This window comes from Anomaloglossus baeobatrachus, chromosome 7 (genome assembly GCF_048569485.1).
Source record: "Anomaloglossus baeobatrachus isolate aAnoBae1 chromosome 7, aAnoBae1.hap1, whole genome shotgun sequence".
Lineage (NCBI taxonomy): Eukaryota > Metazoa > Chordata > Amphibia > Anura > Aromobatidae > Anomaloglossus > Anomaloglossus baeobatrachus.
Genome location: NC_134359.1, coordinates 286,819,879 through 286,891,967, shown reverse-complemented (window position 1 = coordinate 286,891,967; position 72,089 = coordinate 286,819,879). Strand labels below are relative to the sequence as shown.

Here is a 72,089-nt window from a genome sequence, read left to right as displayed (position 1 = left end):
ATTCATACTGTGTGGAGAGCTGTGGAGTCATTCATACTGTGTGGAGAGCTGTGGAGTCATTCATACTGTGTGGAGAGCTGTGGAGTCATTCATACTGTGTGGAGAGCTGTGGAGTCATTCATACTGTGTGGAGCTGTGGGGTAATTCATACTGTGTGGAGAGCTGTGGAGTCATTCATACTGTGTGGAGAGCTGTGGAGTCATTCATACTGTGTGGAGAGCTGTGGAGTCATTCATACTGTGTGGGGAGCTGTGGAGTCATTCATACTGTGTGGAGAGCTGTGGAGTCATTCATACTGTGTGGAGCTGTGGAGTCATTCATACTGTGTGGGGAGCTGTGGAGTCATTCATACTGTGTGGAGAGCTGTGGAGTCAATCATACTGTATGGGGAGCTGTGGAGTCATTCATACTGTGTGGGGAGCTGTGGAGTCATTCATACTGTGTGGAGAGCTGTGGAGTCATTCATACTGTGTGGAGCTGTGGGGTAATTCATACTGTGTGGGGAGCTGTGGAGTCATTCATACTGTGTGGAGAGCTGTGGAGTCATTCATACTGTGTGGGGAGCTGTGGAGTCATTCATACTGTGTGGGGAGCTGTGGAGTCATTCATACTGTGTGGGGAGCTGTGGAGTCATTCATACTGTGTGGAGAGCTGTGGAGTCATTCATACTGTGTGGAGAGCTGTGGAGTCATTCATGCTGTGTGGAGAGCTGTGGAGTCATTCATACTGTGTGGGGAGCTGTGGAGTCATTCATACTGTGTGGGGAGCTGTGGAGTCATTCATACTGTGTGGAGAGCTGTGGAGTCATTCATACTGTGTGGTAATTCATACTGTGTGGAGAGCTGTGGAGTCATTCATACTGTGTGGAGATCTGTGGAGTCATTCATACTGTGTGGAGAGCTGTGGAGTCATTCATACTGTGTGGGGAGCTGTGGAGTCATTCATACTGTGTGGAGAGCTGTGGAGTCATTCATACTGTGTGGGGAGCTGTGGAGTCATTCATACTGTGTGGAGAGCTGTGGAGTCATTCATACTGTGTGGAGAGCTGTGGAGTCATTAATACTGTATGGGGAGCTGTGGAGTCATTCATGCTGTGTGGGGAGCTGTGGAGTCATTCATACTGTATTGGGAGCTGTGGAGTCATTCATACTGTATGGGGAGCTGTGGAGTCATTCATACTGTGTGGGGAGCTGTGGAGTCATTCATACTGTGTGGGGAGCTGTGGAGTCATTCATACTGTGTGGAGAGCTGTGGAGTCATTCATACTGTGTGGGGAGCTGTGGAGTCATTCATACTGTGTGGGGAGCTGTGGAGTCATTCATACTGTGTGGAGAGCTGTGGAGTCATTCCTACTGTGTGGGGAGCTGTGGAGTCATTCATACTGTGTGGGGAGCTGTGGAGTCATTCATACTGTGTGGAGAGCTGTGGAGTCATTCATACTGTATGGGGAGCTGTGGAGTCATTCATACTGTGTGGGGAGCTGTGGAGTCATTCATACTGTGTGGAGAGCTGTGGAGTCAATCATACTGTATGGGGAGCTGTGGAGTCATTCATACTGTGTGGGGAGCTGTGGAGTCATTCATACTGTGTGGAGAGCTGTGGAGTCATTCATACTGTGTGGGGAGCTGTGGAGTCATTCATACTGTGTGGGGAGCTGTGGAGTCAATCATACTGTATGGGGAGCTGTGGAGTAATTCATACTGTGTGGAGAGCTGTGGAGTCATTCATACTGTGTGGAGAGCTGTGGAGTCATTCATGCTGTGTGGGGAGCTGTGGAGTCATTCATAATGTGTGGGGAGCTGTGGAGTCATTCATAATGTGTGGGGAGCTGTGGAGTCATTCATACTGTGTGGGGAGCTGTGGAGTCATTCATACTGTGTGGAGAGCTGTGGAGTCATTCATGCTGTGTGGGGAGCTGTGGAGTCATTCATAATGTGTGGGGAGCTGTGGAGTCATTCATAATGTGTGGGGAGCTGTGGAGTCATTCATACTGTGTGGAGAGCTGTGGAGTCATTCATACTGTGTGGGGAGCTGTGGAGTCATTCATACTGTGTGGAGAGCTGTGGAGTCATTCATACTGTGTGGGGAGCTGTGGAGTCATTCATACTGTGTGGAGAGCTGTGGAGTCATTCATACTGTGTGGAGAGCTGTGGAGTCATTCATACTGTATGGGGAGCTGTGGAGTCATTCATACTGTGTGGGGAGCTGTGGAGTCATTCATACTGTGTGGAGAGCTGTGGAGTCATTCATACTGTGTGGGGAGCTGTGGAGTCATTCATACTGTGTGGGGAGCTGTGGAGTCATTCATACTGTGTGGAGAGCTGTGGAGTCATTCATACTGTGTGGGGAGCTGTGGAGTCATTCATACTGTGTGGGGAGCTGTGGAGTCATTCATACTGTGTGGGGAGCTGTGGAGTCATTCATACTGTGTGGGGAGCTGTGGAGTCATTCATACTGTGTGGAGAGCTGTGGAGTCATTCATACTGTGTGGAGAGCTGTGGAGTCATTCATACTGTGTGGAGAGCTGTGGAGTCATTCATACTGTGTGGAGAGCTGTGGAGTCATTCATACTGTGTGGAGAGCTGTGGAGTCATTCATACTGTGTGGAGCTGTGGGGTAATTCATACTGTGTGGAGAGCTGTGGAGTCATTCATACTGTGTGGAGAGCTGTGGAGTCATTCATACTGTGTGGAGAGCTGTGGAGTCATTCATACTGTATGGGGAGCTGTGGAGTCAATCATACTGTATGGGGAGCTGTGGAGTAATTCATACTGTGTGGAGAGCTGTGGAGTCATTCATACTGTGTGGAGAGCTGTGGAGTCATTCATGCTGTGTGGGGAGCTGTGGAGTCATTCATAATGTGTGGGGAGCTGTGGAGTCATTCATAATGTGTGGGGAGCTGTGGAGTCATTCATACTGTGTGGGGAGCTGTGGAGTCATTCATACTGTGTGGAGAGCTGTGGAGTCATTCATGCTGTGTGGGGAGCTGTGGAGTCATTCATAATGTGTGGGGAGCTGTGGAGTCATTCATAATGTGTGGGGAGCTGTGGAGTCATTCATACTGTGTGGAGAGCTGTGGAGTCATTCATACTGTGTGGGGAGCTGTGGAGTCATTCATACTGTGTGGAGAGCTGTGGAGTCATTCATACTGTGTGGGGAGCTGTGGAGTCATTCATACTGTGTGGAGAGCTGTGGAGTCATTCATACTGTGTGGGGAGCTGTGGAGTCATTCATACTGTGTGGGGAGCTGTGGAGTCATTCATACTGTATGGGGAGCTGTGGAGTCATTCATACTGTGTGGAGAGCTGTGGAGTCATTCATACTGTATGGGGAGCTGTGGAGTCATTCATACTGTGTGGGGAGCTGTGGAGTCATTCATACTGTGTGGAGAGCTGTGGAGTCATTCATACTGTATGGGGAGCTGTGGAGTCATTCATACTGTGTGGGGAGCTGTGGAGTCATTCATACTGTGTGGAGAGCTGTGGAGTCATTCATACTGTGTGGAGAGCTGTGGAGTCATTCATACTGTATGGGGAGCTGTGGAGTCATTCATACTGTATGGGGAGCTGTGGAGTCATTCATACTGTGTGGAGAGCTGTGGAGTCATTCATACTGTGTGGAGAGCTGTGGAGTCATTCATACTGTGTGGGGAGCTGTGGAGTCATTCATACTGTGTGGGGAGCTGTGGAGTCATTCATACTGTGTGGGGAGCTGTGGAGTCATTCATACTGTGTGGGGAGCTGTGGAGTCATTCATACTGACTACAGCTGACTACTGTAACTCTCTATTAATTGGTCTCCCCCTAACTAGACTCTCCCCTCTACAGTCCATCCTTAATGCAGCAGCCAGGGTCACCTATCTGGCTAACCGCTACTCGGACGCCTCTGCGCTGTGCCAGTCATTGCACTGGCTGCCCATATATCACAGGATCCAATTCAAACTGCTTGTTCTCACCCACAAAGCTCTCCACAGTGCAGCACCCTCCTACATCTCCACCCTCCTCTCTGTCTATCATCCCACCCGTTCTCTACGCTCTGCAAATGACTTTCGACTAACATCCACACTAATTCGAACCTCCCACTCCCGAATCCAAGACTTCTTCCGAGCTGCACCAAACCTCTGGAACGCTCTACCCCAAGAAGTTAGGACAAATCACAACTTACTCAGCTTCAGACGCTCCCTAAAAACGCATCTTTTTAGGGCGGCCTATCACACTCCCTAGCCAAACTAATTTCACATAATCCCTCTACAACTTCTCAGAACATAACCCCACGTCAAACTCCTTGGCACCCAAATGCATCTCAAGGCTCTTGCCAACTGGTCCAGGAAGCCATCATCTATCCCCCATGAGCTGGCTGGATTGTCATTTTAAATAAACACTTGTACCTTGCCCCTCCCCCCATCTCATTGTAGATTGTAAGCTCTCACGAGCAGGGTTGCCATTTTTCCTTTTAAATATTGTAGCCTCTATAATTGTTACTTGTTTATATATGTTTATGTATATGATATGTATATGTTCCTCCTGAATTGTAAAGCGCTGCGGAATATGTTGGCGCTATAGAAATAAAGATTATTATTATTATTATTATTACTGTGTGGAGAGCTGTGGAGTCATTCATACTGTGTGGAGAGCTGTGGAGTCATTCATACTGTGTGGAGAGCTGTGGAGTCATTCATGCTGTGTTGGGAGCTGTGGAGTCATTCATAATGTGTGGAGAGCTGTGGAGTCATTCATACTGTGTGGAGAGCTGTGGAGTCATTCATACTGTGTGGGGAGCTGTGGAGTCATTCATACTGTGTGGGGAGCTGTGGAGTCATTCATACTGTGTGGAGAGCTGTGGAGTCATTCATACTGTATGGGGAGCTGTGGAGTCATTCATTCTGTGTGGGGAGCTGTGGAGTCAATCATACTCTATGGGGAGCTGTGGAGTAATTCATACTGTGTGGGGAGCTGTGGAGTCATTCATACTGTGTGGAGAGCTGTGGAGTCATTCATACTGTGTGGGGAGCTGTGGAGTCATTCATACTGTGTGGGGAGCTGTGGAGTCATTCATACTGTGTGGAGAGCTGTGGAGTCATTCATACTGTGTGGAGAGCTGTGGAGTCATTCATACTGTGTGGAGAGCTGTGGAGTCATTCATACTGTGTGGAGAGCTGTGGAGTCATTCATACTGTGTGGAGCTGTGGGGTAATTCATACTGTGTGGAGAGCTGTGGAGTCATTCATACTGTGTGGAGAGCTGTGGAGTCATTCATACTGTGTGGAGAGCTGTGGAGTCATTCATACTGTGTGGGGAGCTGTGGAGTCATTCATACTGTATGGGGAGCTGTGGAGTCATTCATACTGTGTGGAGAGCTGTGGAGTCATTCATACTGTGTGGGGAGCTGTGGAGTCATTCATACTGTGTGGAGAGCTGTGGAGTCATTCATACTGTATGGGGAGCTGTGGAGTCATTCATACTGTGTGGAGAGCTGTGGAGTCATTCATACTGTGTGGAGAGCTGTGGAGTCATTCATACTGTGTGGGGAGCTGTGGAGTCATTCATACTGTGTGGGGAGCTGTGGAGTCATTCATACTGTGTGGAGAGCTGTGGAGTCATTCATACTGTGTGGAGCTGTGGAGTCATTCATACTGTGTGGGGAGCTGTGGAGTCATTCATACTGTGTGGAGAGCTGTGGAGTCAATCATACTGTATGGGGAGCTGTGGAGTCATTCATACTGTGTGGGGAGCTGTGGAGTCATTCATACTGTGTGGAGAGCTGTGGAGTCATTCATACTGTGTGGAGCTGTGGGGTAATTCATACTGTGTGGGGAGCTGTGGAGTCATTCATACTGTGTGGAGAGCTGTGGAGTCATTCATACTGTGTGGGGAGCTGTGGAGTCATTCATACTGTGTGGGGAGCTGTGGAGTCATTCATACTGTGTGGGGAGCTGTGGAGTCATTCATACTGTGTGGAGAGCTGTGGAGTCATTCATACTGTGTGGGGAGCTGTGGAGTCATTCATACTGTGTGGGGAGCTGTGGAGTCATTCATACTGTGTGGAGAGCTGTGGAGTCATTCATACTGTGTGGAGAGCTGTGGAGTCATTCATACTGTGTGGAGAGCTGTGGAGTCATTCATACTGTGTGGAGAGCTGTGGAGTCATTCATACTGTGTGGAGAGCTGTGGAGTCATTCATACTGTGTGGAGAGCTGTGGAGTCATTCATACTGTGTGGAGAGCTGTGGAGTCATTCATACTGTGTGGGGAGCTGTGGAGTAATTCATACTGTGTGGAGAGCTGTGGAGTCATTCATACTGTGTGGAGAGCTGTGGAGTCATTCATACTGTGTGGAGAGCTGTGGAGTCATTCATACTGTGTGGAGAGCTGTGGAGTCATTCATACTGTGTGGAGCTGTGGAGTCATTCATACTGTGTAGGGAGCTGTGGAGTCATTCATACTGTGTGGAGAGCTGTGGAGTCAATCATACTGTATGGGGAGCTGTGGAGTCATTCATACTGTGTGGGGAGCTGTGGAGTCATTCATACTGTGTGGAGAGCTGTGGAGTCATTCATACTGTGTGGAGCTGTGGGGTAATTCATACTGTGTGGGGAGCTGTGGAGTCATTCATACTGTGTGGAGAGCTGTGGAGTCATTCATACTGTGTGGGGAGCTGTGGAGTCATTCATACTGTGTGGGGAGCTGTGGAGTCATTCATACTGTGTGGAGAGCTGTGGAGTCATTCATACTGTGTGGAGAGCTGTGGAGTCATTCATACTGTGTGGAGAGCTGTGGAGTCATTCATACTGTGTGCGGAGCTGTGGAGTCATTCATACTGTGTGGGGAGCTGTGGAGTCATTCATACTGTGTGGAGAGCTGTGGAGTCATTCATACTGTGTGGAGAGCTGTGGAGTCATTCATACTGTGTGGAGAGCTGTGGAGTCAATCATACTGTGTGGGGAGCTGTGGAGTCATTCATACTGTGTGGGGAGCTGTGGAGTCATTCATACTGTGTGGGGAGCTGTGGAGTCATTCATACTGTGTGGGGAGCTGTGGAGTCATTCATACTGTGTGGAGCTGTGGAGTCATTCATACTGTGTGGGGAGCTGTGGAGTCATTCATACTGTGTGGAGAGCTGTGGAGTCATTCATGCTGTGTGGGGAGCTGTGGAGTCATTCATACTGTGTGCGGAGCTGTGGAGTCATTCATACTGTGTGGGGAGCTGTGGAGTCATTCATACTGTGTGGAGCTGTGGAGTCATTCATACTGTGTGGGGAGCTGTGGAGTCATTCATACTGTGTGGAGAGCTGTGGAGTCATTCATACTGTATGGGGAGCTGTGGAGTCATTCATACTGTGTGGGGAGCTGTGGAGTCATTCATACTGTGTGGAGAGCTGTGGAGTCATTCATACTGTGTGGAGAGCTGTGGAGTCATTCATACTGTGTGGAGAGCTGTGGAGTCATTCATACTGTGTGGAGAGCTGTGGAGTCATTCATACTGTGTGGAGAGCTGTGGGGTAATTCATACTGCATGCTGTTTCGGGTGTATCATTCTGTGTGGGGAGCTGTGAAGTCCATCCTGAAACTTATGGGGGGCTGTGGGGTCTATTATGTTGTTTGTGGGGAGCTGTGGACTCCATAATCTCTATGGGGGGGTTGGGCAGTTAATTCAACCAATTGGTTCGGCCCCCCAAAAGAGTCACAGTCCATCACGTGGCCCTTTGGGAAAATTAATTGCCTTCCCCTGCTTTAGAGGATGCTTTTGAACGTTTGTTTTTTTATTCATGTATCAGTTTATTTTGGGACTCCACATATGGGGGCAGTGAACCTTTGGCTGCAAAATGAGTTAACTGAGTTAACTTAGGATCTGTCAGTGAGCGCATTCTGATGGTCCATTGGGATAGTTAGGAACTCTTTTTTTTTTCTAATTATTTTTGGCTCCTCTCAACTGATTTATGACCTCAGACCCCATCAAAGATGAATTTGCAAGGAAACAAAGTCTGTAAAAGTTATACCGTGCAAAAAAAATTATTACACCGAATCGCAAAATTATTTTTAGCTCAAAATACATTAATTTAAATTAAAAAAAAAATATTAGTGAAATTGCCAATAACATCGTCAGTCTTTAAATTAATCAAGAGTCTTGAGCAGATCAGTTCATTAAACATAGAAATTATAAGGAAAAAAAAAATCTTTGTCTAGACCTTTATTAAAATTCAGATATTCTCCTCCGGGGTCAGCGAGGACTAAACCAGATATATTGATGGAACCGAAGACGGGAATATTATTTTATTAGACTTCCGATGGTTTGAAAAGTAGACTCTTCGGGAATGGAGATAATATTATCATGATTTCACTCGTCATTCAATAAGTTCTGCGGGGGCGGGCATAGGGCGTTCATAACGTGACAATTTGCATATTTGGTAAGCCCCTTCTTCTCTTCCTGGACCCCACCACAGCCTTATGACTTGCCTTTATTGTATATACACCCTTTCTTTCTCTTCTGTGATAGGAACTAGTTTATTTTTCATATGCTCCGCTTCTCCGTTTTGATCACACCCCCGAGGAACTCTCAAGCTCCTCCTCCATCAGAATCTATAGTTCTGTGCTTAAATTTAAGAGCAATGCTTGGGAAAATCAAGGAGCAAACGAAAAAAAATGTCATCACACTTCTCCATACTTGCTTAACGAGTGAGGTCCTTACTTTTAAGGACCACTGGCCACACTGGACCGTAGTCCTCAGGGTGTTTTTCTTGTACGATGTTACAAGGCTCCTCATAGTCTGATCCGAGCAGCCGGACGTCTCCAGCGATGAGTAATCGTCAATTAGTCTAATAGCCGATCTCGCCAGGTTCCAACAATGAAGACATTTCAGGACACAGAAACCAGAAGATGGGGAAATCTCAAGATTTTACAAAAATAATTAATGAGATTTTATGAAATCGATGCCTGTATTAGTAATTTTTCAGTTTTTATTGCTATTTTTCAGTGTTTTTTTTATATTGTGTAATTTTAAAGGGATAATATCCTATTAATTATTACTATTTAACCAAAATTTGCTTTTCTCCTTACAGTGACCCCCAGGTATACAAAATATTTAACTGACCTATTGCTATGGGCACTTAACAAGCACTGGCCACCAGGGACTATGTAGCAAGGCTAACATTGACAGATTGACATCACTCATAGAAAATACGAATAGTTATATTGGAGTGGAAACTAAATGTGAAAATAGCCACAACAGACTAATTGGTAAATATATCACTGACCACCAGGGACAATGCACTAGCTGTCCATGGTTTGAGGACCAAACCTCATAGGTTGTGCTGCTCAGCAGAAAATGTGGCTCACTTTTAGTGTTTCTGCCCTCCATACTACATGTCCATGGTTTGAGGACCAACCCTCATTAATTCTGCTGCTCAGGACAAAACGTGGCTCACTATTAGTGTTTATGCCCTCCATACTAGATGTCCATGGTTTGAGGACCAATCCTTATAGATTATGGTGCTCAGTAGAAAATGTGGTTAACTATTTGTGTTTCTGCCCTCCATACTAGATGTCCATGGTTTCAGGACGAAACCATCACAGGTTGTGCTGCTCAGTAGAAAACGTGGCTCACTTTAAGTGTTTCTGCCCTCCATACTACATGTCCATGGTTTGAGGACCAACCCTCATTAGTTCTGCTGCTCAGGACAAAACGTGGCTCACTATTAGTGTTTATGGCCTCCATACTAGATGTCCATGGTTTGAAGACCAACCCTCATAGCTTCTACAGCTCAGGAGAAAAAAAAGCTCACTATTCGTGTTTCTGCTCTCTATACTAGTTGTCCATGGTTTGAGGACCAAACCTCATAGATTCTGTAGCTTAGGAGAAAACGTGGCTCACTATTAATGTTTCTGCCCTTCATACTAGATGTCCATGGTTTGAGCGCCAAACCTCATAGGTTCTGCTGCTCAGGACAAAACGTGTCTCACTATTAGTGTTTCTGCCCTCTATACTAGATGTCTATGGTTTGAGGACCAATCCTTATCGATTCTGCTGCTCAGTAGAAAATGTAGCTAACTATTAGTGTTTCTGTCCTCCATGCTAGGTGTCCATGGTTTGAGGACCAACTCTCATAGGTTCTGCAGCTCAGGAGAAAACGTGGCTCACTAATAGTGTTTCTGCCCTCTATACTAGATGTCTGTGGTTTGAGGACCAACCCTCATAGGTTCTGCTGCTCCGGAGAAAATGTGACTCACTTATTAGTGTTTCTGCCCTCCATACTAAATGTCCATGGTTTGAGGACCAATCCTCATAGGTTCTGCTGCTCAGGATAACATGTGGCTCACTTTTAGTGTTTCTGCCCTCTATACTGGATGTCCATGGTTTGAGGACCAGCCCTCATAGGTTCTGCTGCTCAGGATAAAATATGGCTCACTTTTAGTGTTTCTGCCCTCTATACTAGATGTCCATGGTTTGAGGACCAGCCCTCATAGATTTTGCTGCTCCGGACCAACCTTCAACAAGGTATTTCAATGGTTGTATATTTTTGGCACGATGATAATAACAATATAATATTTCATTATTATCACACCCTCCAATAAATAAAGAACCATGACAAATCTAAGCGCAGGAAGCCCCCGTCTATGGGGAACAGATAAAGAAATACGCTGAAGATAAACCCCTGAAGTCTAGGATGAATCCTGAGATAAGCCGCTGCCGGGGGACATATACTATTTCATTTTACTTTTGAAGTTATTCTTTAGGTTTAGATCTGATAAGCTGGATAAAAGTTAGAAGATGGCGCAGGATTCATTTTGAGCAGCGGCGAAGGGTCGGAGTGGAGAAGATAATCGTCGTGACTGGAACAAGAGGAACACGATCAGATGTGAAGGACCATTGTACCCATGGAGCGTGGATACGGACGAGAGCGAAGGTAATCATCAAAGTGATGAGGAGACGCTTGTGTTTTCTAACATAAGGATTGATGCTTTTCTTTTGGTCAACTTATCCTAACAAGACTCCACCCCCCAAAAAAAGCTTCAAGAAGTAACCTAAAGAAAAATTTCCTTCACTAATTACCTCCAATAAATAGTAGGTCCGTGGTCTGCCTTCCCATGGATCCATATACGGTAAATGTGATTAATCGCACCTTATAAGACCACCATTCTGAACTGATCAGATAGAAAAGACTGAAACAGGTCTGTCCACGTTCCTGGTCTTCCAATGGTCGTGGCCTGTAACCGGTGGCTCTCTGGTTTGTCGTGAAAACGATTAACAGGGTATGTACACATGGACCAGGGGTTCCTAGGCTGACCCTAAGACTGGGGCCCCTGTGCTGAACCTTATCTCGAAGGTAGGCCCTAATACTACTCCCTGCCACCATGGGAGCAGGCCAGAAGCCCAATAACCAAAACCCCACTAATAGGCACAGACAAGGGTACCGAAAACTTATGTACACTGCACATAAACACAAGGGAGGGACAGTATGTGAACTTTGGAGTAACGCAAGAGGGGTAGGAAATAAATGCACAACTTGAGAACTCACACCATGCTGAACCGCAACTTGTAGATCACCATAGAGCTGGATTACCACAGGAACCGAGGAAGCAGAAGCTATATCTGGCACTCAGCCCCAGAATCCAGGACCTGAGGAGGGTAATCAGCAGCCTGGGCTCTCAGCAGATGACCATAAGCCAGGAGGAATTAACTCCCGCTGTACTGGAGAGCAGTGAACAAAGACCCTGCCAACACCCATGACAGGTTGTGCAATTACGGAATCCTAGGCTGCCTGTCGGACTCTGCAGTGTGAGCAGAGTCCCACGCCGCCATGACACCCAGCGAGCGCAACGCCGCACAACGCATGAGAAAGCTACAACTCTAAAACTACTAGAAATGAAGAGCCACAGGTGATGAACATCTGCCTCAGGAGGCGAGAGACGAAACTTAACGTGAAAGTTTGATTCTCTTCAGTCTCATCTATAATTCATGGACGACCTTATTGAAATGCAGCGTGCAGGCCCTGACCACGTAGGTTCAGCAAAAATGGATGGTTGGCGATCCAAGCCGAGCTCACGTGGCCACTAACACAGGTTTATTGGAACTCATCGGGGTGAAGCGGAGATCGAAATGTGCATATAAACACTGATGATGAGAGGGAGATAGGAAGATTTCAGATGGTTACTATAGCAACTTGCAGAAGAAGGAGGATAAAAGGATAAAGATGGTGCCCTGTGGTGATATCCTGGCCTCGTTGTGGGCTGTGTGCGGAGAACAGGACATGAGTTCAGTCAGATATTGATTGTTACGTTCTCCGCAGCTTTCGATGGAAACTTCTCTACATGAATGTGTATATAAGTGGACATTGGAGACAAGTGCGGCCTACTTGCTGTATAGTGATAACTTTATAGCATATCCGCCAGCTCTATGGTCGCGGCATCCGGTAGTAAAAGAGCACACAGCCACACTAGCCACACCCACTCCATACTCATGTTCTGCCGCCTCGGAACTTTGATCCCCACCTCTAAGGAACAATGTGACTGAAAAAGATTTCCAGAAAGTTTAGGCAGGATCCAAGACATTTGCTGACTCTTCCAAGTGTCTGGGGGGGGGTCTTTGCCTTTTCTAGTAGCCTCCTTATAGCATGAGGGGTCTCTTAGGATGGGATTAGTGGTGATGATATCACCAGCATCACTGATTTCCATAAAGTTTAGGCAGGATTCAAGATATTTGATGACTCTTCCACGTGTCAGGGGTACCTTTGCCTTTTCTAGTAGCCTCCTTATACCATATGAGGTCTCCTAGGGTGAGATTTGTGATGATGACATCACCAGCATCACTAATTTCCAGAAGGTTCTTTGCCCTTTCTAGTAGCCTTCTTATAGCGTGTGAGGTCTCCTAGGGGGAAATTGGATTAATGGTGATGATATCACTAGCATCACTGATTTCCAGAAGGTTTAGGCAGGAGCCAAGATATTTGCTGACTCTTCCAGGTGTCTTGGTGGTCTTTGTCTTTTCTAGTAGCCTACTTATACCATGTGAGGTCTCCTAGGGTGGGATTAGTGATGATATCACCCGCATCAATAAGTTCCAGAAGGTTTAGGTAGGATCCAAGATATTTGCTGACTCTTCAAGTTGTCTTGGGGGGCTTTGCCTTTTCTATTAGCCTCCTTAAAGCATGCAGGGTCTCTTAGGGTGGAATTAGTGGTGATGATATCACCAGCATCACTGATTTCCAGAATGTTTAGGCAGGATCTAAGATATTTGCTAACTCTTCCAGGTGTCTGGGAGGGGTCTTTGCCTTTTTTAGTAGTCTCCTTATAGCATGCGGGGTCTTTTAGGGTGGGATTAGTGGTGATGATATCACCAGCATCACTGATTTCCAGAAGGTTTAGCCAGGATCCAAGATATTTGCTGACTCTTCCAGTGGTCTAGGGGGGAATCTTTGCCTTTTCTAGTAGCCTCCTTATGGCATGCGGGGTCTCTTGGGGTGGGATTAGTGGTGATGATATCACCAGCATCCTTATAGATTGTGGGGTCTCTTAGGGTGGGATTAGTGGTGATGATTGTGACGACATGGACTCTCATGGGATAAAGTTTCTTAACATTCAGCCAGACGTATTGTTCTACTGTGTGGTAACTCATGTTTGCTTAACTATTGTTTGGGACCAGACTCTTCCAGTAATCCTTGTAATGTAGTTGTGTATTGCTAATGTAATTACCTTAGTAGCCATTGTCTAGTCGGAGACTTGCAGGCTCCATGTAGATATCCTCAGTCTTTCTGTAGACATCCTTTGGATGAACATTGTCTATGCAGCTTGAGATTCATCCAATGGGAGAGGCGATCTTGTCCAACCAATCGATGAGGACGCAGTGTATCTAAGTGGAAGGCTGTGGCTATAAAAGAGACTTCTTTAAGCCACCAGGTTGTTGATGGATGCTGATGGATCCAGTCTAAGCTCTTTGGAGCTGACTAGAGGATCAGGATATCTTATGGCTTCAATCTAGGGACTCCGGTTCCGGTTGGAGACCATATCCACAGCCTAGGGTTTTCGACTCCGGCTGCCAGGATTCTAACATCATACAGGACTACCTAAGGAGGACACTCAGGTTGGGACAGTTCAGTCACCTGGAACAGACTTTGCAGACCTCAGCCAGCTTCCTAAATCTGGCGCTTTTCCTTTCTCGGTGGGTGCCCGCCAAAAGCGGGGTGCTGCTGGATTGGAGTAAGCGGCCCTGGAACCTCTGAGGCAAGGACATTCTAAATCCCTGGTGAGCCAGCGGAAGGGTGAGACTCTGTTGCCTGTTACATTTGTGTGTTTTGCTGGTTATGTGCCGTTAATTGTTTGGGGATCCAATAAAGTCTAATTATTGTGGTTCCCTCACCCTGTGTTGTCTGAGTAGTGTTACGCCCACGGTTAAGGAGGCCGGCGTTCAGTTGGGATGAGCCCTGAGCCACGCTGTCTTTCTAAAGGCGGCGGGTTTTAGTGGACGAGAGCACCCACTGAGCCCCGTGTCTCCACAATGATATCACCAGCATCACTGATTTCCAGAAGGTTAAGACAGGAGCCAAGATATTTGCTGACTCTTACGGTTGTTTGGGGTTGTCCATGCCTTTTCTAGTAGCCTCCTTTGTGGGGTCTCTTAGGGTGGAATTAGTGGAGATGATGATACCTATACCGCAGGCTGAGTTTGATAGAATTTTCGCTATATATTAGAAGTAATTAAACATGTTCTAAAAATACAGTAAAAAGTTAAAAGTTTTAAAAATATAAAATTAAAATAAATATATAAAATTGGATTCCCCTTTCTTTTCACCATTGAAAAAAGATAAGAAAAAGTGGAATATAGCTAAATATAAAATTATTTTGCCCATATTGGAAACACTGGAAAGAAAAAAATATATTCATTTTTTTTGCAACTCCAATTTTATTCTTTAATTTATTTCTTTATATCTTTTACAGGTTGTGTCTGTTACTGCAGCTCAGCTCTATAAAAGTAAATAAGTCTGAGCTGCAGTACCAGACTCAACCACTGGACAAATGTGGCGCTGTTTTTGGAAGCAGACATGTTTTCCTAATTTGAAATAAGCCCTCATCTATGGCAGGTTTTTACGTCTTCTTCCTCTGAAGATCTGGATGTTTGATCAGGACACTGGTTTGGAGACGCCGGTGCAGAGCGTCTTTGATCCTGATGTTGCGCTTCACTTCTTGCACTGACAGATCTGGGAACACGCATTTCTTATTTACCGCCAACTCCAAATGTGTTTCATGTTTCGTATGATCAAATCTTCAGTTTCTGCGCCTGGGGACCAGGAAAAAAAAATAAAAATGAAAGAAAAAAAACAAGAATCAAGAGGTAAAAAAGGGTTAGAATTTCTGAAATATTGTGTTACTGATTCCTTATAAACAACTAAGTTAGATTGTTTATAGGGCAACTGCCTCTTTAAATGGCTGCGTGGGTGATCTATTTTCCATAAATGGATCCCCCAGCTATGAGGGAGTGTCCAGCCGCTGAGATCTTCAGCGATCACCCGCGATCTGTTGGGGTGGAGCTTGCTTTTTAAGTTTTCAAGTTCCCTGCAGTGACACCACTGGTGAAATGAAGTATTACACAGAGATTAATGTAAATGAATGACAGGCGGAGTCCTCCAAGGAAGGTGTGTCCTGCTCTGGGGAGACCTCTGACAAGTCTGGGACCAGGAGGTCCCAACGGCTTATTATGTGAAGGTCAACAACTTGTATTTAAGGGAGTTTACTTTCTTTTAGTGCTGAAGGGGTTAAGGACTCTTTCCTATCTGCCTGTCCTTTGTATCCTTAATCTCAGGTACAGCTCTTTTGTGTCCACTTTCCTTTGCTATAAAAATTCTTACCATCTGATGCCAGTTATAGATTCTCATTCTATTGCTGACCACTTTGGAGTTTGAAATGTTTTACTTTTTATGTCTAGTTCCGTCTGTCTTTCTTCTTACCTTGTTTTGTATGATTGCACTGGTGAGACTAGTGCTCTAGTTGGCCTTTTTCGCTAGCCAGGGTGAGTTCAAGGCAAACAAGGCCCTAGGCACATGAGGGCGACAGGGGGAAGGACCCGTATAGGGAGTGCAGGGTACAGACTCAGGTGAGTTGCAGGAAGTGTCCCCTCTCCCTTTCCCTATTGCTAGGGCCTTCCTTCAATACCATTATGTCACTATTCCTCTGTGCAGAGCATCTTGCACACTAGGACATGCTCTGCTGCGCTTCATGGGCTACTGAGCTGACAGTGACAAGATTCCTCTGTGCAGAACATCTTGCACATTAGGAGATGCTCTGCTGCCCTTTCCTGGACTACTGAGCTGGCAGTAACAGGATTCCTCTGTGCAGAGCATCTTGCACATAGGAGATTCTCTGCTGCCCTATCCTGGACTACTGAGCTGGCAGTGACAGGATTCCTCTGTGCAGAGCATCTTACACACTAGGAAATGTTCTGCTGTGTTTTCCTGAGCACTGAGCTGGCAGGATGATTGACAATTCCTGGTAATTGCTCAGGCTTCTTTACTGAACATGCTCTCCCAGACCCTTGCCAGTTGTACATTCTGGTTCTGCAGTTGTGCTGTTGGCCTGTGTTCCTGCTAGTGTTCTGATCATTGTTTTTTGACCCCGGACTGTTGTTTGACTCCTCTCCCTGTTCTTGTCGTGACCGCCTGGCTTTTGACCTAGGACCGTTACCTGACCACGTCTCTGTTTTCTCCCTGAATCTATTACATACCCTCCTTGAATTTTGACACTCGGATTGTGACCTGACTACGCCTCTGTGTACTCCCTGTTTCCATAGGTGTCCTCCTGGTACCTGACCATGGCTTGCCTAACTACTCTTCCGTCTGTACTATCCGTAAATAGTGACTTGCATTACACATTACCTTTGTCTCCCTTGTGTTGCGCAGCACGCTGAGCATCTCCATGCTCTGGTGTGACAAGGAGCCGCTTTTTGTGTCATCTTTCATCTCCCAGAATCTGTAATTCCAATCCCCAACACAATTGTGGGCTCCCAATCAATTGCTTTGGGGCCATAAGAAGGCCATATTCCTATTTTTATGGAGCCTATGGAAGACCAGTAATTATAGCAGTATTACAATGTAGGCTGTAGGTGATCATGGAGATCGTAGGTTCAAATCCCAAAAAGAAACTAATAAAAATAAAACTTAAAAAAAATTAAATCTCTCCCTTTCCCGTAATGCAAATATCGAACGCTAAAAAATTACCATGTTTTGCATCCCAAATTATACAAAATTATCCTAATTAATAAAGTATATATTAAAAAAATGATTATACATTATCTTAATTATATATATGTATACATTTTATATATATATATATATATACATATATATATATATGTATACACACATATATGTATATATATACATATATATATATATATATATGTATACACACATATATGTATATATATATACATATATATATACATATATGTGTATATATATATATATATATATATATATATATATATATATATATATATATATATATACATATATACACATATATATATATATATATATATATATATATATATATATATAAAAGAAACGATTATACATTATCCTAATTAATAAAATATACAAAAAAAACCCCTCATTTTCTACAGGAAAAGCCAAAATCATTTTTTTTTTTTTTTTTTTTTTTTTCTTGCCTACACATCACTTCTTAAAAAAAAATGGAATTTAAAGACATAAAAAAAATCATATAAACACCAAAATGGTGCAAAAAAAACAGCTTTCCCCCCCAAAAATAATATTTAATATAAATAAATAAAATTAATATTTACTCGAAAAATATGGCGGCTGAAACCAAATTTTTTGCCAGTCATATTTAAAAATTCTTAATTAGTAAACAAGAAAAAGTGACTAAATCTGAACAAAAATGGAACTTCGGAAAAACAAACATAAACAAAAAAACAACAACAATGGCGTAGCTGTGTTTTGGTTTTTATTTCAAAATTGTTTGTAAGATTAAAAATGAAACATCAAAAAATAAGGCAACTGAACCAAAGTTTTATGTATTTGTTTTTAATTAGTAAACAAAAAAGTGAATAAATATGGAAAAAAAATGGAGCGTAATAAAAACAAATAATAAAAAAAAAAACAATGGCTGAGTTGCTGTGTTTTGGTTTTTATTTCAAAATTGTTTGTAAGATAAAAAAAATGAAACAGCAAAAAATAAGGCAACTGAACCAAACTTTTTTTTTAAGTTCTATGTATTTATTTTTAATTAGTAAACAAAAAAGTGAATAAATCTGGAAAAAAAAATGGAACGTAATAAAAGCAAACAAGAAAAAAAACAAAAAACAATGGCTGAGTTGCTGTGTTTTGGTTTTAATTTTCAAAATTGTTTGTAAGATAAAAAATAAAATAAAAAAATTAAAGAGCAAAAATGAAAAATTTCCTGGTCCTAAAACGCTTTTTACACCATAGGAACATATTTGTTTGAAATATTTAATTGGATGCAATTAAGGGTTCAGGGGTTAAACTTTTTGGTTGTTTTAACAGTTTTCTTTAATGTAGCATTAAAAGAGATTTTTTTTTTCCGCCGTCAGCGCTGGGCCATTGGTTGCCTGTCAGTGATTGGCTTTACATGGTAAATTACCCCTCGCTGCAGCGGCGGAGTCTGGAGCTTTCAGAATGTCATTAATTTTCACTCACCACTTGTGCATGTAATTTTCACGCTTTATTTTATATTTTTTTGCCTGCAAAAAGCTCGGCGTCCCACAGGGAGCAAAATGATATATACATAATTAATATTATCCAAAGGCTTAAGTGCAATTAACCTGCAGAACAGAAGCGTCGCCGGTTACAACTCCGGGTTCGCAAAAATTCCATCTTCGTCATAGTATTTGTCGCTCTCGAGAATCGGTGCCGCCAATTCCTTTTCTGTTGTTTGCACATTTGTTATTTGCTGTTGTACAAGATTATAATTTAGGAGGATGTGACTTGTATTCCTAAAAAAAGTCAACGTTTTCCAATCATCCCACACAATTTACCGGACAAGAAGTGTTGTCATAGGGACACAACTAGTCTCAATTACATCCAGGGGTCTAGAATTAACCGCCAGACCATTGAAAAAAAAAATTTCCTACTAATCTGGCAACATTTTTACCACTAACCTGCCAGGGACAATAACTGCTATTCACAGTACGGGAACGTAGACTGCGATGGTTGAGCTTCGTGGGAACATTTTTGATAATATAATGGGGAACAAGGGAGTGTAACGGAGACTTTATTTAAATAAACTATTTTTCCCTCTGTGCTTTTTTTTTTCTTTTCACTTGCCGGGTTAGTAATTGGGGGTGTCGTATAGATCCTTCTGCATTACTAACCCCTAAGCTTGATGTCAGCTGACACTACACAGCTGACATCAACCTCAAAATTATTACCCCAATTGCCACAGCACCAAGGAATTCGAGAAGAGCTGGGCGAAGCACCAAAATTGGAGCATTTAATGTGATATGACACTTCTGGGGCAGCTGCGGGCTGCTATTTTTAGGCTGGGAAGGTCCATGGTTATTTAGCCCTTCCCAGCCTAAAAATAGCAGCCTGCAGCCACCCCAGAACTGGTACATCACATTAGAAGCTCCAATTTTGGTGCTTCGCCCGGATCTGATAATATCAGCCTCCAGCTGTCTGCTTTACCTTTGCAAGTTATGAACCATGGAGGTTTTTTAAATTATTTATTAGGTTAAATAAGGCTAAACACCCCTGAGAGCCACATGAAGGCACCAAAGAGTGCAAGGGTACAAAAGCTGCTCTGACCTAAGCTCTCCCTCCTAAATCAACTCTCCCTGAAGCATTGCGTCATATGAGACCCAATGACGTGATGCAGCCGACCAACCACAGTATGCCGACAACATTACCGTGTATGGCAGGCAATCCCCCATGTTAATTGGTGGTCTAACAGCCACAAAACATGCCGCTCAAGCCATTTTTATTGTACTATTTTTTTTTCTTTTTTGCATTTGTTCTTTTGTTTTGTTCTCCAATATTATTTTGATTTTTAATTATTCATTTTTTGTACTGTATTTTTTTATTATTTTCTTCATTTGTTCAATTTTTTTTGTTCTCCAGTATTATGTTATCTTTTTCTCTTTTTTGCATTTGATCTATTGTTTCATTCTCCACAGTATTATTTTGATTTTTAATTATTTTGGGGTTTTTTTGCATTTGTTGTAATTGTTTTATTCACCAATAATATTTTAATTTTTAATTAATATTTTTTTTTCTTTTTTTGCATTTGTTCTATTGTTTTGTTCTCCAGTAATATTTTGATTTTTAATTAGTTTTTTAAAAAACAAATTACAAATTTTTTTTGCATTTATTCTAATTGATTTGTTCTACAGTAATATTTTTACATTTTTTTGCATTTGTTCTATTGTTTTGTTCTCGGTATTATTTTTATTTTTATTTTATTTTTTTGCATTTGTTCTATTGTTTTGTACTCCGGTATTATTTTGATTTTTAATTCTTTTTTCTTGCATTTGTTCTATTGCTTTGTTTTCCAGTATTCTTTTTATTTTTAATTGTTCATTTTTATTGTACTGTATTTTTTTATTTTTTTTTATTTGCATTTGATCTATTGTTTTGTTCTCCAATAATATTTTTTTTATTATTTTTATTTTTTTTGCATTGCTCTCTTGTTTAGTTCTCCAGTAATATTTTGTTTTTTAATCATTTTTTTTTAAAACTTTTTTACATTTGTTCTATTGTTTTATTCTTTTTTTGCATTTGTTCTATTGTTTTGTTCTCCAATATTATTTTGATTTTTAATTATTCATTTTTTGTACTGTATTTTTTTATTATTTTCTTCATTTGTTCCATTTTATTTGTTCTCCAGTATTATTTTTTCTTTTTCTCTTTTTTGCATTTGATCTATTGTTTCGTTTTCCACAGTATTATTTTGCTTTTTAATTATTTTGGGGTTTTTTTGCATTTGTTGTAATTGTTTTGTTCTCCAATAATATTTTAATTTTGAATTAATATTTTTTTTTCTTTTTTTGTATTTGTTCTATTGTTTTGTTCTCCAGTAATATTTTGATTTTTTATTATTTTTTTAACTTTTTTAAAAAAAATTTTGCATTTATTCTAATTGTTTTGTTCTACAGTAATATTTTTTTTATTTTTTTTTATTTTTTGCATTTATTCTATTGTTTTGTTCTCAGTATTATTTTTTTAATTCTTTTTTCTTGCATTTGTTCTATTGTTTTGTTTTCCAGTATTCTTTTTATTTTTAATTGTTCATTTTTATTGTACTGTATTTTTTTTATTTATTTTTTTTGCATTTGATCTATTGTTTTGTTCTCCAATAATAATTTTTTTTATTATTTTTATTTTTTTTTGCATTTGCTCTCTTGTTTTGTTCTCCAGTAATATCTTGTTTTTTAATCATTTTTTTAAAAACTTTTTTACATTTGTTCTATTGTTTTATTCTCCGCTTATTATTTTGATTTTTAAAATTTTTTTTACTTTTTTTTTCTTTTTTTGCATTTGTTCTATTGTTTTGTTCTCAGTATTATTTTGATTTTTAATTCTTTTTTTTTTTTTCATTTTTGCATTTGTTCTTTTGTTTTGTTCTCCAGTATTATTTTGGTTTTTAATTATTCCTTTTTATTGCACTGTATTTTTCTTCCTTTGTTGCATTTGTACTTTTGTATTGTTCTGTTTTGGTTTTCTTTAGAGTTAAGGATTGTCAACCCCTTTTTAACGGCTGAAGACCCTCACGTAAAAAGGTGAGCGAAGCCTTTAAAATTAATTTTAAGAAGTCCACATTTATATTGGCTGTCACCTCCATAGGATAGATCCAGAAAGCGTTGCGATCCCTCCTGCCCCTCCGATCAATCTCCCTTCCGCTGATGATCACACATGAATTCCGGCAGATCAGTAACTTCATTTCCTTGCACAATGGATGCGATAGATTTAACAAGTCGGATCAATGAATGGGAATACGTCTTACACGTTTCTTCGACCTGCCTTACGGCTTATTCACTCAATTTCAGGTTTTCAGCACGACACCTAATTAAATCGGGTACAAAGCAGCGGAGACCCCCGGGCAGAGCTCCTCACCTATATAATCGGGGTCTGACGAACAAAGGCAAATCGCACTTATAACCGGCTCGTCATACAGAGACCGTAATGTGAGAAAAGACAGCGGGGGGCTTGTATATGAATGTGAGGAGTATTGATCTACAAATCAACGGGGGTCTAATAGTGCAGAAGTGAGCGGGACCGCAATTTAGCGGATTAGCTTTGACGAATGCACACATGCAATCATAATAATCTTCCCACCAAACACCCATTGTAACAGGTGTTTTCTCCAAATTTTGCAAAAAAATCCACTTTTACTGACTACTTCCGGTTCCTTAGTAGATAGTAGAGCGCCGCTGGCTGTTATAACCTGCTACAATCTGACCCAGCTTCTTGCAGGGTTCCTGAGGAACCTAAGAGGTCAGGGGGCCCATTTCTAACTGCAGAGCAGGTGGTATTGTGTATTTCGATGAGATTTTGGACTGAAAAGGGTTCATATATTGTTGTTCCACTGTAGTCATCACCAAGCCCCTGACACCTGACATGCTTTGCTGTAGACAACACTGAGTCCCCACCATGCATTACTGTGCCCCCACCATGCTTCACTGTAGGAATCACCAAGCCCTGCCATGCATCACTGTAGGTATCACCAAGCCCCCACCATGCTTTACTGTAGGCATCACTGAGCCCCCGCTATGCTTTACTGTAGGCATCACTGAGCCCCCGCCATGGGTCCTTTTCCATCTGTATCCACCAGTGAGTTCAGAGTTATAGGAGCACTGGCAACATGACCTGAATGAGGACGCCGTCACCGGGTGCCATCAGATTCCCAATGAGGCCAGTGGTCAAAATCCTTGAGTGCCTGCAAAACAGCAGATGTGGTTGCAAAAGGCGCTGAGGCTTCAATTTGCATAGTAGGGAGCAAAATAAATGGCGTAGATCTCCATGACCAAACTACAAGACGTCATCTCTACTGGCCCAAAGGTAGAAGAAAACTTGACTATTATATTCTCAAAACTTTACAAATAAGTCAGAGAAGTTCTGGTATTCTGTTTTCTAGAGCAATCAAATAAAGCTGAGACTTTTCGGGCCTGTGGATCAGGAAAGTCTTGGGGAGAAAGAATTAAGCATCCACAAAAAAAGAAAATCCTGCCTACAGTGAAGCATGGCAGTGGACCAGTGAGTCCTATAGTGAGGCATGGCGGAGACTCAGTAATGCCTACAGTGAAGCATGGCTGGGGCTTGGAGATGTCTACAGTGAAGCGCAGCAGGGGCTCGGTAATGTCTACTGTGAAGTATGGTCGGGCCTCGATGATGCCTACAGCAAAAAATGACAGGGTCTCAGTAATGCCTACAGTGAAGGATGGCGGGGGCTCAGTAATGCCTACAGTGAAGCATGGTGGGGGCTCAGTGATGCCTACAGTAAAGCATGGTGGGGGCTTGGTGATACCTACAGTGATGCATGGCGGGGGCTTGGTAATCCCTACAGTGAAGCATGGTGGAGGCTTGGTGATGCCTACAGTGGACCATGGTGGGGGCTCTGTGATGCGTCCAGTGAAGCATGGCGGTAGCTCGTTGATGCTTACAGTGAAGCATGTCGGAGGCTCGGTGATGCCTACAATGAAGCATGGCGTGGGCTCGATGACGCCTTCAATGAAGAATGGCGGGGGGGCTCTGTGATCTCTATAATGAAGCATGGTAATAGCTCGGTGATGTCTCCAGTGGAGCATGGTGGAGGACTGTGATCCCAAGCATACCTCATAGTCCACCAAGGTCCGGTTTCAAAAGAAGTCCTGACTTGAACCGCAAAGAAAATCTTTGGTTGGGATGTGGCAACAAACCCAAGAATATACGTAATCTGGAAGCCATTGTCCATGATGAGTGGCTAAAAATTCCTTAGGAACGTTTCCATTATCTGGTGTCTGGCTAATCATCACATTTGCGGCAGGTCATAACAGCCAGGGGGGCTCTACTAAATACTAAAGACACTGGTCATGGAGGGGCGAATACATTTTTACATTGTTCTTGCTTCATTGGTTTATTGCAAACAACAGAATTTTTGTAAATCTTGCCAATAACCTGAATCCACAATGTGTGTGTGTGGGGGGGGGGGTTGAAAAATTGTAACTACATCTGTAGATGAGTGAGTGACATCCATTGTGTTGCGATTATTTCCTTGTACATTCTTCATGTTCGGTTGCTCTTTATCAAGAAAATGTCTCAATTTAATTTTTGTGTTAATGGAGAAGCTTTATCAGCCGCTGAAAGTAATTCCGCGGTGAAGTTGCGTGATTAGATGGCGCTGGCGAGTACTTTACATAACAATGACCGCGGGTTTCAGTCACGAATCGTCACAGTCTTTACAGCTCGGAAACCAACAGCCAATTACGAGATTAATAACCGGAGGAGAAAAGCATCGACAATGATTTGTTATTTCCAGAAACATTTTGCACAAATTCTCATTAAAAGATGCTCTTTGTCCGCGGTGGTAAAGGACAGCTTGTTATTGTGTTCGGGGAGATGTCTGATCACTCCACCACTTCGCGAAGATGCCGAAATATAATGTCTAGATTTCTGGGTGGTAATCTATAAAAAGAGTTTGAGATCGAAGATCTACTTTTTTGGAATTTTATGAATGTTCTATATGGCCGAAATCATGAAGGCCACATCCATTTTGGTGAATCCCATTTAAGGGGTAGAAGTAGTCATACCTGTGAAGACATTTATCCATATCAATCTCAAAGTAGGGTTCCTCAAGCCCACCAGTGGAAATTATGTACCTACGCTTGGTGCATACCCATAAAGCTCCCGACATGGACATGAAATATATCCTGAGTGCTCCCTGGTCACCCAACAAGAACCCAGTCTCAAGTGATTGCTCCAAAGTTATCTCTAGATGGAGTTGACTTCTGCTGGTGCCCATCATTTCAACAGATCTTGGGTGTTGCGAATGATCTTTGATTACTCCCATTGGCCACCTCTAGATGGAGTTGACTTCTGCTGGTGCCCATCATTTCAACAGATCTTGGGTCGTGCGAATGATGCTTGATTACTCCCATTGGCCACCTCTAGATGGAGTTGACTTCTGCTGGTGTCCATCATTTCAACAGATCTTTGGTCGTGCGAATGATCTTTGATTACTCCCATTGGCCACCTCTAGATGGAGTTGACTTCTGCTGGTGCCCATCATTTCAACAGATCTTGGGTCGTGCGAATGATGCTTGATTACTCCCATTGGCCACCTCTAGATGGAGTTGACTTCTGCTGGTGTCCATCATTTCAACAGATCTTGGGTCGTGCGAATGATCTTTGATTACTCCCATTGGCCACCTCTAGATGGAGTTGACGTCTGCTGGTGCCCATCATTTCAACAGATCTTGGGTCGTGCGAATGATGCTTGATTACTCCCATTGGCCACCTCTAGATGGAGTTGACTTCTGCTGGTGTCCATCATTTCGACAGATCTTGGGTCTTGCGAATGATCCTTGATTACTCCCATCGGCCATCACTAGATGGAGTTGTCTTCTGCTGGCCTATGGCGCCCATTATTTCGACAGATCTTGGCTCTTGCAAATGATTGGGCCAGAAAATATAATCCCAGCTATTTGTGAATGGCAGGTAATTTTTTGGGATTGACTTCATTTCTCGAGTAGCTTTTACCACTCCTTGTCACATCAGGAGGCCAAATCGGATTAGACAACAATTTAGGGTTAAAGTGCTCATCCGAACACTGCATAAATAAGGGATTATTCACATGAGACTGGAGTCGTATGTAATAAAGACCGAACTAAGGATTTTGTGATGCAAGGTTTTTTTGTCATTTTCATACATTACAATATTTAGTCTGATAAACCCCATCCCTATCATTTCTCTCCTTTCAGGCGCACAAAAGGGAACGGATGAATTACCATAATCACTGATATTGAAGCACCGGAGGAAAGTGGCTAATCAGAAATCTCATGAAAACACCGACATATCAGACATAAGAACTGCTGACAATGTGCCTGTAAAGCTCCGCAGTAAAAAGTGGTATCCAAAAATACCACAGTTATGTGGTATGTATTACAGCCTTTCACCAAACCCTACCCCAATTCTCACTCTCGTTACCTCTTCATTTTCTTTGTCCTAGCACTTCTCCTAACTTGACATTTCATATAACTGATAACCAGAGCAGATAAAGTATACGGCTACAGGTTGCAGCCCCCAGCTGTGTGCTTATCTTGGCCATGTATCAAAACAAGAGGGACCGCATGCGGCTTTCTTTTAAATTATTTATATGAATAAGTTTAAAAAAAACTGCATCCTGTCCCCTCCAATTTTGATACACAGCCATGATAAAGCCGATAACTGGAGGCTGGTACTCTCAGGCTGGGGAGTCCCATAGTTATTGGGTCCCCCCAGCCTAAAACTAGGTTGAGAATTCCGTGTTTGGGGTCTGTGCATGGACACTAGGTATCCTGTACGGACCCCGAACTGTACAGTTCGGTTCACCCATCACTAATCATTTTGATACCCATCCATGATAAAACTGAGAGCTAGGGGCTGGTGTTATCAGGCTGGGGAGGCACATGGTTATTGGGCCCCCCTTGCTTAAAAATAGGCTAAGAACTCCGTGTTCGGGGTCTGTGCGCGGACACTAAATATCCTGTACGGACCCCAAACTGTAAAGTTCGGTTCACCCATCACTAATCACTTTGATACCCAGCCATGATAAAACCGACAGCTGGGGGCTGGTATTCTCAGACTGGGGAGGCCCTTAGTTATTGGCTCCCACCAGCCTAAAAAAAAAAAATAGGCTGAGAACTCCCTGTTCGGGGTCATACACGGACACTCGGTATCCAGTATGGACCCCGAACTTTACAGTTTGGGTTCACCCATCACTAATCATATCTCCTTGGAAATGCTCCATTTTGTCACTAGTTATCATGAAAGAACACCACAGCCACTGTCTTAAAGGGTTATTTCGAAATCTTACATAAAATTGTCCAATCACCAAACTAAAGGCAAGTAATATGATAACCAAATGAAAAAATAGTATTCTCTACAATATACAGTTAGGTCCAGAAATATTTGGACAGTGACACAAGTTTTGTTATTTTAGCTGTTTACAAAAACATGTTCAGAAATACAATTATATATATAATATGGGCTGAAAGTGCACACTCCCAGCTGCAATATGAGAGTTTTCACATCCAAATCGGAGAAAGGGTTTAGGAATCATAGCTCTGTAATGCATAGCCTCCTCTTTTTCAAGGGACCAAAAGTAATTGGACAAGGGACTCTAAGGGCTGCAATTAACTCTGAAGGCGTCTCCCTCGTTAACCTGTAATCAATGAAGTAGTTAAAAGGTCTGGGGTTGATTACAAGTGTGTGGTTTTGCATTTGGAAACTGTTGCTGTGACCAGACAACATGCGGTCTAAGGAACTCTCAATTGAGGTGAAGCAGAACATCCTGAGGCTGAAAAAAAAGAAAAAATCCATCAGAGAGATAGCAGACATGCTTGGAGTAGCAAAATCAACAGTCGGGTACATTCTGAGAAAAAAGGAATTGACTGGTGAGCTTGGGAACTCAAAAAGGCCTGGGCATCCACGGATGACAACAGTGGTGGATGATCGCCGCATACTTTCTTTGGTGAAGAAGAACCCGTTCACAACATCAACTGAAGTCCAGAACACTCTCAGTGAAGTAGGTGTATCTGTCTCTAAGTCACCAGTAAAGAGAAGACTCCATGAAAGTAAATACAAAGGGTTCACATCTAGATGCAAACCATTCATCAATTCCAAAAATAGACAGGCCAGAGTTACATTTGCTGATAAACACCTCATGAAGCCAGCTCAGTTCTGGAAAAGTATTCTATGGACAGATGAGACAAAGATCAACCTGTACCAGAATGATGGGAAGAAAAAAGTTTGGAGAAGAAAGGGAACGGCACATGATCCAAGGCACACCACATCCTCTGTAAAACATGGTGGAGGCAACGTGATGGCATGGGCATGCATGGCTTTCAATGGCACTGGGTCACTTGTGTTTATTGATGACATAACAGCAGACAAGAGTAGCCGGATGAATTCTGAAGTGTACCGGGATATACTTTCAGCCCAGATTCAGCCAAATGCCGCAAAGTTGATCGGACGGCGCTTCATAGTACAGATGGACAATGACCCCAAGCATACAGCCAAAGCTACCCAGGAGTTCATGAGTGCAAAAAAGTGGAACATTCTGCAATGGCCAAGTCAATCACCAGATCTTAACCCAATTGAGCATGCATTTCACTTGCTCAAATCCAGACTTAAGACGGAAAGACCCACAAACAAGCAAGACATGAAGGCTGCGGCTGTAAAGGCCTGGCAAAGCATTAAGAAGGAGGAAACCCAGCGTTTGGTGATGTCCATGGGTTCCAGACTTAAGGCAGTGATTGCCTCCAAAGGATTCGCAACAAAATATTGAAACTAAAAATTTTTTTTAGGGTTTGGTTTATTTGTCCAATTACTTTTGACCTCCTAAAATGTGGAGTGTTTGTAAAGAAATGTGACAATTCCTACAATTTCTATCAGATATTTTTGTTCAAACCTTCAAATTAAACGTTACAATCTGCACTTGAATTCTGTTGTAGAGGTTTCATTTCAAATCCAATGTGGTGGCATGCAGAGCCCAACTCGCCAAAATTGTGTCACTGTCCAAATATTTCTGGACCTAACTGTATATGGCACCGGCACCACTGCTCAGCTGTTCCCCACCGGTCTTTGTTTCCTTGTAGGCAATCACCAGCCTTCGTGCTGTGCAGAATGAGAATTCTAGACTAAAGGTCACGTGTAGAGGGAAATAAAACTGTTGACTATGGATTCTTTCCTTATTGATATTTTATGTGTTTGTCCACATATTATTATATTTAAACCTGTAAAGAAATGATATTTATGACCTCCTTTATCCCATATTCTCTTATATTCTAAGTCATATTCTTCCTCTTCCAATACCTTATAGTGACAATTTTCTTCTCTTCTGTATCTCTTTGAATGTCCATAAACATCCATTTAGAGTAAAGAGGGAGAGGAGGGAGATGCATCTGCAGCTGCTCATCTACTGGGGGGAGGAGCAGCAGAGAAGTCATCTGATTGGTTCAAAGTACACAGCATGGATTTGACATATAACAGAGATCCTACCTACTGGGCAAGTATGGAGGGAAGCAAAAAGACCCAAAATATGACTCTACAATTAGGTATGATATTGGTGACTCCTCAAGACATGTGCAGTCCCGCTCCTCTTGGTCTATCCCTTTAATATAAACATTTTGTGATATTTCTAGATTCTATTTATCATGTAAAATCTTTTTTTCCATTTGGCAAGTCGTCCCGGCAGATACTATCGGGTGGTCTCAATAGCTGCAGGTTCAGTAAATGCACCTGCACATTTTTCATCTAATTTCCAATCATTCTGAAAGCGGGAAACCAAATGAGAAAGTTGTTTTTTGGTTTTTTTTTTCAAAAGAAAGTAAGATGGTTTCTGCAGAATTATTGACATCTTGGCTCCTGCCTCGCACAGTATAAGTGGTGTTTTCCTATTTCAACTCCCGCGTGTTGCATTTTTAGTAAATGAAGGCAAATTTTTGTTATTAAATCAAATGATGCATGAAGAGGATTGTATGAGCCGGAATAAAGTACTAGAGTGGATGAAGGACCCTTTCCTTGCTGGTAGTTCCTTGTTATTCCAATCTCAGGTGCAGCCGGTTTATGATTAGTCCCGTTCCCTTTAAATAGTCACATGTTCCATCACCTGAGGCCGGTTCTAGAATTCATTTCTGACCTGACCACTGTAAAGGAAGGAAGTTTCCTTCACCTGGTGCCGGTTATAGAATTAATTTCTGAACTCACCAATGTTGTGGATGGAAGATGCCTTTACCTGATGCCGGTTATAGAATTAATTTCTCAACTGACCACTGTGCAGGGAGGAAGTTTCCTTCACCTAAAGCCGGTTATAGAATTAATCTCTGAACTGACCACTTTGCAGGGAGAAAGGTTCCTTCCTCTGATGCCGGTTATAGAATTAATTTCTGAACTGACCACTTTGGAGGGAGGAAGGTTCCTTCACCTGATGCCAGTTATAGAATTAATCTCTGAACTGACCACTGTGCAGGGAGGAAGGTGCCTTCACCTGATGCCGGTTATAGAATTCATTTCTGAACTCACCAATGTGGTGGGTGGAAGATGCCTTCACCTGATGCCGGTTATAGAATTCATCTCTGAACTGACCACTGTGGAGGAAGGAAGGTTTTTTCACCTGATGCTGGTTATAGAATTCATTTCTAAACTGATCACCAAAGAGGGGGGATGTTTTTGGAGCTGCTGGAGTCCTGTTGATGGCAGCCCTGGTGTTTGGCTGCAACGTTGGTGTTAGTGTAGATCCTTTTGTCTATGTTCCCCTGTCTGTCTTCCTTCCCTTGTGTTCTATTGTAGTGGTGAAGTCTAGTGCACTCAACGGCCTTTGTACTATTCAGGGTGATTGGAATGACAGATAAGGACTAGGCATGTGATGGCGATGGGGGGGGGGAAGGACCTGTATAGGGATGTTAGTTAGATTAGTGTTAAGAAGTGACTTGTCTCCTCTCTCTCTACTGTTAGAGCCTTTCTACTCTTTACATTCCTGTTGTGACCACTGTGTCGCGACGTGCATTGGGCATTTCCTTGCCTCGCATGATAGGGTGTGAATGGGTCGGTAGTCAGCATGGTGACCGGATCGGTGGTGAGCATGAGCGACCACGGCACCATTCCCTGTCTATGATTCGAAATGGAGTATGAACAGGGAGAAAAATTGCGCTGCCATGGAAGAAACACTGATCAATAGATGGTAGAACTGGTGAATTTTTTATTTGTCAACGTGTTTCTGAGACTGATTCTCCTTCATCAGGACTAAAAAAACACATAACTATGAATCAGTCTCGGAAACACGTTGACAAATGAAAAAATGTCTCCCTAGTCATTGCCTGTCTATAGGAGTGGTGATCACACACCGATCCATTCACATTTGTGACTTTAGACTCTCCCATTCTCAAAATTGTTTCTGGTTCCCCGTGCTCATACATTCATCATCTACCTACGGAAAAGGTGAAAAGGTTTGGTTTACAGGGCAACCACTTTAAGGTCCTGTTTCGGTAAGAGCCCTTTTGGACATAAAGTTGAAGCAGGTCTGGGCTCTCCCAACAGAAGACCAGGAGGTCATCTAGTGCGCCAATAATTACTCCAAGGTCAAGGGATCTAGAAGACAAAATAAAAACCATGGGAGCTGTCAGTAGAGAAAATGATTTTCCTTTTGAGGATTCTAATACATTTGTTTGTTTTTTCTTGTAGCTTTGTGGTTGGCACTGTTGTCTTGGAGAACTGGGGTCTTGGGTTCAAAGCCATACAAAGACAACATTGCGTAGAGATTGGCTACTCTTTTGGTACATCAGGTTCCTTACAGATCCTAAAAGCATACATGTAGGCTCGTTATAAAATTGGTCCTACTGTGCATGTGTGAAGTTAGATTGTGAGCACTGATCCCTCAACCTTCTGGTGACCATCGTTGATTGATCATGGGTGGCCCATTGGGGACCATCGTTGATCTATCATGGGTGGCCCATTGATTATGGCCTTCCTATTCTCATATTCCAAGAAAAATGAGACCATACAATGAGTGCTAGGATTTCATGTCAACAGATCAAGAAGACACTCCTGATTATAGGAACCATGGTTATGAATGACCTGATATGAACCAGAAAAGTTGACTAGATAGAGTTCAGTTCCGAATAGTCAAACTAGGAGATCGACCAATAACATTATGGGGGTCATCTGGTAGAGGGCATTTGGGCTCAGTTACCCAGATCTTCCTTCATTTGCCAAAAGAGCCAAAGACTCGGTGGGGTTGGTTCCAAGATGTAAGACCTCCATTGATTGGCCCCATACTGTGTATGACATTGGGTCCATGATCCATTTTTTTTAATGTCCTACTATAAGAATCAACAATATCGACCATCCATAGTGGTGCTATTGACTGTTTTTGCAAAATATATTTCTTAAGGTGGCTCTATATTAATTATGTTAGACCCGCTATCTGTCATACTCGCTGAGTGCCATGGAGACATCAGATGCTGTTCACAATATGGTTTCTCTGGTGTGTCTGAGCTGCACAGGCAAGCTTGGGCATCGACCAGCTGTGTGCTCATTAATGTTCAGGCCAGCAAGAGTTAATCTCTGTTAGCCTGCTGGTTACCTCTAGGATCACATGTTGTGGGAAACCTTTCACAGTTACTAACCACCTTTTTAAGATGGTGGAATGTGTCTTCCTATGCCAACTATAGATTTTGCTAAACTGGTCCGTGTGCTGTTGTGTCCCAGCAAACAAAACTACGCACAAACCGGTTTAGCAAAAGCTATAGTCGGCATGGGAAGACAGATTCCACCATAGTAAAAAGGCAGGGAGTAACTGTGATAGGTTTCCTGGTGTTTATACTGTGTGCTGCTTGGAGTGTTGTAAAATTCTCTCATCATGTTGTTGTTTCCTCCCTGCTCTTATTTTCCTCCTTACCACTGTGTGAGCTTGCTGTATGGTCGAGTTTTGGTTTTCCCTGTCTGTCTATTTCCATGGGTTTAACCACTCCTGTCCCAGCCTTTTCCTGGGAAGGGGAGAGAGGGTATTAGATCAGGGCTGGCCAGGAACAGGGCCAAGAAGGCGGCCCAGACATCCTCACCATCAGAAGTATCTGTGGGAGCAGGGATAGTTAGGGCCCCCCCTAGCCTAAGGGCCAGTCTAGGAGCCTCTGTTATCTCCATAGCTATGTTTTAACCCCTTGCACCTTATCCTCTGGTATTCTCCGAGGCTTGCTGTACAGTGTGAAGACAGCGGAGAATTCCCAGCAGCTCTGTTCTCTAAAGTTCTTAGTCACTTTCATTTTTACTATTAAGCCTCTCGTCATTTTTATTTATTTATTACTTTCAATTTGCTCAAAAATCGCTGAACTAATTATCCGCTTCTCCGAACACAAAACACCCGGCAACGCTCTGACAGCTTCACTAATACCGGCCCTTTAACAAGTAAACACCCCCCCTCCCCCGCATCTCGCTCACAGGTGAGGTGTATTAATGTGCTCCGCTCTTTTTCTCCAGGAATTAGAAAATTAAAGAGCAATTCATCACAGTCAATCTGTCCAGAGCCAAGAACAAACACCTCGGGGGCCGCGGCGAATTCCTCCGGTGTATACAAGGATTCTGCAGTAATTGGATGCACGATGGAGCCGGATACAGAACAGGAGGCGCAAAATCGCACCAAAAAGTCTCATCTTGTATGCAAATTTGTATCAAAAAGTCTTTGAGGACGAGGCTAATTTAAATAGTCAGGCCTTTAAAAGTCAATTCTTTAAAGGGGTACCTTTTGTAAGAAGACGTATTCACCTATCCTGTGCTACTTGATGGGTGGGGGTCCCACCACGGAGACCGCCATCAATTGCCAAAATCGAGCTGTTGTTGACTTTGCGCACCGCCACTCCATTCGTTCACTTTCAGTAGTCTATCTGATCACATTGTTAGCACCTATCTAGTATACCCCTTTAAGACCCTTTTACACTGGCGATCATCAATCATGATCGTTTTCAGCCCATTACCCTCGCGGTATGCCCCCACACAGGTTCGGATACACTTCAGAGGTATCCCATTGGGGCTATCTCTGCTTCCACTTGCTGACCCCGGCCAGTATATACATCACTCTCCTTAGGTAGCTTCTGGAGGTTTCACAAACCTTCATACACTGACTACAGTCAGAATAAGCGAATCCTCCCTTCTCTCAGAGGATTCCTTCCTAGAGGCATAACAGTCTCCCCACACTGACCATGTGGCAAACAAACAGTCTCCATGTTAACAGATGAGACACACCCATTTGTGGAGGTATGTGGATAGCCAGACCTGCCGGTCTTTCCAGCTATCTGTAAAACCTGGCCTTGGTATTCCCTAATAAGACTCTTGGTACTACAAGTACCAGAACGTACATCCATGTTTACATGCCTTCTGTGATACATACCGGTCACCATGTTACAATATATACCATGTATGGCGTTGCTTTCTGTGATTTTAATCCTGCCTCTGATGATAAGGAAACTGCTGAAAACTCTCTCTGAAAGAACAGGAAGAATGAATCTAAAAAGTGTAAACTGTTCAGTGTGAAAATTGCAAGATTATGTTTGATAACAAAGATTGCAATATGAAAAAGGAAACCATTGCCCAAATATATATATATATATATATATATATATATATATATATATATAGAGAGAGAGAGAGAGAGAGAGAGAGAGAGAGAGAGAGAGAGAGTTGGGCAATGGTTCCCATTTTTATATTGCAATCCTTGTATGTGTGTATATATATATATTGTGCGTGTGTGTATATATATATACAGTTAGGTCCAGAAATATTTGGACAGTGACACAATTTTGGCGAGTTGGGCTCTGCATGCCACCACATTGGATTTGAAATGAAACCTCTACAACAGAATTCAAGTGCAGATTGTAACGTTTAATTTGAAGGTTTGAACAAAAATATCTGATAGAAATTGTAGGAATTGTCACATTTCTTTACAAACACTCCACATTTTAGGAGGTCAAAAGTAATTGGACAAATAAACCAAACCCAAACAAAATATTTTTATTTTCAATATTTTGTTGCGAATCCTTTGGAGGCAATCACTGCCTTAAGTCTGGAACCCATGGACATCACCAAACGCTGGGTTTCCTCCTTCTTAATGCTTTGCCAGGCCTTTACAGCCGCAGCCTTCAGGTCTTGCTTGTTTGTGGGTCTTTCCGTCTTAAGTCTGGATTTGAGCAAGTGAAATGCATGCTCAATTGGGTTAAGATCTGGTGATTGACTTGGCCATTGCAGAATGTTCCACTTTTTTGCACTCATGAACTCCTGGGTAGCTTTGGCTGTATGCTTGGGGTCATTGTCCATCTGTACTATGAAGCGCCGTCCGATCAACTTTGCGGCATTTGGCTGAATCTGGGCTGAAAGTATATCCCGGTACACTTCAGAATTCATCCGGCTACTCTTGTCTGCTGTTATGTCATCAATAAACACAAGTGACCCAGTGCCATTGAAAGCCATGCATGCCCATGCCATCACGTTGCCTCCACCATGTTTTACAGAGGATGTGGTGTGCCTTGGATCATGTGCCATTCCCTTTCTTCTCCACACTTTTTTCTTCCCATCATTCTGGTACAGGTTGATCTTGGTCTCATCTGTCCATAGAATACTTTTCCAGAACTGAGCTGGCTTCATGAGGTGTTTTTCAGCAAATGTAACTCTGGCCTGTCTATTTTTGGAATTGATGAATGGTTTGCATCTAGATGTGAACCCTTTGTATTTACTTTCATGGAGTCTTCTCTTTACTGTTGACTTAGAGACAGATACACCTACTTCACTGAGAGTGTTCTGGACTTCAGTTGATGTTGTGAACGGGTTCTTCTTCACCAAAGAAAGTATACGGCGATCATCCACCACTGTTGTCATCCGTGGACGCCCAGGCCTTTTTGAGTTCCCAAGCTCACCAGTCAATTCCTTTTTTCTCAGAATGTACCCGACTGTTGATTTTGCTACTCCAAGCATGTCTGCTATCTCTCTGATGGATTTTTTCTTTTTTTTCAGCCTCAGGATGTTCTGCTTCACCTCAATTGAGAGTTCCTTAGACCGCATGTTGTCTGGTCACAGCAACAGCTTCCAAATGCAAAACCACACACCTGTAATCAACCCCAGACCTTTTAACTACTTCATTGATTACAGGATAACGAGAGAGACGCCTTCAGAGTTAATTGCAGCCCTTAGAGTCCCTTGTCCAATTACTTTTGGTCCCTTGAAAAAGAGGAGGCTATGCATTACAGAGCTATGATTCCTAAACCCTTTCTCCGATTTGGATGTGAAAACTCTCATATTGCAGCTGGGAGTGTGCACTTTCAGCCCATATTATATATATAACTGTATTTCTGAACATGTTTTTGTAAACAGCTAAAATAACAAAACTTGTGTCACTGTCCAAATATTTCTGGACCTAACTGTATATATATATATATATATATATATATATATATATATATATATATATATATACAATATATATATAATATATATATATATATATATATATATATATATATATATATACAGAAGCCTGATTTAAGCAATAGGTCATTTTTTATGATAGGTTCCCTTTAAGAGAAACAAGATGAGGTGGTGAGCAGTATGTGATTGGCTCACAGCATAGTTCTGACACCCCAGAGAGAGCCCGCCCACTTGGAAAACAAGTGGGGAGTGAAAGAGAACCAAAATATGACTGTACAACAAGGGAAGAGGGTAATTTTTGTAGTGAAAGGAAACTATAACCTCCAGAAATAAAATAATTGTCTCGCTGGCTCCGCCCAACTCCTTTATGCCACTCCCCTGCTTAAAATCTATGTTTATGCCCCGCCCATGCTCAAAATCTACCAGAATTTTCACAGCTCCAGCTAAGAAATGAGCTTGTCTTGTCGAGTACAAAGACATTTCCAATTTCTAGCTGTGATTGAAGTCTTAGAATTAAAGTGTGTATTGAGATGAGAATAGTAATTAGATTGTGTTTGCAAACCAAGGCCATTTAGGAAGGTGCTGAGGAGCCGTCCTCCCTCCATCATCATTTCTGAAAGTCTTCCACTATTTGCATGTCTTTGATATTTCCTGGGCTCCGGGCAGTCATCTTTTTCTTTAATCTTCAGCGTATTTCATTCTCGGTAATGTACAGTATACAGGTTGTAAACAGATTTGGAGAAGGATTATTCTATACGTCTGATATTCTGCTAATCACCCTCATGCATATTTCACGGAGGACCTGGAATTTCTAAGACAAGACCCATAACCCTCGAATAACCTGTGTTCAATATTAAAGCTCTTTATTCCGTCCATTATATATAAGGACGTGTTCACATTACAGATTTATGTCAATCCAAAAAATAGGACTGTACCCCTTTAAGAAGAAAGACTCCTATATCCTAGGTTTAAAAAAAGGTGAAAAAGGAGGGAAAAAAATGGCCCAAGAGTCATGAAAAAGGGTGAAAAATAAATTAAATAATAATAATAATAAAATCTTTTGTATTGGGTAGCAATACCCAGTTCCATCTGCAGGTGGCAGCAGTGATGTCATGTTAGGTACAGGGAAGTATCAAACGAATGGCGAAAAGGAAGGGGGAGATGGTGACCCCTGACCAAGCCTACCACTGGGCCCTGGGTTCCCTCACCACCCTAGATAGGTTCCGCACCTATGCGCCGAGCAGAATACCTGACCCTGACTGACCCTGAACTAGGACCTAGGTAAGGAGCGGATGGGATGAGCACTTAGTCAACCCCACTAAGGTCTAAAGAACACACAGCAAAGGCAAACAAGGGAAAGAAGCCTCAGGGAGAGGAACTGCAACATATAACAATGTTCCTCCAGATGAATACAAGCCGTGATGTCACACTAGGTACAGGGATGTACCAAGGGAATGGCGAAAGGAAAGGGAAAGGGGAGATGGTGACCCCTGACCAAACGTATCGCTGGGCTCTGGGTTCCCTCATCACCCTAGATAGGTTCCTCACCTACGCGCTGAGCAGGATACCTGACCCTGACTGACCCTGAACTACGCCCTAGGTAAGGAGCGGATGGGATGAGCACTTAGTCAACCCCACTAAGCTCTGAAGAACACACAGGGGAAAGAAGCCTCAGGGAGAGGAACTGCAACATACAACAATGTTCCTCCAGATGAATACAAGCCGTGATGTCACGCTAGGTACAGGGATGTACCAAGCGAATGACGAAAGGAAAGGGAAGGGGGAGATGGTGACCCCTGACCAAGCCTATCACTCGACCCTGGCTTCCCTCACCGCCCTAGATAGGTTCCTCATCTATGTGCCAAGCAGGATACCTGACCCTGACTGACCCTGAACTACGCCCTAGGTAAGGAGCGGATGGGATGAGCACTTAGTCAACCCCACTAAGCTCTGAAGAACACACAGGGGAAAGAAGCCTCAGGGAGAGGAACTGCAACGTACAACAATGTTCCTCCAGATGAATACAAGACGTGATGTCACGCTAGGTACAGGGATGTACCAAGCGAATGACGAAAGGAAAGGGAAGGGGGAGATGGTGACCCCTGACCAAGCCTATCACTCGACCCTGGCTTCCCTCACCGCCCTAGATAGGTTCCTCATCTATGTGCCAAGCAGGTTACCTGGCCCTGGCTTACTCTGAACTGGGCCCTAGGTAGGGAACGGATGGGATGAGTGCTTAGTCAACCCCACTAAGCTCTAAAGAACACACAGCAAAGACAAACAAGGGAAAGAAGCCTCAGGGAGCGGAACTGCAACGTACAATGTTCCTCCAGATGAATACAAGCCGACTGCTTACATTAAAGACGCCAGATGCCTCAAGAAGAGGAACTGCAAACAACACGCAGGTGTGAGGAAAATCCTGGGATATGAAGAGGAATTATGATTTCCAGTCATAATCGCTCCCATCACTCCATGGCAGTGCCCCCTCCCTTCTTGTTCTCAATGTCCAGCATCTGGGAAGGTGTCACATCCCAGCAACACATCCCATGGCCATCTCCTGTGATATGGAGATTAGATGATCTGGGAACAGTGGACACAGGATGACTCCCTGCCGTCACCCTGTAGCAGGGGCTGCTATCTACTTAGCAAGCTGGGAAGTATCCAGACAGAACGACTCCAGTAAAATATGGTTAATATCTCGTGAGCCATATTTCCGATAAATATGGCAACCATAAAAATGGTGTCTCCGCATGCGGATGATGCTGGCACACCCTTTTTATGGGAGTTCGACCTGGGGAAATACCCCAGGCGTGATATCAGCCAATGGGGAACTAGTAGACAAGTCATGAGTCCTCTCGTTCTGCAGCTAAATTCATAACTGTCACAATGAGAGCGTTGGCGTCCGCCTACGACGCTCCCAGGCCAAGTTATGGCCCATATTCCCTGTTGTGGATATTACCCATAACTCCAGCCAGGGGTGGAGCAGTGCTCCCTCTGACGTCACAAAGGTAGGAGGGGTCCTGGATTTGCCCAGGTTGATAACCCCAATTCGACCATTTTCCAGTGTTCTTTTGCTCGGGGGTCTGGTCAGGGAAGACCTGTGAGGGAGTTCCTGGAAACCTGGTCTACAGCGCCCCCCTGTGGCCAGACGCAACAAGGTAACTGCTGGAACTGTGTATGCCTGTTTGTAACCCATGCTTTGCTTGTAACTGTACTCTGACATATGTATATTCTGTAGATCCCCTATTGTATATATTGTAGTTTCTAGTGTGCTTTAGGCTGATTAAATTATATAATTAATCTTGGGCTGTTCTGTTATCTCGATCCTGAATTCCACGTCCGTGTGTTCGGCTAATAGTTACCGTGAAGCGGTTGGTGGCAGCGAGTTGTGCCAAGGATTATTGTGGGGAGGCCAGTGAGATTCGGGGAGATTTTATATATTCCGCCCGCGGAGGTCTGGGGAATATATACCCTGCTCTCACCGGGGACCCTTCAATAATCGGCATAAGTAGTATAGCGGCCTTCTTGCTCATTGTCGGGCAATTCCATAATTGGCCTGACTATAAGAGGGGCGCTAGAGAGCGCGTCACGTGCTCTGTCTGTCGGTCGGGAGGTATAAAGGAGGGGTGACCCCCCACTTGTTACCCCCCGATCGTGACATTGGTGGCCAGCACGGGGGAGTTCTGAGTGACCCTCCCTGGTGGTTCGTGACAGCAGGTTACACCAAAAGAGTGCGAGCCGGCTGCTTGCACTTAAGACATGTAAAGGGTAGAGGACTTATCACCAGCAGAGAGTAAGGGGAAATGAGGGCATACAGTATATAGACACCAAGTAGTGCTGATGAAAAGCAGCTGAAAGTGTGAGGAACTCCGCAGGGTCCTAAAGGGAAAGTGATAAAAATAAAGCAGAGCAGATACATAGGATACCAAATACATCAAGCAGGAATGATAGAAGATCAGGGAGCAGTTTGTGCAGCCAAACGCTGCGACCTTCTATTGCAGGACACCACAAGTGCTTACAAAGGGAATTGAAATTTTTTTTCCCATCCTATTAAACGATGGGAGACTTTGTGGGAAAAAAACTGCACCTTGTAATTCCGGAATTTTTGCCGCACGATCGGCACTGACTGTTACTAATTCGCGGTGTTGCCCTTTAATTGCACTCCACTTCATGACTTAATGCAGCCAGGAAGAAGTGACAGGCGGAGATCCCATCCTCCATGACACGGCGAGGCGCAGATCACAGATATTTCATTAGCTCTTAGAGGGACTGATCTCCATAATTATTATTTCGGCAGTGTCGGGGCGCACTTATTTTTTCGTGGCGGTGTGAACAGATCTTCTCTATAATAACCCCGCACTATTTACATCGGGAAGGTTGTCGGCACGATTTGGCCTTTAATTAAAGAGGGTCAAAAAGCAAATGGTTACAATGTAACACTGCTGTCAGATTGATAATTGCAGATCGTAACCCGCGCACCCCGCCACCGCCGCCGCTAACGGGACGTCAACAAGTGGTAAGTGGCGAGAAAGACTCAAAAAGCCGCTCAGGAAGGATTTATAGTCAACAACCGCCTCCATCGTTCTGGGACTTCATAAATATGCCATGTCATCCAGGAGATTGGCTTTACATCTGTCTGTATCAATGAATGCATGTACAAATGTAGCAGAGCTGAGGTGGCGATTGGGCAGCCACCTTGTTACATAGGACTACAGCATTCCATTCTATCACCATGTTAGCAAAATGCTGAAATCCCCCTAGGCCACCTGGAATGCTAGCAGACCCCTTTACACCCCTAGGCCACCTGGGAAGCTAGCAGACCCCTTTACACCCCTAGGCCACCTGGAATGCTAGCAGACCCCTTTACACCCCTAGGCCACCTGGGATGCTAGCAAACCCATTTAAACCTCTAGGCCACCTGGGATGCTAGCAGACCCCTTTACACCCCTAGGCCACCTGGGATGCTAGCAAACCCCTTTACACCTCAAGGCCACCTGAGATGCTAGCAAACCTCTTTACACCCCCAGGCCATCTGGGATGCTAGCAAACCCCTTTACACCCCCAGGCCATCTGGGATGCTAGCAAACCCCTTTACACCTCAAGGCCATCTGGGATGCTAGCAAACCCCTTTACACCTCCAGGCCACCGGGGATGCTAGCAAACCCCTTTACACCTCAAGGCCACCTGGGATGCTAGAAAACCCCTTTATACCCCTAGGCCACCTGGGATGCTAGAAAACCCCTTTATACCCCTAGGCCACCTGGGATGCTAGCAAACTCCTTTACACCCCTAGGCCACCTGGAATGCTAGCAGACCCCTTTACACCCCTAGGCCACCTGGGATGCTAGAAAACCCCTTTATACCCTTAGGCCACCTGGGATGCTAGCAAACCCCTTTACACCCCTAGGCCACCTGGGATGCTAGCAAACCCCTTTACACCTCAAGGTCACCTGGGATGCTAACAAACCCCTTTACACCCCTAGGCCACCTGGGATGCTAGCAAACCCCTTTACACCCCTAGGCCACCTGGGATGCTAGAAAACCCCTTTATACCCCTAGGCCACCTGGGATGCTAACAAACCCCTTTACACCCCCTAGGCCACCTGGGATGCTAGAAAACCCCTTTATACCCCTAGGCCACCTGGGATGCTAGCAGATCCCTTTACACCCCTAGGCCACCTGGGATGTTAGAAAGCCCCTTTACACCCCTAGGCCACCTGGGATACTAGCAAACCCCTTTACACCCCTGGGCAACCTGAGATGCTAGCAAACCCCTTTACACCCCTAGGCCAGCTGGGATGCTAGAAACCCCTTTACATCCCTAGGCCACCTAGGATGCTAGCAAACCCCTTTATACCCCTAGACCACCTGGGATGCTAGCAAACCCCTTTACACCCCTAGACTACCTGGGATGCTAAAAACCCTTTTACACCCCTAGGCCACCTGGGATGCTAGCAAACCCCTTAACAAACCTAGGCCTCCTGGGATGCTAGAAAACCCCTTTACACCCCTAGGCCACCAAGGATCTCAATCAAAGTCCTAGTTGTCAAGAGGTCTCATGTTTGTTTTTTTAGAGGTCCATCCCAGGAAAGCAAATATATATGTTAAAAAATCTCCTTGGTCTCAGGGACCTCACTGAAGGCTGGAGAAACGAACCCTTTCCCGGCACTCCTAGACCCCCTGGGATCATAATGAAAAGCCAAGTCTTCCAGGAGGTCTCTGTTTTATTGGAGTCTCCCAGGGATTTTAGGACTGGCGTACCTACAGTATTCATGAATAATCAGTCCTCTCCTTGGTCACAGGAACCACCCTCAAACTTGAGAGAACCGATTCCCTGCTCTGGACCACCTGAGATTCTGATAAATGTCTTTCTTTACCACCCTAGACCACCAGGGATACCAATAATTATCGTTCCCTTGCTCTAGACCAACTGAGATTCTGATAAACCTCTTTACATCTCTAGACCACCAGGGATACCAATAATTACCGTTCTCCTGCCCTAGACCACCTAAGATTCTGATAAACCTCTTTACATCTCTAGACCACCAGGGATACCAATAATTACCGTTCCTCTGCTCTAGACCACCAGGGATACCAATAATTACCGTTCCTCTGCTCTAAACCACCTGAAATTCTAATAAACGTCTTTACCTCCCTAGACCACCAGGGATACCTATAAGTATGTTGTTTCCTTATGGTTGAAAATGTAGGCACCATTGGACCAGGGTGATCAGAGGGAAAGCTGCTTTTTTTCATGAGGTCTTCTTAGAAGTCGCCCAGATATTCCAACAGAGTAGGAATGTCGGCTTGATCCTCTCACTGGTTACAGGGACCATGAGGAGGTCTGCAGAGATGAGTGACACACTGAAGCCTTCCCCTGCTCTAGCCCACCTGGGATACTAACAATAACGACTTTACACCTCTAGACCACCAATGACACCAATAAATCCTTAACTACCTCAGACCACTCACTAGCCAGGGTGAGTTCAGGCAAGGGAAGGCCTAGGCACATGATGGCGACGGGGAGAAGGACCCATATATAGACTATTGGGAACACAGATAGCAGCCCTCCTACAATCCAAAAGGCCCGCAGAGATGAGTGATGCACTGAAACAATGAAGTCTTTCCCTACCCTAGCCCACCTGGGATGCTAAAATAACCGCTTTACACCAAGGATACCCTTAAATCCTTAACTACCTCGACCACCTGAGATGTTGACTTTAAACCTTTCATAGTAACAGACGAGCAAAGATATGGAAAATAATCACTTATCCCCCCGGACCACCAGGGAAACCAATAAATCCTAACAAAGTCCAATCACCAGGGATGCTGACATTAAACATTGTATGGTTCTAGACCATCAAAGATCTTGAAATTAACCCATTACCCACCCTATACCACCAGGGATGTTGCCATTAAATCTTTTATACTTTTTATCCATAAAAATATGTTGAAATTAACCCATTACCTACCCTATCCCACCAGGGCTGTTGCCATTAAATCTTTTAAACTTTTTATCCATAAAAATATGTTGAAATTAACCCATTACCTACCCTATGCCACCAGGGATTTTGACATTAAACCTTTCATAGTTCAAGACCATCAAAGATGTAGAAATTAACCCATTACCCACCCTATACCACCAGGGCTGTTGCCATTAAATCTTTTATACTTTTTATCCATAAAAATATGTTGAAATTAACCCATTACCCACCCTATACCACCAGGGATTTTGACATTAAATCTTTTATACTTTTTATCCATAAAAATATGTTGAAATTAACCCATTACCTACCCTATAGCACCAGGGTTGTTCACATTAAACCTTTTGTAGATTCAGACCATCAAAGATGTTGAAATTAACCCATTACCTACCCTATACCTCCAGGCATTTTGACATTAAACCTTTTATAGTTCTAGACCATCAAAGATGTTGAAATTAACCCATTACCCACCCTACACCACCAGGGCAGTTGCCATTAAATCTTATATAGATCCAGACCATCAAAAATGTTGAAATTAACCCATTACCCACCCTATACCACCAGGGCTGTTAGCAGTAAACTCTTTACCAGCATAGATGCTAACAATAAACCCATAGCTATCCTTAGCCATCAAGAGATTGTTAAAAAATGAGACCATTAGGACTCTGCCATTAACCCCTAACTACTCTAGCCCACCAGGGATAGTATTTTCACTCTGATTCCATTTTAGATCACCATGGAGGCTAGAGTTTGCCTTGATTTAGGGATTAGGCTTTCTGTAGACTGCCCGGATTTATCTGGACTAACTATTTGGACTCTATATGGCAGTAATTCACAGCAAAGAGACCTACAGCACATTTTCATTAAAGTATAGGGCCAAGCACACTATGACATAAAGGTGTTGAACCCATGACCTACTCCAATAGTATTGCAAATAGAAAAAGGACAATGGAGTTTTATAGGTGAAAACATTAAAATACAATTTTATTATAAATACACTTAAAAAATACATGATTATGTGCTGACATGACATGATGATAAATACAAGAATAAGTATACAATAAATAGCAAAAAGAAGCACGGTGGGTGGGCATGAGATAGTGACTGGAAATACACCATCTCCTGGTGCAACCCAAATAACACAATCCCCAAACCTAGAAGCACAATGGCGTTACACACTGAGAAGGAATTGGGAAGCAGCAGGATTATTACCTAAGGTGCCAGTACACACAGCGTGCCGATGGAGGGAGAGCTCCGTGTGGAGGACCCGACGTACGTTTCACAAAGAACTATGGTCAATATTACCCATGAATAAGCGACCATAGTTCTTTGCGAAACGTACGTCGGGTCCTCCACACGGAGTTCTCCCTCCATCGGCACACTGTGTGTACTGGCACCTTATGTAATAAATAACTCCATTGTCTTTTTCTGATTGCAAAATGGCAGTAATTACCCAGATCTCAGGCAGGTTTTGGAGAAGGAACTTTGCATCAACTTTGCATATTTTTTTATTAAGTTTCTAGTTGTCACATTTTTGATGATCCCTTATAAACAGCGGTGAATTATCAGGATGACACATTGCGAGTTTCTGCGCTGGTTTCTTCCCTCCGAGGCGCGGCACGATGCTGAGCCAGGAGTTTCCCCGCTCGCCTGGGCTCATTGTGCGACTGTCGTGCAATTAACTTGTACTTTCTGCTATTTTTAAGGATAAAACAGTCAATCAGCCCCTTTTTCCGTTTTTCCGCTTATTGTGCTCAAACTGCGTCTTTAAGGAGGGCGGGGGAGGGGAACAAGTCACAACGTTACTGCACAAATGACAGGTAAATTGGGCGCCGCGCCACAGCCGCACGCTTCTAGCAATCTCTGCATTCCCAGGTGATAACTATCACACAATGGCGGTGTACACCCCCCCCTCGCTGCTTTTTCGAGACCCTCGGCGGTTTTATTTTTCGGTAAACAGTAATGGAACAATTGGCAAAAGTATTACATTATCTCCAGTGGAGCCGGGCATGCAAGATATTACGTGGTCAGTTTAACCCCTTATTGTGAGGTCGGGGTAGAAAGTCGCTGTCGGCTGCTCATTTCCAATGTGGTATTACATGTGTCCATACGCGGAAATTGCATAAATGGTTGTACGTGTGGTACATTTTTCATAAATCAATAGTATAAGTGAATATGAGAAATGTTGTAATATTCTTATTACAAAAATCTACTTTTTTTCTCCACTTATGAGCCACCTTTTTCTCTTCCCTATGCCTCCTGAGTGCTGCTGCTTTCTAGTAAGTGTGATATCTCACCCTACGGCTGTATTCACAGTTGCACTTCTCAGTAACACAGTATAGTGTCCACCATCCTGTTGTTGCTTTCTAGTAAGTGTGATATCTCACCCAGGGCTGTATTCACAGTTACACTGCTCAGTAACATAGTATAGGGTCCCCCATGCTGTTGTTGCTTTCTAGTATGTGTGATATCTCCCCCCAGGGCTGTATTTACAGTTACACTGCTCAGTAACACAGTATGATGTCCTCCATGCTGCTTTCTAGTAAGTGTCATATCTCACCCCAGGGCTGGATTCACAGTTACACTGCTTAGTAATGCAGTATAGTGTCCAACATGCTGCTTTCTAGTAAGTGTGATATCTCAGCCAGAGCTGTATTCACAGTTACATTGCTCAGTTAAACAGTATAGTGTCCTCCATGCTGCCATTGCTTTCTAGTAAGTGTGATAATGCACCCCAGGGCTGTATTCCCAGTTGCACTGCTCAGTTAAACAGTATAGTGTCCTCTATGCTGCCATTGCTTTCTAGTAAGTGTGATTAAGCACTTCAGGGCTGTATTCCCAGTTACACTGCTCAGTAACACAGTATAGTGTCCTCCATGCTGCTTTCTAGTAAGTGTGATAACTCACCCCAGGGCTGGATACACAGTTACACTGCTCAGTAACACAGTATAGTGTCCTCCATGCTGCTTTCTAGTAAGTGTGATAACTCACCCCAGGGCTGGATACACAGTTACACTGCTCAGTAACACAGTATAGTGTCCTCCCTGCTGCTTTCTAGTAACTGTGATATCTCACTCCAGGGCTAGACTCCCAGTTACACTGCTCAGTGATGCAGCATAGTGTCCTCCATGCTGCTTTCTAGTAAGTGTTATATCTCTCTCCAGGGCTGGATTCACAGTTGCACTGCTCAGTAACACACTATAGTGTCCTCCCTGTCGCTTTCTAGTAAGTGTGATATCTCACCCCAGGGCTTGATTCACAGGTACACTGCTCAGTAACACAGTATAGTGTCCTCCATGCTGCAGAGGTTTGCAGAGATCCCTTGTGCCTGTGTGTGGACACCATAGCAGCTCGCCTCCATCCCCAGCTCAGGGACAACTGAAAAGTAGAAATAAAGCCTGAATAAGGAAAAACTGGTCAAAAAGCAGGAAACAAGAAAACTAATGGTTAGAAATAGTATCATTATTCCTCCTGTTTACAGTCAGACGTAACAGCTTATCATGAAATTACACCAACTGATGAACAAATTGCTACAATGTATCAGTGCAAGATAAATAAACAAATACAAAGAGATACACTCCTCACCATCACCCCTCTGGTCCTCGTCGCACCTTCAGATCGCCTCTGCTTGCACTAAAATATCCGGGCTTTTCACTCAAGGCTTTGATTAGAACTATGCATGGTGTACGAGGTCACGGTGCTAACCGTGCGAGGTCGCGGGGTACGGAGTACGAGGTCGCGGGGTACGGAGTACGAGGTCGCGGGGTACGGAGTACGAGGTCGCGGGGTACGGCGTACGAGGTCACGGGGTATGGAGTACGAGGTCGCGGGGTATGGAGTACAAGGTCGTGGTGCACGGAGTATAAGGTTGCAATGCACAGCGTGTGAGGTCGCGGTGTATGGAGTACGAGGTTGCGGTGCACAGCGTGCGAGGTCGCGGTGTACGGAGTATGAGGCCGCGGTGTACGGAGTATGAGGTCGCAGTATATGGAGTACGAGGTCTTGGTGCACTGCGTACGAGGTTGCGATGCATGACATACGAGGTCGTGATGCACAGAGTACGAGGTCATGGTGCATGGAGTACAGGGTTGCAGTGCACAGCATGCAAGATCGTGGTGCATGGAGTACGAGGTCACGGTGCACGGCGTGTGAGATCATGGTGCACGGAGTATGAGGTCACGGTGCACGGCGTGCGAGGTCATGTTGCACAGTACGAGGTCGCGGTGCACGGCATACGAGGTCACGGTGCATGGAGTACAAGGTCACGGTGCACGACGTACGTGATAGCGGTACACGGAGTACGAGGTCACGGTGCATGGTGTACGAGGTCGCAGTGTATGGAGTATGAGGTCACGGTGCACGGCGTGCGAGGTCACGGTGCATGGAGTACAAGGTCACGGTGCACGACGTACGTGATAGCGGTACACGGAGTACGAGGTCACGGTGCATGGTGTACGAGGTCGCAGTGTATGGAGTACGAGGTCACGGTGCACGGAGTACGAGGTCACGGTGCACGGAGTACGAGGTCACGGTGCATGGAGTACAAGGTCACGGTGCACGACGTACATGATAGCGGTACATGGAGTACGAGGTCACGGTGCATGGTGTACGAGGTCGCAGTGTAGGGAGTACAAGGTCACGGTGCACAGAGTATGAGGTAGCTGTGCACGACATAAGAGGTCACGGTGCACAGCGTGTGAGGTCGCGGTGTACGGAATAGGAGGTTGTGGTGCATGGAGTAAGAGGTTGCGGTGCACAGAGTACAAGGTCACGGTGCACAGCGTGTGAGGTTGCGGTGTACGGAATAGGAGGTCGCGGTGTACGGAATAAGAGGTTGTGGTGCACGGAGTACAAGGTCACGGCGTGCGAGGTTGCCACTAGTCTCGGCCCGAGGGTTTTCAGCAGCTGCAGATTTGCTTTTATAAGGAAACTGCTCTGTAATATGGAGGACACCGGGAGGAGCGTTACATTCCCGTGAGTCGATACGATGGATCTGTGAGGACGGAGTGACGCACACAGCGACACGAGGATGCAATACTGTGTGCACCCCGAGCTGGAGATGATCCGGAGTCAATGCACTTCTACATTTTCTTTCATATTTCGACTTCCTGCGATGACAGAACAGAAACCTACCGCTCATTTCAGCAGATCCCGCCGAGCCACCGCCAATATATGGATCCGGTGACTGTGCTCCCGGCTGTTCTCCATGTATAAGCCGTCCTCATCATATCTGGCTTTCATCTATTAGATCACAGCCCGCGTCTCGCCTCCTAGAGATCATCCCCTTCAGATGTCGGCACTACCGGAAACACTGGAGCGCCACAGGCCGCCCGAATGTAACGCTCCAGCAGGTGTGTGCTAATAATATTAATGACAAATAATATCAAAATGCCTGATATTATACCTAAGAAGTCACTATAGCGTCAAGGAAGTTCTCAGATTAAACTTTCCGATGAATCTGCATGAAAAATAATACTAGATACCTACATTTTCACCAGTTTTCCCCTCTGCAGGCTCCGTCTGTAATTTTCAGTTGTCTCTGAGCTGGAGGGTGGAGACTACCTGCTTTGACGTCTCCTATGCACCACACATACATATATAAGGACGTTATACAGCAGTACTGAGCAGTGTAGATGTGAATCCAGCTCTGGGGTGAGGTAAAGGACATGAGGGATTCCTGCTCTCCTGTCTCTATGCAGCACATATTCAGAAGTAGCAGCAGCAGCATGGAGGACATTATACGGCAGAACTGAACAGTGTAGATGTGAATCCAGTGTTGAGGGGAGCTAAAGGACATTAGGGATTCCTGCTCTCCTGTCTCCATGTAGCACATGTTCAGAAGTAACAGCAGCAGTATTGAGGACATTATACAGCAGCAGCATGGAGGACATTATACAGCAGCAGTATGGAGGACGTTATACAGCAGCAGCATGGAGGACATTATACAGCAGCAGTATGGAGGACATTATACAGCAGCAGCATGGAGGACATTATACAGCAGCAGCATGGAGGACATTATACAGCAGCAGTATGGAGGACATTATACAGCAGCAGTATGGAGGACATTATACAGCAGCAGTATGGAGGACGTTATACAGCAGCAGCATGGAGGACATTATACAGCAGCAGCATGGAGGACATTATACAGCAGCAGCATGGAGGACATTATACAGCAGCAGCATGGAGGACATTATACAGCAGCAGCATGGAGGACATTATACAGCAGCAGCATGGAGGACATTATACAGCAGCAGTATGGAGGACGTTATACAGCAGCAGCATGGAGGACATTATACAGCAGCAGTATGGAGGACGTTATACAGCAGCAGCATGGAAGACATTATACAGCAGCAGCATGGAGGACATTATACAGCAGCAGCATGGAGGACATTATACGGCAGTACTGAGCAGTGTAGATGTGAATCCAGTGTTGAGGGGAGCTAAAGGACATGAGGGATTTCTGCTCTCCTGTCTGTATGTAGCATATGTTCAGAAGTAGCAGCAGCATTAAGGACAGTATAAAGCAGTACTGAGCAGTGTAGATGTGAATCCAGCACTGGGGTGACGTAAACGACATGAGGGATTCCTGCTCTCCTGTCTCTATGCAGCACATACTCAGAAGTAGCAGCAGCAGCAGCATGGAGGACATTATACAACAATACTGAGCAGTGTAGATGTGAATCCAGAATTGGGGTGACGTAAAGGACATGAGGGATTCCTGCTCTTCTGTCTCCATGTAGCACATGTTCAGAAGTAGCAGCAGCAGCATGGAGGACATTATACAGCAGCAGCATGGAGGACATTATACAACAGCAGCATGGAGGACATTATACAGCAATACTGAGCAGTGTAAATGTGAATCCAGCAATGTGGTGACGTAAAGGACATGACGGATTCCTGCTCTCTTGCCTTTATGCAGCACATATTCAGAAGTAGCAGCAGCAGCAGCATGGAGGACATTATATAACAATACTGAGCAGTGTAGATGTGAATCCAGCATTGGAGTGAAGCAAAGGACATGAGGGATTCCTGCTCTCCTGTCTCCATGTAGCACATGTTCAGAAGTAACAGCAGCAGTATGGAGGACATTATACAGCAGCAGTATGGAGGACGTTATACAGCAGCAGCATGGAGGACATTATACAGCAGCAGCATGGAGGACATTATACAGCAGCAGTATGGAGGACATTATACAGCAGCATGGAGGACATTATACAGCAGCAGCATGGAGGACATTATACAGCAGCAGCATGGAGGACATTATACAGCAGCAGCATAGAGAACATTATACAGCAGCAGCATGGAGGACATTATACAGCAGCAGCATGGAGGACATTATACAGCAGCAGCATGGAGGACATTATACAGCAGCAGCATGGTGGACATTATACGGCAGTACTGAGCAGTGTAGATGTGGATCCAGTGTTGAGGGGAGCTAAAGGACATGAGGGATTTCTGCTCTCCTGTCTGTATGTAGCATATGTTCAAAAGTAGCAGCAGCATTAAGGACAGTGTAAAGCAGTACTGAGCAGTTTAGATGTGAATCCAGCATTGGGGTGACGTAAAGGACATGAGGGATTCCTGCTCTTCTTTCTCTATCCAGCACATGTTCAGAAGTAGCAGCAGCATGGAGGACATTATACAGCAGCAGCACGGAGGACATTATACAGCAGCAGCATGGAGGACATTATACAGCAGCAGCATAGAGAACATTATACAGCAGCAGCATGGAGGATATTATACAGCAGCAGCATGGAGGACATTATACAGCAGCACCATGGAGGACATTATACAGCAGCAGCATGGTGGACATTATACGGCAGTACTGAGCAGTGTAGATGTGGATCCAGTGTTGAGGGGAGCTAAAGGACATGAGGGATTTCTGCTCTCCTGTCTGTATGTAGCATATGTTAAAAAGTAGCAGCAGCATTAAGGACAGTGTAAAGCAGTACTGAGCAGTTTAGATGTGAATCCAGCATTGGGGTGACGTAAAGGACATGAGGGATTCCTGCTCTTCTTTCTCTATCCAGCACATGTTGAGACGTAGCAGCAGCATGGAGGACATTATACAGCAGCAGCACGGAGGACATTATACAGCAGCAGCATGGAGGACATTATACAGCAGCAGCATAGAGAACATTATACAGCAGCAGCATGGAGGATATTATACAGCAGCAGCATGGAGGACATTATACAGCAGCAGCATGGAGGACATTATACAGCAGCAGCATGGAGGACATTATACAGCAGCAGCATGGAGGACATTATACAGCAGCAGCATGGAGGACATTATACAGCAGCAGCATAGAGAACATTATACAGCAGCAGCATGGAGGACATTATACAGCAGCAGCAGCATGGAGGACATTATACAGCAGCAGCATGGAGGACATTATACAGCAGCAGCATGGAGGACATTATACAGCAGCAGCATGGAGGACATTATACAGCAGCAGCATGGAGGACATTATACAGCAGCAGCATGGAGGACATTATACAGCAGCAGCATGGAGGACATTATACAGCAGCAGCATGGAGGACATTATACAGCAGCAGCATGGAGGACATTATACAGCAGCAGCATGGAGAACATTATACAGCAGCAGCATGGAGGACATTATACAGAAGCAGCATGGAGGACATTATACAGCAGCACTGAGCAGTGTATATGTGAATCCAGCTCTGGGGTGAGGTAAAGGACTTGTTAGAGAGCTCAGCACGGTCTTTCTCCCTCTGCTTGTGTTCTTCTCTGCTCCTCACTCCTCCTCTCATCTCTCCATACAGTATGACAGTAAGCCGGCAGTCTGTCTGGACGTTAGTGGTCACAGAACTGCGCTGACCCGAGTCTTTGTAACATTTTATAACTTTTTTCCTCCATCCTCTGATCACAATATAAAGCGAGAAAATCATTAATTATCGCTCCTGTCAATGAGGAGTAAAGGTGAAAGAGATTCAGAAATCCCGGTTTTATACTGATAAACATCCTATAAGTGGTGTGGAAGATTAATAATATTCTTCTTTATGTTATATTTTATATTACAACACTAATATATTATATATTAATGGATCCTTCTGTCTCTTGACAGTCGGGATGATGTGAGATCAGGGCTCTGTGCGGCCGGATCATCACCTCCAGGACTCCTCGTTCTTAATGACCTCGGTTGGATGTTGGGGGTGATTGTCCGGCTGCAGAATAAATTTGGAGCCAATCAGGCGGCTCCCCGATGGGGTTACATGATGGATAAGTGGATTTCTCAGCATTGAGGACACCATTAATCCGATTCTTGACCAAATCAGGTGAAATGTAGCCTCAAATTTGCAGGACCATCACTGTTCCTACAGACCCTCATTATTGTGCCACCCTTCGGGGAACAAATATTTCACAGGTTTCCTCCTCCGTCCACAGTTTTGTGCCTAGTTGAGTCACTTCGCCTTGCTTCTATATTTATTTGGACACAATTCTTCTACAAAGACCATTCCTGACCCGATTTCTCCAAGCGTTAATGGCTAATGCCCATTCTGAGTTGATGCCACTGCTGGACATCTTCCAATTTCAAAGAAAAGTCAACATGATGGGACTTTCATCTGCTGCACTCGTTTTCTTGGCCAACACTGCGTCTATGGTCCTCAACGTTGCCCATTTCTTGGTGCTTTTACTAATTCGAACATCTTGAAACCCCCGTCTGATGTGAAGTCTTTTCCTGGGAGACTCCTGGCTGATGCAGTATAACTACCTTGTGTCTTCTTGCTTTGCTCCGTCTCACCCTGGTGTGTGACCTAGGACATGAAACCGTCTTCCACAACCTCACCTTAGTAGCAGAGTTTGTCTGTTCCTCACCCAGTTTTCATCCCCTACACAGCTATTTCTGTTTCAGTTAATCAACGCTACAACCTACAAATAAAAAATGATGATCATTATCATGTTTGATATAATTCATCACTTATAGATGTGACTGTAAATATACAAAATCCCTGACAATTGTATGTAGAAGAAGTGATGAAGGTGACGGGCGGTCACCAAATATTAATTTCTCTTTTCTTCCTTCATTTTGCGTTTTGTTAATTGATACAAAAATAAAATATTAACACTTCTAGGTACGGGGAAGTACCAAGCGAACGGTGAAAGGGAAGGGGGAGATGGTGACCCCTGACCAAACCTACAGCTGGTCTCTGGAGTTCCTCACCACCTTAGGTAGGTTTCGCACCTATGTGCCGAGCTAGATACCTGACCATGGCTGACCCTGTGCTGGGCCCTAGGTAGAGAACGGCTGGGATGAGTGCTTAGTCAACCCCACTATGTTCTAAAACACATAGGGAATACACACAGGGGAAAGTATTCAAACAGCTTATTTCCCAGATAACTCAGGGAGAGGAACAGCAACAACAAAGTCTTCCAGATTAATGCAAGCCACCTGCTTGCACTCAAGACCATATAGAAATTTAACTCTATCACCAGCAAACACCAAGGGCAAATGCAGGTATTTAAGGACACAAGGGGTAGTTATGAGAATTCACAGCTGAGAGGTGAGGATATCTGCAGGGTCCTAAAAGTAAAAGAATAAGCTACAAACAGAAAAGATACATAGGATTCTATTTACACAACAGCAGGAAGAATAGATGGTGACCCCTGACCAAACCTACCGCTGGTCCCTGGGGTTCCTCACTAACCCTAACCCTATATAGGTTTCTCACCTCTGCGCCGAACAGGATACTTGACCCAAGATTTCCCTAGTGCTGGACTGCAAATAGGGAACGGATGGGATGAGCTCTTCATCAACCCCATTAAACACTAGAGAAGACACAAGGAGGACACACAGGGGGAAAAGCATGAACTACTTATTACAGATGAGTCAGGTAGAAGTTCAGCAACGAAACAATAGAGGAGTACAAGTCACCTGCTTGCAACCAAAGCTTGAATGAACTGAAAAACATCACCAGCATCAGTCCATGGAAGGAAGGAGTATTTAACTACCAAGGGAATGCTGATGATCAGCAGCTGGGTGGAAGGAGAGCTCCGCTAGGTCCTAAAGGGGAAAATATGAAAACCAAGCAGGAAAACTACCTAGTACAATGAATACCGAACAATAGAAAGTCAGGGAGCATTCTGCACAGCCAAACACTGTGACCTTCTATTGCCAGAAAGCACAGGTCACAGTTTCTTACTTTGCAGAGTTTTTCCACTCCTGTCTAAAACTTTTGCCCAGTACCATATAACCATATCATTTCATATAGATGCATCATAAAAGGAAATAAGAACATTGTACTGAGACAACCATTGATCTGTGCAGAACTGTAGTTAATGGCTCGGGGACTTCATTATTTGGCAGCGAGGAGGGGGAGGGGAGCGTTATTACCCCCCCCCCCCCCAATATAATACAGTCCATGGCAGCGATGCTATCGATGGTCTGTCTTGACCTCGCCGTCTGTGTCCACCGTCTTGAGTCACCCTGTGATATCTGGTCTGCGGCTTCCGATCCCCCATTAATCATTTACTTATTAAGCTGAGCACATGATTAATTGGGCGTCCGGTGCGATCAATATCCCTCATTGTCTCCCACTTCTCTGTGTCACTTTGTGGCCGAAGGTTAAAAGACAAATCACATTTCCTTTATAAAGTTTTACTTTATCGGATTATTTGAGCTGATTGCAGCCATCACTGTGCCACAAGGGCCACCCAGCTTTCTACACACCCTGAAGGACACAGAAACAATGGCATCTCATGTGACAGATGTGATAAACAGGCAATCTGCAAATCTCCCCATATAAAAAATTATATTGTCTTACCCCTGAAAAATCCCTCCATAATACCGATCACTAGGCGCCCCTGTTCTGTGTAATGTGCTGTCCATGGCCTGATGTCAGGAAAGTGGGGGTGGATTATAGGGGCGGGACTGTGTCCCTTTAAAGGAAGTGAGGGAGAGGCTTCATCTCTCTACAGGAAGTGGGGGAAGGGTCTTTTTGTATGTACAGGAAGTGGGGGAGGAGCTTCATCTCTACTGGAAGTGGGGGAGTGGCTTATTCTCACTACTGGAAGTGGGGGAGGGGCTTTATGTTTGTGCAGTGAGTGGGGGAGGAGCTAAATCTCTTTACAGGAAGTGGGGAGTGTCTTTATGTTTGCACAGGAAGTGGGGGAGGAGCTTAATCTCTTTACAGGAAGTGGGGAGTGGCTTTATGTTTGTACAGGAAGTTGGCGAGGAGCTTCATCTTCGTACAGGAAGTGGGGAGGGGATTCATCTCACTACTCGAAGTGGGGGAGGGGCTTTATGTTTGTACAGCAAGTGAGGGAGGGGCTTCAGCTCTACTGGAAGTGTGGGAGGAGCATCATCTACTGGAAGTGGGGGAGGGATTTTATGTCTTTATGTTTCTACAGGAAGTGGGGGAGGAGGTTCATCTCTCTACAAGAAGTGGGGAAGGGTCTTTATGTTTGTACAGGAAGTGGGGGAGGAGCTTCATCTCTCTACAAGAAGTGGGGAAGGGTCTTTATGTTTGTACAGGAAGTGGGGAGGAGCATCATTTCTACTGGAAGTGGGGGAGGAGCTTCATCTCTCTACAAGAAGTGGGGAAGGGTCTTTATGTTTGTACAGGAAGTGGGGAGGAGCATCATTTCTACTGGAAGTGGGGGAGGAGCTTCATCTCTCTACAAGAAGTGGGGAAGGGTCTTTATGTTTGTACAGGAAGTGGGGAGGAGCATCATTTCTACTGGAAGTGGGGGAAGATCTTCATCTCTCTACAGGAAGTGGGGAAGGGTCTTTATGTTTGTACAGGAAGTGGGGGAGGAGCATCATCTCTACTGGAAGTGGGGGAGGAGCTTTATCTCTCTACAGGAAGTGGGGGAGGGTCTTTATGTTTGTACAGGAAGTGGGGAGGAACATCATCTCTACTGGAAGTGGGGGAGGAGCTTTATCTCTCTACAGGAAATGGGGGAGGGTCTTTATGTTTGTACAGGAAGTGGGGAGGTGCATCATCTCTACTGAAAGTGGGGGAGGAGCTTCATCTCTCTATAGGAAGTGGGGGAGGGTGTTTATGTTTGTACAGGAAGTGGGGGAGGAGCATCATCTCTACTGGAAGTGGGGGAGGAGCTTCATCTCTCTACGGGAAGTGGGAAGGGTCTTTATGTTTGTACAGGAAGTGGGGAGGAGCATCATCTTTACTGGAAGTGGGGGCGGAGCTTCATCTCTCTACAGGAAGTGGGGAAGGGTCTTTATGTTTGTACAGGAAGTGGGGGAGGAGCTTCATCTCTACTGAAAGTGGGGAAGGGCTTCATCTTGCTACAGGAAGTGCGGAAGGGTCTTTATGTTTGTACAGGAAGTGGGGGAGGAGGTTCATCTTTACTGAAGTGGGGAAGGGACTTCATCCCTCTACAGAAAGTGGAGGAGGAGCTTTATCTCTTCTGGAAGTGGGGGATGGGCTTCATCTCTGCAGGAAGTGGGGAGGGTTTCTTCTCTGTACAGGAAGAGGGGGTGGATCTTTATGTTTCTACACAAAGTGGGGGAGGGGCTTCAAAGTGGAAAAGTGTTCATGAATTATATAGACGAGTCTTTGTCTCTCTACAGGAAGTGTGCTTAATAGGGGCATGTCTTTGTCTTTTTACATGAAGCGGGGGGTGTCTGTCTGTCATGCCTCAAGTTTGGGACTCGATACGGTAACCTTGTGCTGGGTGGTCGGTTTCCGTCCCTGCTGAGCCACAGCCTGGTCACTCCCTGTCCAAATGCTGATTATCTTTTACCTTTTTTTCTATCCCTTTGGTTATCGGGTGTTCTCACTTGCTCATTTTCTCTGTCCTATCACATCCCGGGTGGGGCTATTTATACTCCCCTAATACTAGCCTTCTCTGTTGGCTATCTTTCTATGTGGATTACTGCTAAGGATTTCCAGCCTCGCAGCTAAGGGATTCAGGCAGAGACCAGTGTTTGGTGTTTTTTGCTCGGTGTTTTCTCATTTGCCTTTCCTAAGCCTAAGGTTGTTAGGATTTTACCTTTGCTTGCAATTTTATAATTTCTCCTTTGTACACTTGTTATACATGTCCTTGCCTTGGGAAAATCAATGCTGGACCTTCATCATTCTCAGGATCATTAGTAAGTAAGATGACTGATGAATCCCTACCAATCTCAAGCAAATTATCTGTGGGACCTCCATCCCAGAAATAATATTACTGCAGCGCCCCCCATAGGAATTAGGATTGGTCAGCTCCGTGAAGGTCCCAAAGGACAAGTTACATCTGTGCCCCTTCCCTCTGATCCAGTTGCATAGTCATCCGTCGCGGTACACAGTGTCCAGCATGGTCATCGGTACCGCCGCGCAGCTTCCACTTTGCGGATGACACATAAGAGCAATTTGATCAAATGAGCTAAGAATTTTCCAAAATTTTTCATTTACGATGACGGATTCCTACTGGCTGCTTGACATGGAGGGGGTCCCTACCAAGGTGTTAAGCGAGGGCCAGTGTTGGGTGGTCTCTGCAGAGGTGTTAAGCGAGGGCCATTGTTGGGGGGGTCCCTGCCGTGGTGTTAAGCGAGGGCCAGTGTTGGGGGGTTTCTACAGAGGTGTTAAGCGAGGGCCAGTGTTGGAGGTTCCCTGCAGAGGTGTTAAGCGGGGGCCATTGTTGGGGGTCCCTGCTGAGGTTTTAAGCGAGGGCCAGTGTTGGGGGGTTTTTACAGAGGTGTTAAGCGAGGGCCAGTGTTGGAGGTTCCCTGCAGAGGTGTTAAGCGGGGGCCATTGTTGGGGGTCCCTGCTGAGGTGTTAAGCGAGGGCCAGTGTTGGGGGTTCCCTGCAGAGGTGTTAAGCGGGGGCCAGTGTTAGGGGGGTCCCTGTAGAGGTGTTAAGTGACGGCCAGTGTTGGGGGGTCCTTGCCGATGTGTTAAGCGAGGGCCAGTGTTGAGGGTCCCTGCCGATGTGTTAAGCAAGGGCCAGTGTTGGGGGTCCCTTCTGATGTGTTAAGCGAGGGCCAGTGTTGGGGGGTCTCTGCCTATGTGTTAAGCGAGGGCCAGTGTTGGGGGGGTCCCTGCCAAGGTGTTAAGCGAGGGCCAGTGTTGGGGGGTTTCTACAGAGGTGTTAAGCGGGGGCCATTGTTGGGGGTCCCTGCTGAGATGTTAAGCGAGGGCCAGTGTTGGGGGTTCCCTGCCGATGTGTTAAGCAGGGGCCAGTGTTGGGGGGGTCCCTGTAGAGGTGTTAAGTGACGGCCAGTGTTGGGGGGTCCTTGCCGATGTGTTAAGCGATGGCCAGTGTTGAGGGTCCCTGCCGATGTGTTAAGCAAGGGCCAGTGTTGGGGGTCCCTTCTGATGTGTTAAGTGAGGGCCAGTGTTGGGGGGTCTCTGCCTATGTGTTAAGCGAGGGCCAGTGTTGGGGCGGGTCTCTCCCGATGTGTTAAGCGAGGGCCAGTGTTGAGGGGTCTCTGCTGATGTGTTAAGCGAGGGCCAGTGTTGGGGGGGTCTCTGCCTATGTGTTAAGCGAGGGCCAGTGTTGGGGGGTCCCTGCAGAGGTGTTAAGTGAAGGCCAGTGTTGGGGGGTCCCTGCAGAGGTGTTAAGCAGGGGCCAGTGTTGGGGGGTCTGTGCAGAGGTGTTAAGCGAGGGCCAGTGTTGGGGGTCTCTACAGAGGTGTTAAGCGAGGGCCAGTGTTGAGGGGTCCCTGCAGAGGTGTTAAGTGAGGGCCAGTGTTGGGGGGTCCCTGCAGAGGTGTTAAGCGGGGGCCAGTGTTGGGGGGTCCCTGCCAAGATGTTAACTGAGGGCCAGTGTTGGGGGGTCCCTGCAGAGGTGTTAAGCAAGGGCCAGTGTTGGGGGTCTGTGCAGAGGTGTTAACTGAGGGCCAGTGTTGGGGGGTCTGTGCAGAGGTGTTAAGCGAGGGCCAGTGTTGTGGGTCCCTTCTGATGTGTTAAGTGAGGGCCAGTGTTGGGGGGTCTCTGCCTATGTGTTAAGCGAGGGCCAGTGTTGGGGGGGGTCTCTCCCGATGTGTTAAGCGAGGGCCAGTGTTGAGGGGTCTCTGCTGATGTGTTAAGCGAGGGCCAGTGTTGGGGGGGTCTCTGCCTATGTGTTAAGCGAGGGCCAGTGTTGGGGGGTCCCTGCAGAGGTGTTAAGTGAAGGCCAGTGTTGGGGGGTCCCTGCAGAGGTGTTAAGTAGGGGCCAGTGTTGGGGGGTCTGTGCAGAGGTGTTAAGCGAGGGCCAGTGTTGGGGGTCTCTACAGAGGTGTTAAGCGAGGGCCAGTGTTGAGGGGTCCCTGCAGAGGTGTTAAGTGAGGGCCAGTGTTGGGGGGTCCCTGCAGAGGTGTTAAGCGGGGGCCAGTGTTGGGGGGTCCCTGCCAAGATGTTAACTGAGGGCCAGTGTTGGGGGGTCCCTGCAGAGGTGTTAAGCAAGGGCCAGTGTTGGGGGTCTGTGCAGAGGTGTTAACTGAGGGCCAGTGTTGGGGGGTCTGTGCAGAGGTGTTAAGCGAGGGCCAGTGTTGTGGGGTCCCTGCAGAGGTATTAAGCAAGGGCCAGTGTTGGGGGGGTCCCTGCAGAGGTATTAAGTGAGGGCCAGTGTTGGGGGGGTCTCTGTCGAGGTGTTAAGCGGAGGCCAGTGTTGGTGGGTCCCTGCAGAGGTGTTAAGCGAGGGCCAATGTTGAGGGGTCCCTGCAGAGGTATTAAGTGAGGGCCAGTGTTGGGGGAGTCTCTGTCGAGGTGTTAAGCGAGGGCCAGTGTTGGGGGGGTCCCTGCAGAGGTGTTAAGCGGGGGCCAGTGTTAGGGTCTCTGTCGAGGTGTTATGCGGAGGCCAGTGTTGGTGGGTCCCTGCAGAGGTGTTAAGTGAGGGCCAGTGTTGGGGGGTCCCGGCTGTTTTTGTTCCATTATAATAAAATATTTCCCATTAACATCGTAGAATTAGATGATTTCTCGGCTGCTCTTTTGTTTCTACAAATCGCAGTCACACGGGGGCAGCGCCCAGAAGCCGAATCTTAATACTTCTCTATTATCCCAAATTGCGCCGCCTGCTTTGTTTTCTCTCCTCATCATCAATAAATTAAATTTTGGTGGGGGGTGGTTTGTGTGTCTTTTTTTTTTCAATTTACACTCCGCGGCTGAATCACCATTGCTTTGGTGGCGGCGGCTGAGGCGGAACGGCGCGCGGCTCGTTTTAATCTACTGATTATAAATAGGTCGATGCCGGGTTGTGGATTTGTTATTAAATTCTGATGTTTTTCTTTTTCTTATTATAGCTATCTGGTGTCCTTGTATCCTCACTGACCATCACTCTGCTTCACCCTTTGATTGCAGGCACATGGACGCACTGTGGATACATATTGATTGGTGACCATAGACGTCTATGGTCCCGCGCTGGCAAAAAACATGAAAAAGACTGTGGCGTGCATGCTCTCATGGTGGCACAAGTTGCCTATTCAGTGAATTGATAATTTTACAAAAATTTGAGAAAGTCAACATTAGTCAAGACTGATCCTCACTGGCATGCCTCGAAAAGAGGGGTGCACAATAAGGGTTAAATTGGGTTCCCCACCTTTTGCCACCTAGAACAGGAGGACTTGTTTCCCCTTTCACGCTATTTTTATGACCCTCAGGCAAGAATTTACTACTCCAGCCAACCCAGAAACCAGGGCTGGCGTCAGCACCCGGCTCACCCGGGCAAGTGCCGGGGCCCTGGAGATACCATAGTCCTTCACCAATCAGAAGAGGAGCATGAGAATGACCTGGGGGATTGAAAATAAACCCAGATTATTAGATTAGAAAAGAGCCTCACATGGGAAGACTAAAAGTAAAATGATACTTTGATCCAATAGGACAGGGGTCTTCACTGTGCCCCTTCAGTTGTTTCAAAAACTAAAATTTCCAGCAAAACTTTGGAGTGAGAATAACCTGGGGGCATTAAAAATTAATCAGATCATTAGGTCGGATTTCAGCATCATATGGGAAGACAAGAAAGTAATGGAAAGTAATGATCATTTCATCCCATAGATCAGGAGTCTTCACTGTGGCAAAGACTATAACTTCCAGCAACTTCGGAGTGAGAATGACCTTGGGGAATTAAAAATGAGTCATTAGGTTGGATTTTTGGATTTCACCGTCATATGCGAAGACAAGAAAGTAATGGAAAGTAATGATTATTTCATCCCATAGGAATCTTCACTATGCTTTTTTTTTTCGGCTGTTGTAAAAGTAAAACCTACACATTCTAGCAAAAGGTGGGAGTGAGAATGACCTGAGGGCATTAAAAATGAGCCTATTTACACATATAATAATCCCCAATTATATGAAAATAATTTTATTTTTATTCAAGTAGAACATTTTTTACATCACACCATTTTGTGCATAATGACATTACATTGATCAATTGATTTAAGCCAACTAAATGGCAACCCCTGATCTTGAATATCAAGAACAGGGTTTACAATGAAAATAGAAGACAACATACATAGCCAATTGCTGGTTCACAGAAGGACACAGAATGTATAAGCCAAACTTAACTCGGTAGCTCCCAGTGTGACTATGCTGGCACGTTAGTGCTGATTCTGTGGTCACAGTCAAATATATTCATCCAGGAGTATCCACACAAGGCGTTGGAAAATAGGTCCTTTAATCAATGTAGTGAACCGCCAACCAATTCATATTAATTTAAGACGTCTCCACCTCGACGCGTTTCCCCACAAGGGCATGTGGTTCATCAGGAGGCTGGGAAGGTAAGTATAGTCTTATCAGCTTTTCATCGGACATACATAGACCAACAGACATAAGGATACAACAAGTGCACAAAATTCCATCAAACCGGTAGCAAAATAAGTAGATAACTCACTTGTCAGATAATATAATATGGGGTATGCAGGTCAGACGTAGTCCGAGGGGTGGTGATTTTGACAGGGTTCTGTTACAGAGGGAATCGGCTTGGATATTTAGAATGGGATCACTAGCTCCGGGGGGGGCTCAATGAGCAGCTCTCCTTTAACCGTTTCCTCCCCACTTAATTATGGATAGGCCCATTTATTCTAGAAGACAGGTGTCGTGCTTAGGGAGAATTAATCCCCCTTTTGGGAGATTACCCATATTAAAGGGAAATATTTGAAGTATCATATTCATTTGTTGGAGAAACTTTAACTGATATGAAATTTTCTGAGTCAATGAATTGATGGGGGGATCCTAAAACTTAAACCATCATGGTGTCTGGTCTTGGATTATATTGATTTTAGTATCGGACCCGCTAACTGCATGTGGATGATACGTATTTAGTTAGCATGAATTGGTGACTACTGATTGTATATGTATAATGTAATGTGAATGTTTTTATCATTATTGTTATGGCTGCATTTGCATTTATATGTGCGTGGGATCCCTATCTTTAAAATTGCTATGTATATATGCTGCCTCCTTGAATGCCCTTATGTCATCTTAAAAGCTGTGGATCTTCTAAGTTCCCTGTGTATCTCAGTGCGGCTGCGTCGCATTGTAAATGCCCTTATGTCATCTTACAAGCTGTGGACGTTCTAAGTTCCTTTTGTATCTCAGTGCGGTTGCGTCTCATATTGCTTCAAACACGCCCATCCTTGATCATGTGACCGCGATGAGGAAGGCGTTGCTCAGTACTGTGAAGGGCTTTCCCTTCACATTACGTAGCTGGGGCATGCGCACTGGTGGCGCCGGCGGCGCATGCGCAGTTCAGACTGCGGTGACGCTGAATGGGGGAGGATGGGGGTTTCTCCACAGCTGTTTGGTTTAAGTTAGGGCTATTTAAGGCAGCGGGGAACATGCAGCTCCATGACGCCTGGAGGACGGGAGCATGTCATCAAGACAGGATTGACTGTAGTGCTGCTGATCTGTTTGTGTGGCGCCATGGACCTGCATACCCCATATTATATTATCTGACAAGTGAGTTATCTACTTATTTTGCTACCGGTTTGATGGAATTTTGTGCACTTGTTGTATCCTTATGTCTGTTGGTCTATGTATGTCCGATGAAAAGCTGATAAGACTATACTTACCTTCCCAGCCTCCTGATGAACCACATGCCCTTGTGGGGAAACGCGTCGAGGTGGAGACGTCTTAAATTAATATGAATTGGTTGGCGGTTCACTACATTGATTAAAGGACCTATTTTCCAACGCCTTGTGTGGATACTCCTGGATGAATATATTTGACTGTGACCACAGAATCAGCACTAACGTGCCAGCATAGTCACACTAGGAGCTACCGAGTTAAGTTTGGCTTATACATTCTGTGTCCTTCTGTGAACCAGCAATTGGCTATGTATGTTTAAATTGTATCAATTTGTCTTCTATTTTCATTGTAAACCCTGTTCTTGATATTCAAGATCAGGGGTTGCCATTTAGTTGGCTTAAGACAATTGATCAATGTAATGTCATTATGCACAAAATGGTGTGATGTAAAAAATGTTCTACTTGAATAAAAATAAAATTATTTTCATATAATTGGGGATTATTATACGTGTAAATAGACTATTGTTATCCCCGGGGCCTTAGAGCTAAACAATTTCATTACAAATGAGCCAGATCATTAAGTCAGATTTCACTCTCATAAGAGAAAGTAATGGAAAAAAATGATCCTATAGATCAGGGGTCTTCACTATGCTCTTTTCAGCTGTTGTAAAAACTACAACTTCCAGCAAAACTTGGGAGTGAGAATGACCTGAAAGGGAATGTTCAGCGTGAGAATGACCACGGGGCAAATATATAAATAAACCCTTAAAACATCATTTTATTAATAAGCTTAAAACATCAAAAATACACACACTATAGAACCTAAAGTGCACAGGTGGAGAAGGGAGGAGGGTAAAGGATAAAAAACCCTAAATATAAACCTCCCTCCTGTCCACTACCTCTCGCGGGGGTTGGCACCCTAAAAACACGATGTGGCGCCCCCACTCACCGCCGGCTATCCTTAGCCTGCCCAAAGTCACCCTACCGGCAGGTATGAAAAGTGCTCAAAAACTAATAAAGTGCAAAAGTGCGGATAGCCAGTGAGGTATAAAAAGAGGATCATGTATATCAAATTGCCTCGTGCCCAAATTACCTCATATTGATAGATAGATGAGGTGGGTATGGCTTTTTACCAGAGGTTAGGCGAGAATACCTCAAAAAGTGGAGGGGACCCTAATAACTGTCTCCTGACCACTCCCTACCTCAAGCGGGGGTCGGCACCCTAGAAACACGATAAAGTATGGCGCCCCCACACCACGAAGGCTACCCCTAAATGAGTCCCTATTGCACCCTGTCAGATAATATACATACAAATATAAAGTGCTTGTGCTGTGAACCTAAAGTGCATAGTGATAAATGTATAACGATAAGAAGGCACTTATACTAGGATGCAATAATAATTTACAGCAGGATTTTAAACCAGAAAGTGCCTGTGCTTAATCAAAATGCAGGGTGCTGTAAAAAGGGGGGGTACTCATCACTGATACATGATCCAATTGTCGCCTTTGGTTGCCTCAACGCGTTTCTCCCTCCAGGGTCATCAGGAGGCCTGATAATCAACGTGACAGACAGATGTAAAGATGAGCAGATAAGGAAAGGGGCCTGATGCCAGCAGCTCCCTTTTAAACTGAACCAGGCACCTCTGAGCCCACCCCCTCCCAGTCCCACCCCCCAATCCACCCCCCCCCCAGATATGGATAATACACTAAAATAATCATGATTTGTCCATCAGCATGTTTATCAATATTTGGTGCCACATAGGCGTTACTTACATGCCTCATAGCAGCTAGTATAACTCTCCCACCGGCCGATTCGGACATGTGGAGGCCGTTTGCGTTCCAGGGTGAACCGCATCACATGACCGGAAGTGACGCTACGATACCCAGCATCAAACCGGAAGTGACGCGGTAACGTCCACGATCATGTGACTGGTGTTTGCCTTCCAGTCTGGAACGCACCACCATGTTAATGCCAGGTACAATAGGGGCAGAAAACCCGCCTTCCTCTAAAGCATTGCCGAATATAATAAACCAGGGCATCAATCCCACATCCATACAGCCGACCATAGAAGGACAATAGATAAGCAAAGATATATATATATATATATACATAGATATCCCCATCCACAGTATCTATCCCCTTCAATAATTATATTGTATTGTTGTTTAATTATTTAATGATAATAAAGGTTTTAAACAGGAGACACTAATGTATTTATGTTAGTAAAAATGCCATTTATCATGCGGACAAATAGATAGATCAGCCACATAATGTAATCCGTGGGCCACATTGAATGGGCCAAAAGATACCCTTAATGAAATACAAGGGGAGATTGTTGATCGGGGTGGGAAGTGGGGGAAAGGGGTGGGGGGGGCCCGCCGTGCCATATGTCATATGTACATGTGAATGTCAATAATGCACAAAAGTGTCATTAAACGCAAAAAAATTACCTCCCAGTTGCGGGATACAGACCAGTGTGACCATCACAAACCGAAAAAACAGCATTCTCGGGCTCAAAGGAAAGAAACATAAGACAATTGCTCATTAAGTCCCCCAGGGTGTACCGACTCCATCCTGAAGATCCACTCACACTCCTTTCTCAGGAGGATCCTGTCATGATCTCCCCCCCTAGGGTTCTTTTTCACCACCTCTAATACACGGAAGGATAACTGATGGATATCTCCTCCATGATGTCCATTTATGTGTCTCCCCAGCGGCGTATCACGCTGATTGCGGACATCACCCAGGTGTTCCCCAACTCTCCTACGCAGTTCTCTCTTAGTCTTTCCTACGTAGTCTAGGGGGCATGAACAGGTGGCCACATATATCACCCCTGTGGTCTTACAGTTACAGAAACTCCTCAGAAAAAATTCCTTACCATTTTTGGCACTAATCACAGATTTAGAGGGTTTCATGGAGCCGCAATATATACAATCACCGCATCTGAAGAACCCACAGAGGCCTCTATTGAGCCAAGTGCCCACAGGTTGTGGTCTTGTATACCAACTGTGAACCAATCTATCCCTGATCGATCTGCCTCTCCTATATGTAACACTCGGTTTCTGGGATATCATCCCCCTCAAATCTGGATCCAGGGTGAGTACATCCCAATGCTTTCTCAGGACTCCTAGCACCCGCTCATTCTGGCAATCAAAAGTGCCAATTAATCTGGTAATATCCTCATTGCATTTAACCTTGTTACCACATCTATGCAGGAGTGCTGCTCTGTCCTGTTTCTCTGCAAAATCACGGGCTGTATGTAGAATTTTGCCAGGATAACCTCTATCAAGGAAGCGTCGGGTCATGTCCCTAGCCTGTGTCCTAAAATTTGTCATAGTGGAGAAATTCCTCCTCAGGCGCAAATATTGGCCCTTCGGGATACCCATCTTTAGGGGAATCGGATGGTGGCTATCCCATCGAAGTAGATTATTTGTCGCAGTAGGTTTGCGATAAGTTCGAGTGGAGAGACCACCATTCCGCTCCTTCAATATGGTGACATCCAGAAATGGCAATTCGTTAGCATTTATCTCAAATGTGAAATGGAGCCCCAAATCATTGGTATTAAGCTGCTCTACAAATTTTTCAAACAGGGCACTCGTACCTGACCATAAAACAAAAACGTCGTCAATAAATCTCGACCATAAAATAATATGTGTCTGCCACCAATGGTCCTCATCAGTAAATACGACGGTTTCTTCCCACCAGCCCAGGAAGAGATTAGCATACGAGGGCGCACAAGGGCTCCCCATAGCTGTCCCCCTGAGCTGGTGGAAGTACTTACCGTCGAACTTAAAGACATTATGATACAACAAAAATTTAAGGAGACTCAGAAGGAACCGAGTATGATTGGAGCATTCAATGTTTCTGGTGTTTAGATAGTACTCAACAGCTCTAAGCCCCAAATCATGTGGTATGTTGCTATATAGTGCCTCCACATCAATGGAGGCCAAGAGTACCTCCTCCCCTATGACAATGCCATCAATTTTGCCCAAAAGGTCTGCAGTGTCCCTTGTGTAAGAAGGAAGTGAGGTGACGAATGGACGGAGAATCTCATCAATATAGATAGCACTATTTTGTATGTATGAATCGACTCCAGATATTATAGGACGTCCTTTAAGCACATCAAGACCCTTATGAACCTTGGGCAAGGCATAGAAAGTAGGTAACATCGGGGAAGCAGGCTTCAAAAAATCAAACTCACTGTTCGATAGTAAACCACCTTCCCTGGCCTCCTCAAGGATCACCACAAGGGCTGACTCAAAATCTTTCATGGGATTAGAGGGGAGAACCGCATAGGTGTTTTTGTCTCCCAAAATGCGCTGACACATCCCCAAGTATTTTTCATGGTCCATAATTACAAGGTTTCCACCCTTATCGGATGGTTTCAGTACGAGGTTATCATTTCTCTCCAATTCCTCTAGTACTAACCGTTCCTCATTAGAAAGATTACTCTCTGAATTGTTTCCCCCTTTACGTGGGATCCTTTTTAGGTCCCTTTCCACCAATTCCAGAAAGATATCAATGTTTGTGGTATCTCCTTGTGGAGGCATTTTCTTGCTTTTTCCCCTGAGTCTGGTAAATGGACCAAGACCATTTTCTGTGGTGGTGCTCTGTTCTTGCAGAAGCCTAACCTCTGTTAAAAAGCCATACCCACCTCATCTATCTATCAATATGAGGTAATTTGGGCACGAGGCAATTTGATATACATGATCCTCTTTTTATACCTCACTGGCTATCCGCACTTTTGCACTTTATTAGTTTTTGAGCACTTTTCATACCTGCCGGTAGGGTGACTTTGGGCAGGCTAAGGATAGCCGGCGGTGAGTGGGGGCGCCACATCGTGTTTTTAGGGTGCCAACCCCCGCGTGAGGTAGTGGACAGGAGGGAGGTTTATATTTAGGGTTTTTTATCCTTTACCCTCCTCCCTTCTCCACCTGTGCACTTTAGGTTCTATAGTGTGTGTATTTTTGATGTTTTAAGCTTATTAATAAAATGATGTTTTAAGGGTTTATTTATATATTTGCTACTTCAAATTTCCCTTCACTTTAATATAATGACCACGGGGCATTAACATTAAACCAGATCATTATGCGAAAGTTTAAGACAAGAAAGTAATGGAAAGAAATTATCATTTCATCCCATTATGCCCCTTGAGCTGTTGCAAAAACAATTTCTAACAAAACTCTAGAGTGAGAATGACCTGGGGGCATTAAAAATAAACCAGATAATTTGGTTAGATCAGGGCCGCTACAAGGTACTTCATCCCCACCGGGATGCAGGGCCTACCCCCGAGGGACCTGGAAAAACAGTGCCGGTAACACACAAACACTCCAGGTAACCCCTGGTTTTCCCCAATTATCCCCCATAGAATGGTACAAGGCTAGGGTCGGACCAATGGATGGAGCCACTCCAGTCCACTAGACAACCAGATTGGGGGGGGGGGCAGTGGACAGACAGTCAGAGTGGAGTAGACACAGGAGTGTGTGGTGGAGTGAAAGTGACCAGACGGACTGACCGGAATGAACAGTGACCTGAGGGCCCAGGCGGTTAGTTGCCGGTGGAGTACGGTGGAGTACTCTCAGAAGTATGCATCAACGGGGTACAGAATCCTAGGTCAGGCATAAGCTCCAGGCAGGCCTGATAACACCTGCACAGAGAGGAGACCATCAAGGACCTCACTGACCTTGAAGTTCAGGACTTAGTAGCAAAGGGAGAACCGGGGACAGGACCAGAGACGCCGACCCCACAGGGCTCACGCTACCGTCATACGGACTGCTGAAAAAGACAACTAGGAGGGGACCCCCAGACGCTCTATGCCACGGGGACCCACCAATCAAAGACAGGTGCAGGGGAAAGAAGCCACCAGGTCACTAAACCAGCACTGGGACTACCTGCGGTTAAGACCAGCCAGCCTCGGGTGACCAGTTGCCACCAGAAAGTGAGTAAAGAACCAGTTGCACTGAAACCCTTGTGTGGACTACCTTCTTCCGACACCCATCTACATCACCTATCCTCTGGTTTCCGGCCCTGCTTGCGGAGGGCCTAAAACCAGCCCCAGTAGTGAGAACTGTGCAGCAGCGGCTCCATCCTTATAGCCACAACACCGCAAGTGGCGTCACGTATAGACTTTATTCAACAATCCCCTGTAAATATTCCCCTTTTCAAAAAGCCCCGAGTGCACGGAACCAGGCAACGGCCACCAAAGTGACATTCCCCAGTTGTACCCCGCCCGGGACCGAGTACCCCATAACCTTGGGCGACACATCTCCATCATATGGGAAGACAAGAAAGTAATGGAAAGCAATGATCCTTTCATCCCATAGATCGCGGTCACCACTATGCTCTTCCAGGTGTTGTAAAAACTACAAATTCCAGCAAAACTTTGGAGAATGACCCGGAAATAAGTGTTTTGCATGAGAATGACCTGGGGCAATTAAAATTAAACCAAATCATTATGTCAGATTAGAACCTCTTTCGTAGGAACTGATCGATGCAAAACTTAAGAATGAGAATGACCAGTTCAGCATGAGAATGTACTGAGGACATTACAAGCAAATCAGATCACTATATACCTGAATATTTTGAGTTTCTCAAATAGGAAGAGCCACAGGATGGGATGAAGAAGAGCCATCAGGCTAAGTGGGCGGAGATTCCGCAGCAGGGAGGAGGACACTGAGGAGCTGTCAATCAGGCTAAGTGGGTGGAGATTCAGATACAGAGAGGAGGACACTGAGGAGCTGTTGTACCGCCCCCATGTCAGCAGCCGAGCTGCTCGGATCCGGATCAGCGGTGGCTCGAGGGGCGTCCAGAACCGGGGGACCTCGCGGCCACTCGAATGAAGGGGGGTATTTACAGGGGTTGGTGTATTGAAAGTTCATGACACCACCTGTGGTGTGTGGTAAGGTGGAGTACCACCGCTGAGGCTGGGAGTACCTGGTGGCGATGGAGTGGGCAGCCAGGTGTTTAACCCCTCCACGGGTAGGGCAATGGCCCGGGACTCGGTGATGGTGTTCGGGGAGTGCCATTGGGAGGTAAGGGTCACTTGTGTACTCACTCAGTCCATAAAGGTGACACCGACAACTGTATAAACCAAAGTTCTGGACACCGCTGCCGCTGAGGGGGAGCACGTTTTGGTCCCGTTTTGTTGGTGTTGCCTGTTGATCTGTGACCTTTCCTTTGGCACCTTGTTTCTCTCTGGTTGGTCCCTGTAACCTGAATCTAGTGGGGTCCCGCTCCCCACTATGGCTAACTGAGGGAGCTTGCTCTCAGGGTTCACGCTTGGGATTTCTTGGACCGTATTTGTGGAAAGTCCTATCCCTCTTGTTGCGCTAGTACCCAGATTTTGGATCGGGTGGAGAGCGGATCTTGAAGGCTCCGTTCTCATTGGGTAAATTGTCAGGTTGCCTAAAGCTACTCCCTGACCTAGGGTACACGTACCCCATCGTGCCCTGATCCCAGCCCGGTGATGGTACAAGGCCGCCGGCTGTCCTCCACGACAATACCGTGCCCCTTGTCATGATCCCCTGTGACCGGGGGTCCAGCTCCTACCAGGTCCAGACCAACATCTGCTACCTAGTAGTTCCAAGGAACCAAGCTCCTGACCTCCTCTCACTTCCACTTCCAACACACTCTCTTTCTGACCTGACTGACACTCCTGACCTCCCCTTAACTAACCCCCCACATTGGCGACCCTATTCCACTCAGGCTGTCCACTGGTGTGTCTAGTGGGTGTGGTGCAGAGTGTTCCTAGCATTTTGATTAGCTGGTTTTGACAACACCATTGGTTAGGGACCCGTAACAAAGGAGGAGGTGGATATTGCACATAAGGGCAGATTGCACAATACCCTGTGACGACCTGATAGGCCAGGGCATCACACTCCCCCTTGGTTAAACGTAGCTCGTCCCTGAGCTACAGGACATCAGAGGTTTATTTATTTATTTATTTTTTTTAAACAGAAAAAGCAGAAGAAAAAGAAACATTTTGATTAACAGAGATTCATCCCAATATAGGGAGGCTTGGTACTTAACCGCTACGGCAAACTTTAAAGTTCATCTCTCCAACCGTGGGTCGCTACCGGATTCGTTGGCATCGAAGGCTCAACCTACTCCGTTGCAGCCTCTTCCTGCTACAGTCCAGTCCCAATGTCCCGGATCCCATTAACCTGCCACCCAAACAACCTGACCCCCTGTGTCTGATGGGTGTGGTGTAGTGTGTTCCTGGGATTTTGATTAGCTGGTTTTGGCAACACCATTGGTCAGGGACCCATAACCAAGGAGGAGGTGGATATTGCACATAAGGACAGATTGCACAATACCCTATGATGACCTGATAGGCCAGGGCATCACACTGTCAATCGGGATAAGTGGGCGGAGATTCAGCAGCAGGGAGGAGGACACTGAGGAGCTGTCAATCAGGATAAGTGGGCGGAGATTCAGCTGCAGAGAGGAGGACACTAAGGAGCTGTCAATAAGGATAAGTGGGTGGAGATTCAGCAGCAGGGATGTTGACACTGAGGAGCTGTCAATCAGGATAAATGGGCGGAGATTCAGCTGCAGGGAGGAAGACACTGAGGAGCTGTCAATCAGGATAAGTGGGCGGAG

General features: G+C 44.9%; 1 long non-coding RNA gene across 1 annotated transcript; it reads right to left on the bottom strand.

Moving 5' to 3' along the window:
* Positions 1–15,014: 15,014 nt before the first annotated feature.
* Positions 15,015–48,869, bottom strand: LOC142246407 (uncharacterized). Its single transcript, XR_012724892.1, has 3 exons — positions 48,719–48,869; positions 46,829–46,963; positions 15,015–15,265 (listed from the first exon to the last, which is right to left on the bottom strand). It is a non-coding gene; the product is annotated as an uncharacterized LOC142246407 (long non-coding RNA).
* Positions 48,870–72,089: the final 23,220 nt, after the last annotated feature.